General features: G+C 43.0%; 2 long non-coding RNA genes and 1 other non-coding gene across 3 annotated transcripts; 1 reads left to right on the top strand and 2 right to left on the bottom strand.

Moving 5' to 3' along the window:
- Positions 1-28,421: 28,421 nt before the first annotated feature.
- On the top strand, positions 28,422-28,495 carry TRNAN-GUU (transfer RNA asparagine (anticodon GUU)). The gene has a single exon. It is a non-coding gene; the product is annotated as a tRNA-Asn (tRNA).
- A 5,437-nt stretch (positions 28,496-33,932) lies between these two features.
- On the bottom strand, positions 33,933-46,894 carry LOC138368760 (uncharacterized). The gene is made up of 3 exons (XR_011229665.1): positions 46,723-46,894; positions 34,800-34,870; positions 33,933-34,085 (listed from the first exon to the last, which is right to left on the bottom strand). It is a non-coding gene; the product is annotated as an uncharacterized lncRNA (long non-coding RNA).
- Positions 46,895-59,933: 13,039 nt separating this feature from the next.
- On the bottom strand, positions 59,934-61,911 carry LOC138368759 (uncharacterized). Its single transcript, XR_011229664.1, has 3 exons — positions 61,831-61,911; positions 60,925-61,008; positions 59,934-60,257 (listed from the first exon to the last, which is right to left on the bottom strand). It is a non-coding gene; the product is annotated as an uncharacterized lncRNA (long non-coding RNA).
- Positions 61,912-72,089: the final 10,178 nt, after the last annotated feature.

Below are 72,089 nucleotides of genomic sequence, written 5' to 3'. Positions count from 1 at the left end.
TCAGAAGGTCATTAATGAAGATGAGAAAGAGGAGAGGGCCAAGTATGCTGCCCTGAGGAACACCAATGTTGATGGGTAGGGTGGGAGAAATTGAATTATTCACAGAAACATACTGGAGCCTGTCAGTAAGGTAAGATTTGAGGTATTGCAGGGAGTGTCCTCTGACTCCATAATGATGTAATTTAAGAAGAAGGTTTTGGTGGTTGACAGTGTCAAAAGCCTTACGCAGGTTCACAAATAACCCAACAGGGAACTCATTTTTATCAAGAACTGCATGAATTAAGTTAATCATACTAATAAGTGCATCGATCGTTAGTGCTTTTTTTTGGTCTGAAGCCATATTGGCAAGTGCCAAGTATATTGTGTTTGGCTAGATAAGAGTAAAGCTGCTTGTAGATTAGTTTTTCAAAATTTTTTGATTAGTTAGGCAGGATTGATATAAGTCTGTAGTTGTTAACATCTGTGAGATCACCACATTTGTGGACAGGGGTTACTCTCGCTTTTTTACAATATCTGGAAAGGTTTGGAGTTCAAGTGACTTGTTGAAGAGCAATGCAATTGCAGGGGCTAAGGATCTGGAGGCTTTTTTTGTAAATTAATGTTGGTATTTCCTCAAGGGCACTGGACTTGGTTTTAAGGGAAAGGATTATCTCATTGACGTCAGTGGAATTAGTAGGCTTTAGGTACAGAGACTGGATAGTTACCTGTAAGATAGTCCTTAACATCAGTACTGGAAGATGGAATATCATTTGCAAGGGATGACCCAATGGAAGAGAAGAACCTATTGAACTCAATAGCAGATTCAGAGGCTGAAAGCTGACCATTGTTGTTGGACAGAAGTGTTGGTTTGTTGTTTAAAATCTTCTTTGATCCCAATATTTGTGAAATTGTGCTCCAAGTTTTTTTAATATTGCTCTTTATTTGGGTAAATTTATCTTCATGGTATTTAATTTTGGCTTGTCTAATTATCTTAGATAGCAATAACGAGTAATTCTTTGGAGACTGTTCCTAACCTATACTTCTTCTCAAGGTCATGTTTTTTATTAATGGATTTAAGTATTCCCTTTGTAAGCCAGGGATTGTTAAGCCTTTTGGTTGTGACTTGTTTTGTAAGCATAGGACATTGGGTGTTATAAAAGCTAAGAGTTTTTTGAAGAAAAGATTGCACTGCTAGGTTGATGTCCCCTATGTTACCTTACTCGGACTCCCAGTTGACATTATCAGCAGCAGTTATAAAATTGTCTGTAGCAGATTCATTGTGCAGCCTAAAACTTATTTCCCTTGACTCTAGAGGTGGTTTGTTAATGTTAGTTAAGAGAAATGTGGGGTAATGGTCTGTAGTGCTATCGGTGATTATACCTGAAGTAAGCGGAGAGGTTATGTTGGTCCAGATGTGATCTAGAGTCGTGGCAGTACTATCAGTGATTCTAGTAGGTCTAGTGATTAAGGGTATGAGGAAGCAGGAATTCATACAGTTGAGGAAGCTAACAGCAATAGGGTGTTCCGGCTCGCAGAGGTCAATATTAAAGTCCCCTTCGATAATTAGATGGTTTTTGTTCAGTCTGTTATCGAGTATTAGATTACTAAGGTTTGAATTGAATTCGGACACATCAGTGTTAGAAATTCTATAGACTGCACCCACAGACAGGATAGACTCAGCACCCTTGACTCTGAAACTGGCAAAGATATACTCCCCACAGTAGTCTCTAGTTCTAATTACTTTTAAGCATGTTAGTTCGCGGTGGTAGTAAAGAGCAGTACCACCACCTCTCTGAATTTGACGACAGTTGTGAATTGCCGAGTAGTTAGGCATGTTAAAGAGTTGAGTAGTATCCTCTTTCAACCACGTTTCAGTAAGTATAATAAAAGTGAATTTGTTTTCAATAGTTTCATTCAAGGCACTAACATCATCGAAGTGTTTACCTAGGGATCTAACATTTAAGTTGATTACAGAGATATTGTGATTATGTGTTAATACATTGTTTACATCATGTGCTGTAAAATACCTGCAGTTCAGATCATTAAAGTGATTATTGTCATAGATAGTGGATAAGAGGTTTAGTTCAGGGTCTAAACTTGCCTGCATAAAAAGGCTGGTTGCAGAAAAACATGGCAAGAATGGCAAATTACAAAATAGAATTATGATATAAAAGGGGAAAAAATATATAAACAAGTCTATACAAAACAAAAACAAAATGAACAAAAGAAGAAAAAATGAGGTAGCTTACAAGGGGCTTACAGGTACTTTCAGGTACACTGTAAGTAATAATTTGCATTATTGAGACACAGGCAAAGCCAGGTGTACAATGGAGTAAGAGAGTATGTCGAGGCTAGGCAACCTAGGTAATAAATGAAATCAAAGAAAAAAGTTGAATAATTAACATAGGCAAATTTAAGCTAAAGATTATTAACTATAAGTAGTTTAGTTATGATCGTATAATTAAAAAGACCTAAAGAAATATTAAAGCAATCAGTTAATTATGTCCAGAAAATGACTAGTAAAAGGTAAATTCAAATTTAATTAAAAAAGTGAAACAAAGAGAAATTAGGATACCTAGCCCGCACTAGGTGACAAGGGGGATTAATTATGTTGACTCAATGGGAGTGATAATAAGGTGAGACAAACCACATTGGTTGAGGAAAGTGTTGAGGTTATCCTCATTAGCAATTGTAAACATTTTACCTGGTGATGTTTTCCTAACTTTAATCAAGCCATCTCTAACGAAGCACTGATGAATCGCATCTGGGTTTTGATGACGGATTTGACGCAGGCGATAGAGGAGTTGCTGTCTTTTTCTAGTCAAGCACTCGTTGATGTAGATTTCCTTTCGTTGGGATGCAGCTGTCCGGACAAGATGCGATTTCGTGGACTGGGAGGCCAATTTCAGGCGAATTTTGCGTTGGTTTTGACCTGATGGGTTCATTAACCCGTCATTTTGACCTGATGGGATGGGCTCATAGTTAATGATCCCATCAGGCAGGGCTCATCATCTTCTCTCATATTTCATGTTCACCAGTGTTTATTTACTTAATAACTACGGGTATATTATCTTGCTATTGTAAAACTAATTCTAATATCATTAAAGACATATTTACTCAAAGTTTCAAGCAGAGAATGCATATATAACTAACACGAAGGACTCTTCTTCACGAGATTCAATTTTTATAATCTTTTGTTTGTTCCAAAATCTTAAAACCGATCCCAGTGTTATGTAGTAGAGAAAAATTGAGTTATATCCAGTTTACATAAAGCTACGAGTGGTCGAAACCACACTTAGATCTCGGACCAAACTTACGAAGGTTTTTCCACTTAGTGTAGCTACCTGAATACCGATGTAACCGCCACGAAGGCGCTAAGAAGGAAAGCATTCGTAGCTAAGAAGAAAAACCTTCGTGAATCTGGCCCCTTAATCTAAGAAAATTTTAAGTAGGTAAATACTTGCAAAATTTATAAAAAAAATGATAACAGTTACACGGCAAGAAAAAAATAATAAAGATCTTATCTTGAGGTTATCTTGAGATGATTTCGGGGCTTTAGTATCCCCGCGGCCCGGTCCTCGACCAGGCCTCCACCCCCAGGAAGCAGCCCGTGACAGCTGACTAACACCCAGGTACCTATTTTACTGCTAGGTAACAGGGGCATAGGGTGAAAGAAACTCTGCCCATTGTTTCTCGCCGGCGCCCGGGATCGAACCCGGGACCACAGGATCACAAGTCCAGCATGCTGTCCATTCGGCCGACCGGCTCCCGACTTTTCTCAAGATGAGAGAAAATTGTAGGTATATTAAAGCACATAGGTAGCTCAGATTGATTGCAATGACAGCGTGAATGGTAGTTGACAAAAATTGGTAAGCACAATACAGCATATGGCTAGCACATAAAAGAAGACAGCAATGAACACAATGATAAGGTTGTTTGGGTTAAATACATAAAAATTAGGAGATTGGGTAACACTAGGTACAGAGCAAATTTACAGCTCAGTGTAGGAAACTAAGAAGATGAAATTAGGTACTTTTTGGTTTTGCTTTTAAATAAGGCAAATGTTTGACAGCTTTTCAATTCACTAGGGAGTGAGTTCCATAGACTAGGTCCCTTAATTTGCATAGAGTGTTTACACAGACTAAGTTTGACCCTGGGGATATCAAAGATATATTTATTTCTGGTGTGTGGTGATAATGGGTCCTATTACATCTGTCCAGGATAGTTTCAGAGCATGGTTTGCATTTAAGAACAGTTTTTTTGTAAATGTAGTTGACACAAGAGAATGTGTGGAGGGAGTTAATATTTAGCAAGTTTAGGGATTTAAACAAGGGAGCTGAGTGTTGTCTGAAAGCAGAGTTAGTTATTATTCTGATAGCAGATCTTTGCTGTGTGATGATAGGCTTCAGGTGGTTTGCAGTGGTAGACCCCCATGCACAGATACCATAATTAAGATAGGGGTAGATTAGTGCAAAATATATTGAGAAGAGAGCAGAGTTAGGAACATAATATCTTATTTTAGAGAGTATACCAACTTTCTTAGTTATGTGTTGAATGTGGGTGCTGAAGTTGAGTCTCTTGTCTAGGAATAGGCCAAGAAACTTCCCATCATTTTTATTACTGATGTTAATGTTGTCTATCTGTAGCTGAATTGCATTTGATGATTTGCTTCTAAATAAGATGTAGTAAGTCTTTTCTATGTTTAGTGTTAGTTTGTTAGTTGACATCCATAAGTGGACTTTTTTTAATTCATTATTCACAACATTATTTAGTGTATGTGGGTTGAGGTCTGAATAGAAAAGGGTAGTATCATCAGCAAACAATATAGTTTTAAGAATATTAGAGACATTATTTATTTATTTTATTTATTTATTTATGCATATACAGGAATGCACATAAGGAATGTGAGGATACAAATATGGTAATTACAGTCTTGTAAAGCCACTAGCACGCGCAGCGTTTCGGACAGGTCCTTAATCTAAGAAAATTTTAAGGAGGTAAATACTTGCAAAATTATAGACAAAAAATGATAACAGATTACATGAAATGAAAAAAAAAGATGAGAGAAAATTGTAGGTACAGTATATTAAAGCACATAGGTAGCTAAGATTGATTGCAATGACAGCTTGAATGGTAGTTGACAAAAAAATTGGTAGGCATAATACAGCAGAAACAATATAAGATTGGTTGCAATGACAGCTTGAATGGTAGTTGACAAAAATTGGTAGTCACAATACAGCATATGGCTAGCACATAAAAGAAGACAGCAATGAACACAATGATAAGGTTGTTTGAAATTACATAAAAATTAGGAGATTGGGTAACACTAGGTACAGAGCAAATTTAAAGCTCAGTGTAGGAAAACTATGAAGATGAAGTTAGGTACTTTTTGGTTTTGCTTTTAAATAAGGCAAAAGTTTTACAGTTTTTCAATTCACTAGGGAGTGAGTTCCATAAACTAGGTCCCTTAATTTGCATAGAGTGTTTACACATATTAAGTTTGACCCTGGGGATATCAAAGAGATATTTATTTCTGGTGTGGTGATAATGGGTCCTATTACATCTGTCCAGGGAGAGTTTCAGAGCATGGTTTGCATTTAAGAACAGGGTTTTGTAAATGTAGTTGACACAAGAGAATGTGTGGAGGGAGTTAATATTTAGCAAGTTTAGGGATTTAAACAAGGAAGCTGAGTGTTGTCTGAAAGCTGAGTTAGTTATCATTCTGATAGCAGATTTTTGCTGTGTGATGATGGGCTTAAGGTGGTTTGCAGTGGTAGACCCCCATGCACAGATACCATAATTAAGATAGGGGTAAATTAGTGCATAATATAGTGAGAGGAGAGCAGAGTTAGGAACATAATATCTGATTTTGGAGAGAATACCAACTGTCTTAGAGACTTTCTTAGTTATGTGTTGAATGTGGGTGCTGAAGTTGAGTCTCTTGTCTAGGAATAGGCCAAGAAACTTGCCATCACCTTTATTACTGATGTTAATGTTGTCAATCTGTAGCTGAATTGCATTTGATGATTTGCTTCCAAATAAGATGTAGTAAGTCTTTTCGATGTTTAATGTTAGTTTGTTCGTTGACATCCATAAGTGGACTTTTTTTAATTCATTATTCACAACATTATTTAGTGTATGTGGGTTGAGGTCTGAATAGAAAAGGGTAGTATCATCAGCAAACAATATAGTTTTAAGAATATTAGAGACATTATTTATTTATTTTATTTATTTATTTATGCATATACAAGAATGCACATAAGGAATGTGAGGATACAAATATGGTAATTACAGTCTTGTAAAGCCACTAGCACGCGCAGCGTTTCGGACAGGTCCTTAATCTAAGAAAATTTTAAGGAGGTAAATACTTGCAAAATTATAGACAAAAAATGATAACAGATTACATGAAATGAAAAAAAAAAGATGAGAGAAAATTGTAGGTACAGTATATTAAAGCACATAGGTAGCTAAGATTGGTTGCAATGACAGCTTGAATGGTAGTTGACAAAAATTGGTAGTCACAATACAGCATATGGCTAGCACATAAAAGAAGACAGCAATGAACACAATGATAAGGTTGTTTGAAATTACATAAAAATTAGGAGATTGGGTAACACTAGGTACAGAGCAAATTTAAAGCTCAGTGTAGGAAAACTAAGAAGATGAAGTTAGGTACTTTTTGGTTTTGCTTTTAAATAAGGCAAAAGTTTTACAGTTTTTCAATTCACTAGGGAGTGAGTTCCATAAACTAGGTCCCTTAATTTGCATAGAGTGTTTACACATATTAAGTTTGACCCTGGGGATATCAAAGAGATATTTATTTCTGGTGTGGTGATAATGGGTCCTATTACATCTGTCCAGGGAGAGTTTCAGAGCATGGTTTGCATTTAAGAACAGGGTTTTGTAAATGTAGTTGACACAAGAGAATGTGTGGAGGGAGTTAATATTTAGCAAGTTTAGGGATTTAAACAAGGAAGCTGAGTGTTGTCTGAAAGCTGAGTTAGTTATCATTCTGATAGCAGATTTTTGCTGTGTGATGATGGGCTTAAGGTGGTTTGCAGTGGTAGACCCCCATGCACAGATACCATAATTAAGATAGGGGTAAATTAGTGCATAATATAGTGAGAGGAGAGCAGAGTTAGGAACATAATATCTGATTTTGGAGAGAATACCAACTGTCTTAGAGACTTTCTTAGTTATGTGTTGAATGTGGGTGCTGAAGTTGAGTCTCTTGTCTAGGAATAGGCCAAGAAACTTGCCATCATCTTTATTACTGATGTTAATGTTGTCTATCTGTAGCTGAATTGCATTTGATGATTTGCTTCCAAATAAGATGTAGTAAGTCTTTTCGATGTTTAATGTTAGTTTGTTCGTTGACATCCATAAGTGGACTTTTTTTAATTCATTATTCACAACATTATTTAGTGTATGTGGGTTGAGGTCTGAATAGAAAAGGGTAGTATCATCAGCAAACAATATAGTTCTAATAAAATTAGAGACATTATTTATTTATTTTATTTATTTATTTATGCATATACAAGAATGCACATAAGGAATGTGAGGATACAAATATGGTAATTACAGTCTTGTAAAGCCACTAGCACGCGCAGCGTTTCGGACAGGTCCTTAATCTAAGAAAATTTTAAGGAGGTAAATACTTGCAAAATTATAGACAAAAAATGATAACAGATTACATGAAATGAAAAAAAAAGATGAGAGAAAATTGTAGGTACAGTATATTAAAGCACATAGGTAGCTAAGATTGATTGCAATGACAGCTTGAATGGTAGTTGACAAAAAAATTGGTAGGCATAATACAGCAGAAACAATATAAGATTGGTTGCAATGACAGCTTGAATGGTAGTTGACAAAAATTGGTAGTCACAATACAGCATATGGCTAGCACATAAAAGAAGACAGCAATGAACACAATGATAAGGTTGTTTGAAATTACATAAAAATTAGGAGATTGGGTAACACTAGGTACAGAGCAAATTTAAAGCTCAGTGTAGGAAAACTAAGAAGATGAAGTTAGGTACTTTTTGGTTTTGCTTTTAAATAAGGCAAAAGTTTTACAGTTTTTCAATTCACTAGGGAGTGAGTTCCATAAACTAGGTCCCTTAATTTGCATAGAGTGTTTACACATATTAAGTTTGACCCTGGGGATATCAAAGAGATATTTATTTCTGGTGTGGTGATAATGGGTCCTATTACATCTGTCCAGGGAGAGTTTCAGAGCATGGTTTGCATTTAAGAACAGGGTTTTGTAAATGTAGTTGACACAAGAGAATGTGTGGAGGGAGTTAATATTTAGCAAGTTTAGGGATTTAAACAAGGAAGCTGAGTGTTGTCTGAAAGCTGAGTTAGTTATCATTCTGATAGCAGATTTTTGCTGTGTGATGATGGGCTTAAGGTGGTTTGCAGTGGTAGACCCCCATGCACAGATACCATAATTAAGATAGGGGTAAATTAGTGCATAATATAGTGAGAGGAGAGCAGAGTTAGGAACATAATATCTGATTTTGGAGAGAATACCAACTGTCTTAGAGACTTTCTTAATTATGTGTTGAATGTGGGTGCTGAAGTTGAGTCTCTTGTCTAGGAATAGGCCAAGAAACTTGCCATCATCTTTATTACTGATGTTAATGTTGTCTATCTGTAGCTGAATTGCATTTGATGATTTGCTTCCAAATAAGATGTAGTAAGTCTTTTCGATGTTTAATGTTAGTTTGTTCGTTGACATCCATAAGTGGACTTTTTTTAATTCATTATTCACAACATTATTTAGTGTATGTGGGTTGAGGTTTGAATAGATAAGAGTAGTATCGTCAGCAAACAGTATAGGTTTGAGAATAATAGAGACATTAGGCAGATCGTTTATATATATAAGAAATAGAAGAGGTCCTAAGATGCTGCCCTGTGGCACTCCAACGGAAATTGGTAGAGTGGACGAAGTTGTATCATTGATGGTTACATATTGGTGTCTGTCACTAAGATAGGATTGGATGTAGTCAAGGGCAAGGCCTCGGATTCCATAATGCTGGAGTTTAAGTAAGAGGTAGTTGTGATTAACAGTATCAAAGGCTTTTCTTAGGTCAATGAAGAGTCCAATCGGAAACTCATTTTTGTCAAGGGCTGAGTAGATAACGTCAAGGAGACTAATGACTGCATCGTTGGTGCTCTTTTGGGACCGGAAGCCAAACTGGCAGGGGCTGAGTATGTCGAATTTTACGAGGTAGGAATAGAGCTGTTTGTAAATAATTTTTTCAAATATTTTTGATAGAATGGGTAGATTTGATATTGGTCTATAATTGTTTATGTCCGCCGGATTGCCTCCTTTATGGACTGGCGTTACTCTTGCATTTTTGAGGATATCAGCGAAGGTGTGACACTTATACAATGGACGGAATTTCACTGGTGTTCCCTGCCTTGGTTTTTAGAGAGTGTATGATGGACACAACATCTGCCGGGCTGATTGGTGAAAGGGGAAGGGAGTTTGGATAGCTGCCTGAGAGATATGTGTTAATATGTGTCTGAGTCTGTGGGATTTTACTGGCAAGATTAGCACCAACCGATGAAAAGAAACTATCAAATTCATTTGCCATTTCTAAATCAGTTGACGGTATATCCCCATCCTTGTAGAGTTTTATTTGGTTATGTGAGTGTTGTTTAGTTCCTAGGATGCTAGAGATTGTTTTCCAAGTGTTTTTCATGTTGCCTTTTGCTTCATTGAATCTATTCACATAATATGCAAGTTTTGCCTTTCTTATGATACTGGTAAGCATTGATGAGTACCTTTTAGCTACTTCCTTTGAAACTAGGCCAATCCTAAGTTTATTTTCATATTCATGTTTCTTGTTGACTGAGTTGAGAATGCCACTTGTGAGCCATGGATTGTTTAATCTTTTGTCAGTTACTTGCTTGGTAAGAAGGGGACAATGAATGTTGTAGAGGCTTAGAGTTTTGGAGAGGAACAGGTTAGCTAATGAATTTATATCCTGGGTATTATTGAATTCAGAATCCCAGTTAATATTGTGAAGTGCATCTGTAAGATTGCCTAAAGCTGATTCACTGTGTAGCCTAAATGAAAGTTTCTTGCTTTTTGGTGGTGTTATGTCCATGTTCGCTATGAGAAAGGTAGGATAGTGGTCAGTTGTTCTGTCGTAGATTATACCAGATACAAGGGGAGCTGTTATGTTTGTCCATATGTGGTCCAAGGTAGTGGCTGATGTTTGAGTGACTCGGGTAGGTTTGGTGATTATGGGGATTAGCATACAGGAGTTCATGCTGTTAAGGATTTTTTTTTTTGAGATATATACAAGAGTTGTTACATTCTTGTACATATCTCAAAAAAAAAAAAGTCAACTTGAGAGCAATTTTGTTGACCCAGGTCAATATTAAAGTCTCCTCCCAGAATGATGTGATTTTTGTTGAGATTGTTGTTTATAATAAGATTCCTCAGGTTATCTGAGAAAGAAGCTATGCTAGTATTGGGAAATCTATAGATGGCTCCAATAGTCAAAGAGGATTTAAGGCATTTAATTGTAAACTGAGCAAAAGTATATTCACAGTAGTCATCTCTGTCACTAATAACACGGTTGCAGATAAATGTAACTCGGTAATATATAGCTGTGCCAATACCTTTTTTATTAGGCCTACAGTTATGAATGGCTTTATAACCAGCTAAGTTGTAGAGTTGGGTATAGTCTTTATTTAGCCAAGTTTCTGTTAAAATAATGAGCGATAAGTTAGTACCTAGTGCTGTGAGTAATGCATTTATATCGTCAAAATGTTTACCAAGTGATCTAACATTTTGGTTATAAACTGATAGACAGGTGCTATTTTGGAGTTTGTTTTTAGCCTGGTGTGCTGTGAAATACTTGCAATAATGATGATCAATGTGCTGGTTGGTGTAGATATGAGACAGAAGATTTTGATCAGGATCAATATCAGTGTGCATAGAGATGCAGAGGGATCACGATACAAGATACACGATAATGCAAAACACAAGAATAAAAGCAAATACAATAAAATAGTAACAATTTAGAAGTAAAATAAAGATCCAATAGATAGCCAGGGAGGACACACAAGTTACATAAAATAAAAAACAAAAAATCAGTAGAGACTGACAATATAAATGTAAAATAAAAAATAATAAGAAAAATAATAATCACAAAGTAAAATGATCTTAAAGATAATTAGCTTAGTAATGGTTAATTAAAATCCTATAATTAGTATGAACCTAAGAAAACAAAGTGAGCTCAAATTGTAACGGGGGGGGGGGGGGGTTGGGGGAGGGGGGGGGAATGGAATTACGGGTAAGTAGGTAGGAAGTGAGTAGAAGTTGAGGAAGCAGAAGGGTAGATAGGTAGTGGAAGTAGAAGAGTAGATGAAGAAATGCTAGAAATTGCTGCCACCATCCATTCTAGACCATTACATACAAGACAAGGAATGGAACTTGTCTGTATCACAATATACTCAAAGATGTTATCACGAGGTCATTATTAGTATGTTCCATCTTTATCATGTATTCATTAAAATCATAGAACCAGTAACCGCAGAGGCTCTCTCATCTCAACTCAAAAACTCTAGGGAACAAAGTGAAAGACAAATTAAATAATAAATTCATTAATTATATTTCATATGAAGTATCATAGTTTAAGCAATAAAAACTTTAATGTTCAAGATATATATGTAAAGTGAGTCATCATCCAGAAATTCGAGAACCCTATAACTCGACTGCCCCTGATCCTCACACACACTTGTAAACACGACCAAGTCACCTTAATGCTCAACTCACCAAGTGTCTGAGTCTACGTTGAATAGAGAGGGGGGGGGGGGTCTGTAGTTGACAGAGAATGTCCCGCCCCGCCGGCTGACAGCCTTCCTGGCTAGGCTGTCCTGTGTCTGCTCCGCTGGCCGTTCGTGTCTTCTCCGCTGGCCGTTCTTCTGTCGTATTCTCCCTCTGAATCGATAGCTCTCCGAGTATATAATGGGGAACTAGTAGCTAACTCCGCCCACAAGTAGATAGCCTCAGGCATTCTACCAAGCCACTCCTTAAACGTCGGCATGTTTGACGGACTTACCCGGCTATCAGGCTACAATTAACAGAAGCAAGGTGGAATTCGCATGACTGACCTCAGGTCACTTGGTTGTCATTAACACTTAGAGGTGTGAGATCCAGGCCGACAAGCTGGCCCCTCTCAAATCCTTGTCTGTGACTCATGAACTATACGTATATATTAAATAAAACTAAACCAAACACCTTAGGTGTTACATCTCCCCTTCTCCCCAAAAATAAAGTTTTTGCAACACTGCTAAAGCAAGCTAGCTGTGTGCAAGAACTTTATTAACGAAAAAAAAACTTCCTAGGTAAACAAATACACATCATCCTACTCTAAAAATTAAATATGTAGACAGACGTCCATTGTCTCTGGCTGGGCGACGTCACTGCTTGGTCTTGTAGATAGTCCTGTACCACATTTCTTCAACACAACTGCCTCTGTCGTTAATGCACAACAACCCTTGGCCAACCTTGAAGCCGTTACTTCTTGAACTGCGCACAGAACCGTGGAATTCGGTTGTCCCAGCTGATCTGTAATTGGCCCTACGTCAGTCACCATGAGAGACGTATATTGGGGTTCTTCACAGCTATAGGGACTACAAGTTTCGAGACCTCCATATAGTTGGCACCTTAGAAATCCCATCCTACTTCTTCCCTCCCTGTTGCTCCAGCACGCCTCCTTCAGAGAGCCACTTCTGACAGCCACATCAAGTCCGCACGACACAGAAGTAATCACTCAACAGAGCAACATGCTTGCAGGAGGGGCGGCCAGTTAAGGCAAACGATCCTGTCTTGCAATTACGCTCCATGCAATGATGCTGACACCAGCAAGGGACACTAGGCATCGTGTCTCACTCAGCTTGGTCTTATCTTCTCCTCTTCTTTCTTCTCTCTTCTTTCTTCTTTCTTCTCTCTTCTTTCTTCTCTCTTCCTCCTCCCATGGGTCTTTGACAAGTGACCTGGGGTCCATTGGGGTCCGTCCGTCCTGGGGTCCATCCTGGGTAGACCGATGTTGGTGGGACAGACTGGAGTCGTTGTTGCTCCTCTTCCATCTTTACTGGGTCGTCTGCAGAACGACCTGGGGTCCACTGGGGGTCCGTCTGTCTTGGGGTCCACTGGGGTCTGTCCGTCCTGGGGTCCACTGGGTAGACCATTTTAACCGACCGAGAGGGCTGCATCTTGGGGGTCCCCCGGGGTGATGGTGGTGGTGGAGCCATGACATCCAGGTAGGGGGCTGGTCGTGGTGGTGGTGATAAACGCCCCTGAGTGTGGTACAAAGCAGCCGTCTCCCTCTCCTGGGAGTGTGCGCCTCTCTTCTGGCTCCAACCTGGGAATGAACATAAAGGCAACAATACCGTGTTCCAACATGTTGTGTGACCCTATAGTTTGTATAGGGTTCATACAGTCCAATCATAACGCTCTCCTCCTGGCAACGACTACACTTAAATTTTAATAATCCCATTAACACTGAATGATATTGACTTGGTGGAACATAAAATAGTAACAGAGTAAAGTTAGAGAAGAGAGAATAGTAACAGAGTAAAGTTAGAGAAGAGAGAATAAGATCGTCACTACTTTTAACTTGTCACGAAACGAATCTCCACAAAAAATATCAATACTAATAGAGACAAAACACTAGCCTAACTTAACTGTACCGTTCTTAATCTTAAGTACTTAATTAGCCGTTACTCCCACCCTTATCCTACAGCCACCTACGTGACCCAGAGTGTTTCCCTCGCTACTCTCGCGGGTCCACAGCTCAAAACTTGTTGCCACACCCTGTGACCAGACTTCAAACGCCAGGCGTCCCTAGACGTGAGTCTACTGACATACTAAGTCTTCCCCTAGCATGCTGTACAATACCAGTACACCTCGGGTTATTGTGCTCAAATGTAGTAAAACAGTCGATCGCAATAATCTGAGCAGAACCACCACTTAAAACTACTTAAGAACTACACCTGCCACTCCCCAACTGACCTGGAGATCAGCGGAGGCTGGGTGTCCCCCTGGGACATGCGGGGTCACCTGTCACACTCAGCTGACCTCCACTACCACCAACCGCTAAGTTCCCAAATCACCAAATCTTATCACTAACATAAATCACTACACACGCAAGTTCTGGTGAACATTCCCTGAACTTCACAAAACTCCTAAAATCACTAGAACACAAAGCCAGAGAATCACTATCTCCTAATCTGAAAAAAAACTCGCTAACCCGCGAATATATTAAACACCTGTCAAGATCTCCCTGATAGCGCCTGAGCGGCAAAAGGACACGTGGGACTGAACAATGTTCAACTAACACCTGCTACATTAAACACTGTTCAACACTGCTGCCAACATTGTAATGGGGAAGGGGGGGATGGAATTACGGGTAAGTAGGTAGGAAGTCAGTAGAAGTAGAAGAAGCAGAAGGGTAGATAGGTAGAAGTAGAAGCAGAAGAAGAAGAAGAAGAAGTAGAAGAGTAGATGAAGAAATGCTAGAAATTGCTGCCACCATCCAATCTAGACCATTACATACAAGACAAGGAATGGAACTTGTCTGTATCACAATATACTCAAAGATGTTATCACGAGGTCATTATTAGTATGTTCCATCTTTATCATGTATTCATTAAAATCATAGAACCAGTAACCGCAAAAGTGAAAGACGAATTAAATAATAAATTCATTAATTATATTTCATATGAAGTATCATAGTTTAAGCAATAAAAACTTTAATGTTCAAGATATATATGTAAAGTGAGTCATCATCCAGAAATTCGAGAACCCTTCAACTCGACTGCCCCTGATCCTCACACACACTTGTAAACACGACCAAGTCACCTTAATGCTCAACTCACCAAGTGTCTGAGCCTACGTTGAATAGAGAGGGGGGGGGGGGTCTGTAGTTGGCAGAGAATGTCCCGCCCCACCGGCTGACAGCCTTCTCTGACCAACGTGTAGGGGCGCGAGTGTCAACTGGTGACGAGAACTGCTGCTGAGGTCCCAACTCAGCAACAAAGTCCATGCTAGAGTGTTACGGACCCGAGTCCAGCGTCCTAGCACAGAGCAGTGACGACAATGCCATCTGCCAGTCTGCTCCCGAAACCCCCTCCAAATGGACGATGCCATCTAGTGAGGACGGGATATACCGGCCACAGGGGCTGGATTCCCGTCTTAGTCAGCTCATAACATAGCCGCTGCTGACCTCTGGTGAGGTGGCGCTTAGACAGCAACGCCATCTATGGAGTGGATAGGTGGACGTTTGTGTCTAAGCCTGTAAGTGAGGTGCCCTAGAGTGTAACCAGTACTAATGACGTGTCTGATTACAGAGTCGACCTGGGACTGCTGTATTGGACGATGGGGCAGTCTACCCAAGGCAGCCAAATTCTCTCCACGTGTTTGCTGCAGAAGCTGTGAGTCACCCCCGGACGAACACTGTTGAGTGTGTTAGCCTGCCTGTGACGTGGCAGTACCAGGAATCGTCTTATCTGGGGGCTGGCTGGTGGAAGAGACTAGCCACTGTGGTGCAGAGAGAAGAGGAGAGTGATCTGCGGAATCACACGAGGCTCCTGCCTAGGGCTCGCAACCCTAGTATCGGTCGCGGAGTGGCCTATACAGCGGAGCTGATCGGAACCTGCCAGCTACAGGCTGGATTTGTGGTTGAAGGCCTCCACGACGGTACATCCAGTGGGACTGTGATTTGGCTGGCCTGTGGCCAGGGTAGATTCGCCGAGAGAATCAAAGGATTCATCGTGGGCCACGAAGAAGAGAACCAGGGCTACTCATCGTGAGCAACGTGGAGCATCCTGTGTCTTCAGAGGAAGACTAATCTGTATATAATAAGTGTAGTTATAGCAACCCCGCATGTGACTGTGATATATTTATTTATGGTGGTGGTAGCAATATATATACAAAAGCAGTGCATTAGTATCCCTTCCCCTTTAATTTAACTTGCATTACGGAACACACCCCTTGAAAGCCACTACTAACTTGGGGCCGGATACCCAAACTCTAATAACATCAGAGAAGAACCCAGTTGCGACTCAATAGGGCCGTAACATAGAGGAACTATGGCCCTCTTTTCCTCCTTCGGTCGGATTGCAGAAGATAGGGTGCTTTGACCCAGAGACAAACCAAAGTACCAGGGTACCAAAATGATGATCTGCCGAAAATATGAGAAATATCCTAGGGACAAAAGGTGGTAAACATGAGTAATAACACGGAGGGAGAGATGACCAATTAAGAGAATGACTGAGGCCTACAGTCACCACGTAATCCAAAGTTATCTCACACTCACCATATGCTACTCTCGGAATGCACAATACACACAGCACCATATAAATATAAAAATTAATGATAATATTGAAAGGCTACTTTAGCAAAGTGAAGTACACTTACCACAAATTGACGTTCTGGTACTAGTACCTGAGTGAAGCTCCTAGGACAAGCCCCCATTAAAATGTGACGGGAAAGTGTTGGAGTGTTGATGTTCGGAAGTCCTCCAATGGCAGGTGTCAAAGCCTGGTCACACTTTAAACAGAAATATTGACTGCTTGCCTGTTGTCTGTGATAAGTTAGAGGGAGGAACACGTAAAACACAAAATATGAACAATGAAACTTTAATATATTTACTTTAAACATAAATGAAAATAAAGACAAATCTCGGGAAGTTAAATTACAGTTAAATAATGAAGAAAATGTAAAGACAATGTGAAATACAAAAATTACAATGTTAAAATGGTGCTGAGAATATCGGCTATAGCTGAAACCTCCCTTCGTATATGAGCTAATGAGCAAGTATGCCAGAGAGGTGTCAACCGTAAGAGCACAAGGAATATTCTGAAGTGGATAGCTGGTCAGGCTCAGACGTCGATTCGTGTAGAGGGCGCTGAGGTGCTGTGTGCAGGTGCGCGGCTGGCAAATCACCAATCACAGGCAGGCAAGCTGGTGAAGGGTAGTTAGCTGGTTTGATGACGAGCCGCCGTGAGGAGGGTGTGTGGAGTGGGGGGATCTTGGATACGTTTTGCCTCCTGGTCAAAACGTTTTGTGCTACCGGTGACGTATCTTGAATGTAGCATCTTACACTTGTGTCTTGGAACGTAACTTAAAGTAGGGAAGAGCAGGCTCAATCTCTCTTGAAAGAGATTATCGTCACAATATATATATATATATATATATATATATATATATATATATGTTACGGCCCTCTCGGGACGCAACGGGGTTCTTACTCTGATGTCGTTAGAGGAAGATATATATATATATCCGACCCCAAGCCAGTAGAGGCTTTCAAGGGATGCGATCCGTGACGCAAGTAACTTAAAGGGAGTATGGAAAGAAAGTTAAGAAACTTAATATTATAATTAACACCATCACCATAAATATATATAAAAGTAAAACGTTCACAAGGGGGAGGGGTATTAACACTTTACAAAGGGGATCAACACTGTAGTCTTCTGCTGGAGACTATGGATCCTCGAAGCTAGGTGCTGAGTCCGCGGTGCTTTCTTCGTGGCCTCAAGACGTGTCCTCTGAGAACGCCGAGTCTACCCTGGCCACAGGTCAGCCACAACACAGGTCCACTGGGGGCACCGTCGTGGAGGCCGTCAACCACACGTCCAGCAGGTCTGCTGGCAGGTACTGAGCCACCAAGGCTGGCACGGCCACTCCACGAACGATAAAAGGGGTACGCCCTAGACAGGAGTCTCGTGTGATATCACCAATCACCCTCCTGTCCTCGATACCCCAGTGGATTATCGTCTCCAACCGTCGGTCCCGGGTAAATCCTTCCACTGCCACTCCACTGGCAGGCTTAACACACCACAGTGTTCTTCCGGGGGGACGACGTCACAACAGCTGCAGCAAACTGGACAGTATGGAGACTGGCTGCCTCGGGTAGACTGACTCCACCTTCAACACAGTGGTCCCAGGTCGGCTCTGTAAGCAGACACGTCATTAATAACCGGGACACTAATACACCACACTCACAGGCTCAGATACAAACGCTCGACATATCCACTCCATAGATGGCGCTGTCTTCGGAGCACCACCTCACCAGAGGTCAGGAGCGGCGGTGTTGAGCGCTGAACCAGACGGGAAACTGGTCCTCGAGGCCAGTACACGCTGTCCTCACTAGGTGTCGTCGTTCGTTTGGCGGGGGTTTCGGGAGCTGACCCACAGATGGCGTGTTTGTCACTGCTCCAGGCTAGGACGTTGAATCCGGGTTCGTAACAATATATATATATATATATATATATATATATATATATATATATATATATATATATATATATATATATATATATATATATATATATATATATATATATATATATATATTGTATTCATGTATACTTATGCATAATGACATAAGCCTCTTTACCGATTGCTTTATAATCTTGACACAACGTTGCATTCGAATAGGCGCATCTTCTTTATATCTACCATATACATGCCTCACCTGTGACAGAAAAAAAAATGCTTTTTTTAAAAAACAGCGCCATCTGTTGAACGTAAGAGCAACACACACACACAGTAATCTCCAAAAGTTCTTCACCAATTGCTTTGAAATTTTGACACAACGTTGCATTCGAATAGGCGCTTTTTTTTATATACCTACTATATCGATGCCACCTTTGTGACGGGTAAAAAATCATGCGTTTTTGAAAAACAGCGCCATCTGTTGCACATAAAAGCAACATTCACGCTATGCTAAATATGTCACGAATTCCATTTCAATGTTTCCGATTGCATTGATAATTTTTTGTTCATAGATTTCTATTTATTTTATTTTTTATTGATCTATTTTGTGTGACATTGTGTTGGAATTGAGCTGTGTTGTTTAACATACCGTTAATTTTGTAAGTATAAGTATAGATGCCACTCCTGTGACTGGTAAAACTATGCTTTTCTTCACAAACAGCGTAAGTAAATAAAAGTAACACACGTGCTATACTAAATATGTTCAATTCCACTTCAATGTTTCTGATTACATTGATAAATTTAATTTTCATAGATTTTGATTTATTATCATTTTGATTTAATTATTTTGTGTGAATTGCGTTGGAATTCAGTTGTGTTGTTTACCATACCATTGTTTACCATTGTGTTGTTTAGCAGTCTCCGTGGTGTAGTGGTAAGATACTCGCCTGGCGTTCCGCGAGCGCTATGTCATGGGTTTGTATCCTGGCCGGGGAGGATTTACTGGGCGCAATTCCTTAACTGTAGCCTCTGTTTAACGCAACAGTAAAATGTGTACTTGGATGAAAAAACGATTCTTCGCGGCAGGGGATCGTATTCCAGGGACCATAGGATTAAGGACTTGCCCGAAACGCTACGCGTACTAGTGGCTGTACAAGAATGTAACAACTCTTGTATATATCTAAAAAAAAAAAAAAAAAAAAAAAATACCGCTCATTTCGTGAGTATAGTTTATTTTTTATTTTTTCAAATTTTTCATTTCATTTTTTAACTGTTTTTCTTATACTTCAGTGATGGGAACATCAGATCACTTGATGTCCCCAATTTTCTGATGGGAACCTCAGACCATTAGGGAAGGCATCAGACGAGGGAGTGGGGAATGGTGGGGATGGGGAGGGGACAGAAGTGAGAGATGGTGGGGGAGGATGAGGGGACAAGGGAGGGGGTAATGGTGGGGAAGGACAAGGGGGATGGGGGAGTTTGGGATGGTGGGGACGAGGGGATAGAGAATTGTGGAGAAGACAAAGGGACTGGGGAGTGGGGCATGGTGGGAAGGAAGAGGGGATGGTGGAGTGGGGAATGGTGGGGAGGCCGAGGAGACGGGTGAGGAGAGAATGGTGGGGAGGACTGGGGGACAGGTTAGGTTGCTGTGGCTGGGTACTGCTAGTGTGTATGTATATATATATATATATATATATATATATATATATATATATATATATATATATATATATATATATATATATATATATATATATATATATATATATATATTACAAATCACCAGAGCGAAACAGACTGGTATCAGGTAACCCATGGTGACAAATTGAGATCGTTGTGAGTGGCATAGAGTGAACTAAGGAGTGCCGCTGCCTAAGTAATCTGTGTGATTTTACCACAGTGTACAGCATGGTACCATATAACCTGCAGCCGCCACTGTCAAGAGCATGTAGCTAGCCTCGAGCCCCCAGCCACCCTGCCTCACTGTACCACGTGACGTCACCACCCTTACTCACCGCCAGTGCCATCAAGTGTGTGCGTGTGTCTGTCTGTTAGACATACAGCGCACCCTCCTGCGAGTACCCTCCGTGTCAAGTACGGTTTGTGGTTAAGCCTGTCGCCAATGGTCTCACGTCAGAACGAGCGAAACCAGCCGTCAGACCACCTACGAGTTCTTGCATAAATGTGCCCGAGTGAGTGAGTGAATAAGAGAGGTAGCCTACCTGTAAGTACAAGATCTTGTTATTGTATTAGTGTATCTGTCTGTGTTGATCTGAGGGATCAACCACAGTTCTCACCTTATTTTACCTGACACAGGTATAGGTGGAGACCTAGACATCCGACGGTGTATGCGTGTTTATCTGTGTGGTATCACAACATTACACTCGTCTGTGAATGTGAGCTTCACATACACCACACATTTAGTTATTGTGTGATTTTATTATTGTGCATGTTATTGCCTGTCCCATTGACAGTGCTAGTGTGATTTATTGCGCATCATCATTACCCAAGTATCCGGTTGGAACGTTAATTGTGATCCCTCTCCACACCGGCAGTTAGGTTTGCCGTGTTAATGATTGGCTGTCAACTGTGTTAAGTCAGGTGTTTCTCCACGAGTGGATCCGAATCGATTAGCCAGACGTCAAGAGTGTCGCTAATATAACCATAATCTTTCTGACGCTAATCTAAAGTAAATCAAGCACCCTTTGTATTAGTGATTAAGTTAGTAAATAAACTACTGTTAAGCTTTATGCGGTATTTCCGTTGAACCACTTCTGAATACTGCCAACTATTTACTCAAGCCTTCAGCTACAAGTGTCTTCAACACCTAGTTGCCTATTATTCTCTAAACTATAAATGTGATGAGGACCCTAGGAGTCCCTTAAAGTGTTTCAAGCATTGAGGAGATTCCAATGATCAACATGGACCATGACCAGGTGAGGCTAGTCTGAGAAAAGACCCTCAAGGACTCTTAACTTGACCAGGTGAGGCTAGTCTGAGAAGAGACCCTCAAGGACTCTTAACTTGACCATGCTCCCAGGCCCTGTACAGTTGCTTTCGTATTTTCTCTGCTGATTCCGACAGCTTCGTGAAGCGTCTGCCACATGTACATTGACGACGTACGCATTGCAGTCGGGAAAGCAAAATAGAAAACCCCACATCGTGACTGTCTCCTCTGTAACTGAGGTGAACCTTTGGTCAAAACTGTACATATATCTAATGTGCTTAATATCTTCACCACATAACCTTCACTTCCTGGGCAAAAATAGTTACCAATAAATCAACATATGGTCAAACACTCCACATAATGGACAACAATAAATGGGTACACTAACTTGCACTTATATGTCTAATATTGGTAAGTCCCTTGACGATTGTTCATCAATAACATTCCCTGAGGTAAATAAGATCAGCCATTCTCGACACCAAGACAAAAGAATATTACACGCATGGAAAGGTATGGGCAGTTGGTCATAGGAGACACTGCTAACGACCCATTGTTGAGTGCCTTAAACACTCCAATGGGATGTTGGGGCAATGTTTACACTGATGCATCTGGCACCGTGGCGCCTCCCTTGCTGGCTGAGACCCAGTAACAGTCTGGGCTTCACACTGTCCTCCAAATATATCAACCCAGCCTCTTGTTTACACACTGCTTTTGTAACTGTGTGCACCTGTGTACTGCTGTGGGAGTGGACGGGGGTAGAAGGAAAGACCCGGCTTAAACACTTTAATGCGCCCGAGCCTCGTGAAAAAAAATAGTGCTTTGTGCGCGCGGTGTTTTAGGCTCTTGAGCGTAAACACCAAAAAGTGTGTAATCTTTTCACTCTCCTGACACCAATTCTCAAGCTACGTATTTCATTTTGGTATCAATGTGTTGGCAATAAAATTCTCTACAAGATCATATGTATAAAATGTCACCAAAGCATTAGCTATCCCACCACGAAATAAATAAAACTTAGATCACTCGCCGTGACGCCCAAACAGCAACAAAATGTTCATACTCTTTTGTTTGTTGTCAGCTCCACATTAGTTCTACAGCGTTAAATTTTATATCACTGAACTCGCAATAAAATTCCCTACACAGACATATGCATATAAATGTAGAATCATGATCGCGGCCCACACCAAGAGTGTATGAAGTGGGCGATTACCCTCGTTGTGTCAACAACTCAATAATCTCTCCACTAAGTTACAAAACAATGCCTTTTCCCAAATAGGCCATGTGCCTATTAGAGAAAACGGAAATTTAATGGCAAACATTTTCATACTAACCCCAAGTCGATCGAATAAGAATTTTGGATTTTTAAAAAATTGGATTTTATGTTTTTTTTTTTTTACATCGCGCGGCTATTTACGACGCGGTTGCGGAACCCGTTAAGCAAGCCCGTCGTGTAGGTACGACGCGTGTGCATCAAAGTGTTTTAAAAAAGGTGAAACGTATAAGAGTCAATATCTTCACTAGTTTATAATCACATCACCACCATTCTAGTTCTCTTCACACAATGGGACTTTCCACCTGCAGAGTCCATAATGATGTAATTTAAGAAGAAGGTTTTGGTGGTTGACAGTGTCAAAACAATTACGCAGGTCCACAAATAACCCAACAGGGAACCATTTTTATCAGAAGCTGCATGTATCAAGTTAATGATACTAATAAGTGCATCGTTAGTGCTTTTTTTTTTGGGGGGGGGGGTCTGAAGCCATATTGGCAAGAGCTAAGTACTGTATATTGTGTTTGGCTAGATAAGAGTAAAGATGCTTGTAGATTAGTTTTTCAAATATTTTGGACAAGTTTGGCAGAATTGATATAGATCTGAAGTTGTTGACATCTGTGAGATCACCACATTTATATATTGGGGTTACTCTCGTTTTTTTTAGAATATCTGGAAAGGTTTGGAGTTCAAGTGACTTGTTGTAGAGCAATGCAATAGCAGGAGCTAAAGATCTGGAGGCTTTTTAGTAAATTAGAGTTGGTATCTCCTCAAGGGCACTAGACTTGGTTTTTTGGGAAAGGATTATGTCATTAACATCAGTGGAATTAGTAGGCGTTAGGTTCAGAGACCATGGATAGTTACCTGTAAGATAGTCCTGAACATTAGTCCTGGAAGATTGAATATCATTAGCAAGGGATGACCCAATGGATGGGAAGAACCTATCGAATTCAAAAGCACTATCAGAGGCTGAAAGCTGACCATCGTTATTTGACAGGAGTATTGGTTTGTTATTTAAAGACTTCTTTGATCCCAATATTTGTGAAATTGTGCTCCATGTTGTCTTAATGTTGTCCTTTGGGTGGGTAAATTTACCTTCGTAGTATTTAATTTTGGCTCTCCTAATTATTTTAGTTAGCAATGATGAGTAATTCTTTGAAAATTCTTTGGAGACGATTCCTAACCTATACTTCTTCTCAAGGTCATGTTTTTTATTAATAGATTTAAGTATCCCCTTTGTAAGCCAAGGATTGTTTAGCCTTTTAGTTGTGACTTGTTTCGTTAGCATAGGACAGTGGGTGTTATAAAGGCTGAGAGTTTTTTGAAGAAATTATTGCACTGCTAGGTTGATGTTCCCTATGTTACCTAATTCGGTCTCCCAGTTGATATTAGCAGCAGCAGCTATAAAATTGTCTATAGCAGTTTCATTGTGCAGCCTAAAGCTTATCTCCCTTGTATCTAGAGGTGGTTTATTCCTGTTGGCTAGGAGAAATGTGGGGAAATGGTCTGTAGTGCTAACAATGGTAATCCCTGAAGTAAGCGGAGAGGTTATGTTGGTCCAGATGTTGGTATTGGTATTTGTATTGTATTTACTGTACGGGGTTCTGTATACTGTAAACTGTTCTGTATACTGTAAACTGTTTTGTATACTGTACACTGTTCTGTATACTGTACAGGGTTCTGTATACTGTACACTGTTCTGTATACTGTACGGGGTTCTGTATACTGTACACTGTTTTGTATACTGTACACTGTTCTGTATACTGTACGGGGTTCTGTATACTGTACACTGTTTTGTATACTGTACACTGTTCTGTATACTGTATGGGGTTCTGTATACTGTACACTGTTTTGTAAACTGTACACTGTTCTGTATACTGTATGGGGTTCTGTATACTGTACACTGTTTTGTATACTGTACACTGTTCTGTATACTGTACAGGGTTCTGTATACTGTACACTGTTCTGTATACTGTACACTGTTTTGTACACTGTTCTGTATACTGTACGGGGTTCTGTATACTGTACACTGTTCTGTATACTGTATGGGGTTCTGTATACTGTATGCTGTTCTGTATACTATACACTGTTCTGTATACTGTACGGGGTTCTGTACACTGTTCTGAATACTGTAAACTGTTCTGTATATTGTATACTGTTCTGTATACTGTATGGGGTTCTGTATACTGTATACTGTTCTTTATACTGTACGCTGTTCTGTATACTGTACGGGGTTCTGTATGCTCTACGCTGTTCTGTATATTGTACGCTGTTCTGTATACTGTACGCTGTTCTGTATACTGTACGGGGTTCTGTATACTTTATGTTGTTCTGTATACTGTATGCTATTCTGTATACTGTAAGGGGTTCTGTACACTGTATGCTGTTCTGTATACTGTACGGGGTTCTGTATACTGTAAGGGGTTCTGTATACTGTATGCTGTTCTGTATACTCTACGGGGTTCTGTATACTGTACGCTGTTCTGTATACTGTACAGGGTTCTGTATATTGTACGCTGTTCTGTATACTGTACAGGGTTCTGTATATTGTATGCTATTCTGTATACTGTACGGGGTTCTGTATACTGTATGGGGTTGTATATACTGTATGCTGTTCTGTATACGTACGGTGTTCTGTATTCTGTACGGGGTTCTGTATACTGTACGGGGTTCTGTATACTGTACGGGGTTCTGTATACTGTACGGGGTTCTGTATACTGTACGGGGTTCTGTATACTGTACGGGGTTCTGTATACTGTACGGGGTTCTGTATACTGTACGGGGTTCTGTATACTTTACGGTGTTCTGTATACCATACAGGGTTCTGTATACCATACAGGGCTCTGTATACTGTATGGTGTTCTGGGTGCTATGGGTTTTTCTCATTTGTCTTTTTCATGCTCTATGTTTATATAATGTTATGCTCTCCTTTTTTGTACATTTTGTGTTTATCTTATAAATAAAAAAAATCGCCTATAATACACCCATCGAGAGTGGTGGGGTTTAAGGCATTGGCAGGTAGGCTGTTCCAGGGGGTCTATAGCCCTATGGATGGAAAAACGTTTTTTCTCCTATATTTTGACTCGATCGATTGATAAAGATTAAGCCTTCCTAAAGGTGACACGGGTATGAATAGCCCGTAAGAGGAGGCTCTTACGAGCCATTACCGGTACCAATATCTAGGTGATACTAGAATTGTGTAGGTGGATGGCGGGGTGTGATGGTGACCTGTTGAGCTTGATTAAGCTGTTGCATCATGTATATGTTACATGCCACCTTTTAGAGAAGTGGTCTGGATTCTCTAAATCCTCCAATTTGTTCAGTATTTTATAAGTTTCTATGGAAGCCACCATGCCACGTCTGGCTTGCTGTGTTAGTCCTGGGGCCCTCAACCGTTCCTGGTATGGGAGCCACCATGCCCCGTCTGGCTTGCTGTGTTAGTCCTGGGGCCCTCAACCGTTCCTGGTATGGGAGCCGCCATGCCACGTCTGGCTTGCTGTGTTAGTCCTGTGGCCCTCAACCGTTCCTGGTATGGGAGCCGCCATGCCACGTCTGGCTTGCTGTGTTAGTCCTGGGGCCCTCAACCGTTCCTGGTATGGGAGCCACCATGCCACGTCTGGCTTGCTGTGTTAGTCCTGGGGCCCTCAACCGTTCCTGGTATGGGAGCCACCATGCCACGTCTGGCTTGCTGTGTTAGTCCTGTGGCCCTCAACCGTTCCTGGTATGGGAGCCACCATGTCCCGTCTGGCTTGCTGTGTTAGTCCTGGGGCCCTCAACCGTTCCTGGTATGGGAGCCACCATGCCACGTCTGGCTTGCTGTGTTAGTCCTGTGGCCCTCAACCGTTCCTGGTATGGGAGCCACCATGCCGCGTCTGGCTTGCTGTGTTAGTCCTGGGGCCCTCAACCGTTCCTGGTATGGGAGCCACCATGCCACGTCTGGCTTGCTGTGTAAGTCCTGGGGCCCTCAACCGTTACTGATATGGGAGCCGCCATACCACGTCTGGCTTGCTGTGTTAGTCCTGTGGCCCTCAACCGTTCCTGGTATGGGAGCCACCATGCCCCGTCTGGGTTGCTGTGTAAGTCCTGGGGCCCTCAACCGTTACTGATATGGGAGCCGCCATACCACGTCTGGCTTGCTGTGTTAGTCCTGTGGCCCTCAACCGTTCCTGGTATGGGAGCCACCATGCCCCGTCTGGGTTGCTGTGTTTGTCCTGGGGCCCTCAACCGTTCCTGGTATGGGAGCCACCATGCCCCGTCTGGCTTGCTGTGTTAGTCCTGGGCCCTCAACCGTTCCTGGTATGGGAGCCACCATGCCCCGTCTGGCTTGCTGTGTTAGTCCTGGGGCCCTCAACCGTTGCTGGTATGGGAGCCACCATGCCCCGTCTGGCTTGCTGTGTAAGTCCTGGGGCCCTCAACCGTTACCGATATGGGAGCCGCCATACCACGTCTGGCTTGCTGTGTTAGTCCTGTGGCCCTCAACCGTTCCTGGTATGGGAGCCACCATGCCCCGTCTGGGTTGCTGTGTTAGTCCTGGGGCCCTCAACCGTTCCTGGTATGGGAGCCACCATGCCCCGTCTGGCTTGCTGTGTTAGTCCTGGGCCCTCAACCGTTCCTGGTATGGGAGCCACCATGCCACGTCTGGCTTGCTGTGTTAGTCCTGGGGCCCTCAACCGTTCCTGGTATGGGAGCCACCATGCCACGTCTGGCTTGCTGTGTTAGTCCTGGGGCCCTCAACCGTTCCTGGTATGGAAGCCACCATGCCACGTATGGCTTGCTGTGTTAGTCCTGGGGCCCTCAACCGTTCCTGGTATGGGAGCCGATTTAGTTCTGAGATGCTTTTTGTCGCTCTGTGTTGTACTTTCTCTCCACAGCAGATATGTTCTGAAGCTGAGGCCTCTATGCTTGATACAGCAGTCCAAATGTGGCCGCACCAGAGATGTTTACAGTTCAATAACTTTATTTTCCTTGAAAATAAAGTTGACTTTCTTACTTGAGTTCCCAATTGTTGTGCAACTTTCAATGACTGGTCCCCGTGCATGCAGTCCCCGTGGCGCAGTGGTGAAACCCTAGCCCCAGCACTTCGCGAACAGTATAGTCTGGGTTCGTATCCTGGCCGGGGAGGATTGACTGGGTTCCAATCCTTAACAATACGCCTCTCTTCACCCTGCAGTGAAACGAGTTGACGGGTCGTATTCCGGAGTTATTAATTAAGATTAATATTAATCTTAGGACTTAGCCGTATTAGGATAAAGGACCTGCCCGAAACGCTATGCGTGCTAGTGGCTTTACAAGAATGTAAAAACTGCTGGACCATCCAAGTAGTAGGCGTCCATCTGTCTCAGGAGACTATGGAGTTGCGCTCTGGTTGTCGGTCTGGAGTGGCCTCTCCAGGGCACAAAGCCAGGGTAGGTTGATTAGGGGGAGAAGCTGTCACCCATGCAGCAGGTCCCCCTCTCCACAGCACCAAGCGTCTCAATTGGAAAGGTAACCGCCAATAAGACTGGTTCCAGCGCCGTCGCAGGAACTGTCAGTAAGAGGTTGAAGGCAACAAGGAACTGCCCCCAGGGGGCTCCAGCTCCGGAGTTAACCTCGAAGTTGGTAAAAGAAGGCACAGAGACTCCAACCCCAGAGTCTTTTTTGTTGTTGTTACTCTTTTTTGTGGGGGGAAAGGAGGAAAATTAGGGAAGAAAGAAAAGGAGGAAACTTGGGAAAAATAGGGGAGGCACTGACAAGCTGCCGGCTTCCTGTCTCCGTCGTGACCACTAGACACAAAGTTACTTTAGGCATTAGGACACTATAGGAATTATCATCATCAGGAAAAGATCCTCAAGGCAAATGGGAGGACCTTCGACAAGCCGCCGGCCTCCTGTCCTCATCGAGGCCACTATTAGTAGCTCTCAAGTAAACTCAGATAATTATTACACTTCGATATCTAAGTAATTCCGCCTTATTACAAATTTGTTTAGTCCGTTCCTGGAGCCTCCGTGGCACAATTGGTTAGCGCGTTCGGCTGTTAACCGAAAGGTTGGTGGTTCGAGCCCACCCGGGGGCGATTATTTAGGCCAACTCTAGGGGTTGACCTCAGACAAGACCGACATAACACACTTGACAGCGAAATCACACTTGGCCCCGTGATCCAGCCCGTCCTCCTCAAGTCTGCCAACGTCAACAAACTCTCGCGCGTAAGTGACCTTATCCTAACACAACAGAGAACGGCACAGTATGTCAACGTCGCGACCCATCCTCCTGTTTACACAGTAGTTGTTGTATATGCTCCATAGTACAAACGTTGACGTACTAAGTCATTACATAATAGTACTTACTGATCACTTTATTGCCTGAATTCTTAATTATAGACTCTTTATAGTCGGAAGTGAAGTATATAGTACTAATCACTTTATAGTCTGGAAAAATAAAGCTAAAAAAATGTATATATTCCTTGCTCTAGTATAGCACACATAAGTACGATATTGGGTCTCGGATAGCGCGTACAGTACAGATTTCTACTTTCTAATTGCGTTGTACGTCGATATATTTACTTTTGTCCTCATCGTTACTATAAGTACTACCAACACAAGAGGATGGGCTGCAGTTTCACGAGCCGCTACCATTTTCTAGTACGACAATTGTTGGTCTCGGGAAGACTATTCGTCAAAAGGCGCCGTTCTATTAGGAGGACGGGTTGAACATCTACATACCGAGTTTTGACGGCATAACACAACAATTTAGAAAATAATATATAATTATAAACTGCCTCCCAGTCCTTCGGAGCTCATCAACTGTTTAATATGTGTAAAGTCGCCAAAGATTGAGATAACATGTTCGTAAGTACTTGCGTAACTGACTGATGAATCTCGGTCCAGACACTAAATTTAATTCTGATCCTTGGAATGTTTACATGCAAGAAGAGTTGCTATAGACCTCAACAAACACGACAGATCAGCCTCCAGGGCTGAGTGGATCCCATACTTATCCTGTAGACCCCATGTATACCTATCCTGTGAGCGTTAGTGCCTCCCATACATGTCCTGTTCATGAGTGGTAGTGAACCCATACCCATCGTGTGCAGCAGTGATCACATACCCATGCTATGATGTATGTCATACGCAGCTGGCTGTGCACAGTAACCATGATGTGCGCATCCCATGCGCAAGAGCAGTACGTACTGGTGCGTTACTGCGCAGAAACACTGATACTTTTATTTATGAAGAAAATATTACCAATTATAATATTATAAAAGATGTATAAAATGTATCATCCAAATAATGTGAGCAGCAGAGTGGCGCAGTGGAAGCGTGCTGGGCCCATAACCCAGAGGTCCGTAGATCGAAACTACGCTCTGCTACGGAATTGTTTTAATGTATTAATAATGTTTTTCATTACAAATGCAGGTACTTAGCAGTGCCTTACTATCCCCTTCAATATAAGTAATTACAAATTACAGGTTGAGCTAGCTATATGTTAAAAAATAAAGGCACAATAACGAATGTGGGAGATTTGTACCTGAATTTACCTGTCTCTAGTGTCCTCGACGGATAGTGGAAGCCATCGACTTGTCAATGATCCCCCACCTCCCCCCCCCATGGGTCATGAGGATTGTTTCTCTTTGGATTTTGAACTAAAGTAATGTCTCGGTATTTAACGACTTCGCCGGTTAGACAATTCCATGGTATAACCCTAGTTCATAGTATAGTTAATTTAATATGCACCCCATACCCGTCCTGTGGGCGGTAGTGGAAAGAGTTACAGAGGCACATAATGGGCTCAGGGACTGAACCCCACAATTCATTTAGCTGAGCAAGTTAATCTTGCTGAGTTACAAAATTCAATGCACATCGTCACATCAACAATGGGCTCGAGACCGCCCACAAGTACAGTTTCTAAATTAAGCAACTGACATGGTGAGAGCCCTACAGCGAGAAACATTTGTACGCTAACCAACTGTGTTACGGAGGCTACGCTCTCTAAAACCTTACAAATATTTCCTCCTGCTTCTTACCGCTCGCTCCCGCCATCGAAAGCCCTAAAACTACTTCCTCCTGCTCTCTGAAGCTCTAGTAACACTTCCTACCACTCTGTGAACCCATAAAAATACTTCCTCCTGCTCGCTCCCGATCTCTGAAACCCTATTAATACTTCCTTCTGCTACCTCCCGCTCTCTGAAGCCTTAAAAATATTCCCTCCAGCTCTCTGAAGCCCTAATAACACCACCTCCTATTTCCTCATGAAGCACATACCTTACAAATAGTTTCTACTGCTTCCAACCACTGGCTCCTGCTCTCTGCAGCCCTAAAATCATTTCCTCCTGCTTCCTCCCGTTCGATCCCGCTTTCTGAAACCTTACAAATTATTTATCCTGCTTCCTGCCACTCGCTCCCGCTCTCTGAAGCCCTAATAACAATTCCTTCCGCTCTCCGAATCCCTAAAAATCTTCCTCCTGTTTCATCCCGCTCTCTGTAGCCTTAAAAACACCTGCTCCCGCACTCTGAAACCTTAAAAATACTTCCTACTGCTTCCTCCCACTCTCTGAAGCCCTAATATCACTTTTTCCTGCTTCCTATAACAAATGTTCCAGAGATGTGTAAATATTTAATTCAAAATGATCTGTTACCAGAAATTTTTGCCAAATATCCCCAGTTTGCTAACTGTAGGTAGTACGAAAGTGATTGTAAGCTATCCACCGCTGCCCACTGGAAGGGGGCGTTGTGCAGGACAAACATATCAATTAAATAAAATAATAAAATGTTTGTTCAGGTAACGTACATACATTCAAGAAATTTTACATAATTCGATCGATTTATAGATGGAGCTAGTACATACAATGCCGAAAGCCACTATTACGCAAAGCGTTTCGGGCAGGAAATTGTGACACTAACTCTCCACATATGTCAGTTGCTTAATTTAGAAACCGTAGTTGTGGTCAATCGCGAACCCATTTATGATGTGACGACTTACACTGAATTTTGTAACTAACTCATCAAGATTGTAACTTGCTTAGCTAAGTGAATTGTGGGGTTCAGTCCCTGAGCCCATTATGTGCCTCTGTAACCCCTTCCACTACCGCCCACAAGATGGGTATGGGGTGCATAATAAGTGAACTAAACTAAACTAAACCTCTCATGTTATCGTGACGTCACACCCCGTGCACACATAAAACAGGATTTTCTCTCTATTTTCGTGATTAAACCTTTTTTAATTTATATAATTACTCAATCAATGTGTTTTGATAATATTATATCGCTGAAGCAAGATAATATGTGCATATGTGAATAGGTGAAAAACTATGGGCATCTTCCGTAGCAATTAACCGAAATGGGTTCATATAATAACAGACCACTAGACTTCAGGTTTCCGTAGTGTAGTGGTTATCACGTGCGCAATGTCCCCGGTTCGATCCCGGGCGGAAACATTTCGCTTTTTAAATGTTTGTTTTCATAACCCATTGAAATAAACTCAGAGCTAAAATTAATAACAAAGTGTATTGACAATATTTATTAAATCAAAAAACTTATACCATTTTGTAATATGTTAATACTACATTATACTAATTATTAATATTGAGGGTCATATAACTATTTATTGTGGAGCAGAGTGGCGCAGTGGAAGCGTGCTGGACCCATAATCCCACTAGAGGTCCATAGATCGAAACTACGCTCTGCTACGGTCTAATTTTTTGTACTATAACACCCCAAATGGCCGGGGAGGATTTACTGGGCGCAATTCCTTAACTGTAGCCTCTGTTTAACTCAACAGTAAAATGAGTACTTGATTGAGTAGGGCCGTAACACGCTCCATCAAGTGACCATGGGTTAAGCGAGTATGGCCAATACGCAACCTCACCAGAGCTGTTTCCCACCACCGGTTACGGTGGAAGGAGGATGGCCACGAGGAAACACAACATTTAAGAGCACGTAGTTTGTTACCAGTAACAGACAACCAAGAAGCCTGCCAACGGGTAAGGACGGAGGAATGGATAACCGGGTAAAAGTCGGAATACGGAATGTCTTTACGAGAGATGGGACAAGAGCGGACAGCTTCCTTGGCGGCAGCATCCGCACGCTCATTTAAAGACACACCAATATGGCTGGGAACCCAACAAAACTCAACCGACTTAAATTTACTGTGAACAAGAAACAGCCAATGCTGGATCTCGACAACTACTGGATGAACCGGATTAAAGGACCCGAGAGCTATGAGGGCACTACGAGAGTCAACAACAACTACAAAGGAAGACTGACAACGAGAAAGCAGGAGACGAAGAGCATAGAGAATAGCATAAAGCTCCGCTGTAAAGATGCTAGTCTCCGGAGGTAAGCGACACATATAAGTGCGATCAGGAAAAACAACAGAGTAGCCAACACCGTCCGCAGACTTAGACCCATCGGTGAAGACAGAAACGGAGCGGGAGTGAGAAGAAAAGTGCTCAAGGAAAAAGCGTTTTAGAACCGTAGGAGGGGTAAAAGCTTTAGTGATACGGGTCAAGGATGTACAAAACCGCGGAAGAGAGACTCTCCACGGGGGCAAAGAAGGAACAACACGAGGAGAAACATTAGAAATACGAACGGAAAGAGAGTCCTATAGGCGAGATAACCGGACAGAAAGAGGGAGGTGGTGAAGAGGAACAGGAACCGCAGGAGGGGTAAAAGTTAAAGCACGACAGAGGCAAGAGGAAGGATGTTGTATGGACCGCGCAAGATAGCGAAGACAGTAGCGATCACGGCGGTCTTGGAGAGACAGGAAGCCAGTGTCAACATACAAGCTAAGGACGGGAGTCGAACGAAAGGCACCAGAACTGAGGCGCAACCCAGTATGGTGCAAAGCATCAAGACGGCGAAGAGTAGAAGGAGAAGCAGACGAGTAAGCAGGGCAACCATAATCGAGCTTAGACAGGACGAGAGAGGAATGTAAAGCAAGGAGAGTGCGCCTATCTGCCCCCCCAAGAAGTATGGGATAAGACCCGAAGGAGGGTAAGGGCCTTAGAGCACGTAACACGGAGGTAAGAGATATGGGGAGACCAAGACAAACGAGTGTCAAGGAATAACCCCAAAAGCTTTGCGGAATCTTTGTACTCAAGGGGATGAACATAAAGTGACAAAGAGGGAAGAAAACGACCTGTTTCCGCATAAAAGTCATAGCACAAGTCTTAGAAGCAGAGAACTTGAAGCCATGATCGGTGGCCCAAGACGACACGGCATCAATTGCAAGTTGAAGCCGGCGCTGAAGGAGAGGCGAATCATCACCCTGACAGCAAAGGGTAAGATCATCGACATAGATAGCGGAGAAGACACCTGAAGGAAGAGATTAGATTCCACAGCATTCTTAGAGAAATACTCTTTGAAGTTCACCCTTGGGACATCGATATTGGTTCGGCGGGATATGTCTGCAGAGTTTCACGTTTATGATTGCTTTATGTTGTGAGAGAACCTTGGGCGTCTTGAAATAGCAAAGTTCCTTATCTACCCAGTGTCACTTAAATAAGGACGTGGGGGTTAAATCTTTCTTAAAGTGTAGACCTCTTTTTAAGGAGGGCAACTAGCTCCTTTCTCAGATCAAACCGCTCCGGCGACTTTTGAACCTTCACATACGACATTGTTATCCAAACTTCCCATGCCTTTTAAGACGTCGAGCTTCGGTGTACTTATCTGAGGATAAGAAAACGTTAATATGGATACAGTGCACAAATAGTAATTAAATATATAAATCACTTAAAGAATGACAAAGCTTAAATTACATTCTCTAGAAAGGTGAAGAATGAATAAATATATGAATAAATTTTTAAGGAAAAAAGGCCCTCAGTAGGGTTCGAACCTACGACTGGGTTGTTCTCTGACGCATCTTATTCGACTGCGCCACGACAGGGTAAAAAAGAAATGCCATTTTTAGTGCACCTGCCCTCACAAGGATCCCACAGCTTCAACAGGGAGAAGGTTCGAACCCTCATCACGGCCCTTATGGATTTGTTCATTTGATGCATCACGCTATTGTGATTTCTGTGTAATCAGATACTGGTTCGGTAACATGGTAGAAATTGTGCGGAACCAATTACCGCGTAACATACAAGTGGGGTACATCGATTGTTTCAAGCGTAGGTTAGACATTTGTTTGAGACTGGGTGAATATAAACAAGAGCTGTCTCGTATGGGCCAATAGGCTTTCTGCAATTGCTCATTCTTATATTCTTAACTTTTTAATGGGGTTAATACGTGCAATGAGTCTGAACTTTTGACTGGGAGACATTAAGTGCTACGAAATGGACGAGGATTAATCGAACATTTACGAAACCTGTACATCTTTCCTTTGTTATGGCGGTTTAGTTTGCATTTATCGAGCAATTTAATAAGAGAGGTTGTACTTACCATGAACTTCTCAATTAGTCGACGAATTATGTATGCAACATCCGTCTGGTCAAGCTCATTTACCCCTCCATCTGTGAAATTACGAAATAGGAATGTTATTTAATATTCAACCTGCTATATATATATATACGCAAATTCAGATTTTCTTTAAAACAAATATACATTGTTTTACCAATACATTTATAGTCACTAATGTTGGTACCTTTCAAACTTCGAGTAAGTATACTCGAGGTATTTTAGTCATGGTTCAACTGATAGTACGTGTCTAGGGACCCGAGTTCAATCCCATTGCAGTCCTTCCATATTTTAGTGCATATACATCACTATTTAAAAGCAGGAACAAAAATACAAGAACCTAACGTGGCTTCTTTCACTACAAGCTTAAGAGAACCAGCTTAGTTTGGAGGATAATCTGTTGATCTTTGACAAATTTCCCACTGACCAATTCTAACTCTTCTTCACTACTCATTTATTAACACTGTCCCAACTCCTTACCCGTCTAGTATGAAGTAGCCGAGGGTGATGTGCCTGTAGTCTGGAACGGCTGCAACATGTTCCATCTTCTTGGCTTTTCCTCACAGAGAGAATCTCAGTTCCTTCATGTCGTGTGCAGGCGACGAGTCAACGTGGCTAGAGCATGTCTACCAGACCACACTAGAAGGTGAAGGGACGACGACGTGTCGGTCCGTCCTGGACCATTCACTAGGCATTGGCTAATTCCAAGCCACCCTTGGAAAATACCACTACTGTGTATTCGTATATTGTGGCTAAGGTGAATGAACCTGACACAAACGCCATTTAGACGAGACAGAAGAAGTTTAAGACGACGACAAAGTTTGTTGATTTCTCAGACGACGACTGAAACTGAAACAGACAAGGAGGACAGTCAAGACGACGCCAGAGCTTCTCATAATTACAAATTATATGTAAATAAAATGTTTTTTTTAATTCAGTATTTTTATAAACATGATATAATATGATTTATGATTTAAATATAATATGATTTACATGATTTGTATCTGGTTATTGTATATAATAAAAATATATAAAAATATATGTATATAAAATAATGTATGTATGTATATAAAAAATTAATAAATTTTATTGTATAAAAAAATGCAGGGGGTAATGATGTTGGTCAAGTTAGGAGTGAGGAACCAACAGATTCAGGATAGCCATTGAATTAGTTAGGAGCAAGGGAGGAATCCCGATCATATGTGGCATTCTTCCAAGAAAGGGAGTGGGAAATGAATGGATGTCGAGGGCACTTTGTGTCAATTGCCGGATGGAAAGATTTCAAATCAAATCCAATATCTTTCATAGACAAATGGGAACACTTGTATGGAAGAAATGAAATGTATGCTCGTGATGGGGTGCATCTATGGAGGGCTGGGGTTGTTGCGAGCTCGTTGGAACCAGTGATTAGAGGTGTTCGGGTTTAAACTGTTAGTAGATAGTGGTACGGGAATTGATTTGGAGGAAGAAGATAATGAAAGTATGGGTTTGTGGGAGAAAGGAATTGGCGAAATGATCAGGGAAAGAAAAGTGCCTCAAAATAACAATTCACTTAGGGTATATTACACTAACAGTAGAAGTCCAAGAAATAAAATTAACGAATTAAATGCTCTTGTCTGCACAGAAAAAACAAAAAGATATTATTGCACTTGCCGAAACGTGGATGAATGTAGAAAATAGAGAACTATTAGCCGAATATCAAATAAAGGAATTTAAACTATTTCACACAGATCGATATATTAGACGAGGAGGGGGAGTAGCCATACATGTTAGGGACAATTAGAAATGTAGTCTCAAAGAGGGAATCAAAACCGAGCCACAAACTATTTGGATAGAATTAAACGAAAAAGCAAATAATATTATAATAGGAGTTATATATAGGCCACCAAATTTAGACAATGGAAGCAAAGCATCTAGTGGATGAAATATCTAAAACATCTAGATCTAACAGTATTTATGTCATGGGCGACTAATTTTAGTGGAATAAACTGGTTGAACAAAACAGGGAATAGTGAAGAAGATTTCCTAGAATTAATTGAAGATTGCTTCCTTACACAACACATTAAGGAACCAACTCGGGAAAATAATATTTTAGATTTTGTGTTAACCAACAGCGAAACAAATTAATGACTTCGAAATAGGTGGTGAGCTAGGGAACAGCGATCACAGAAATCAGATTTTGCATAGAATGGAATAGACCTGTAAGAGAAAATTCTGTTAAAGTGCCTGATTTTCAAAAAGCTGATTTTAATAGCCTAAGAAATTTTTGGGGTCAAATAGATTGAAAAGTCTTGGGTATGGGGTGTGGGCCGGTCTTTGAGCGAGACATGAACCCAGCGATAGGTGACGTAAAAAGGGATTTTATGTAGATTTAATATATAACTTTAAAAATATTCTAAAAGCACAGTAACATAGTATACCATACAAATTGAATAAATCGAATACTAAAGACCCAAAGTGGATAACAAAGAATTTAAAGAACCTTATAGGTAAAAAGAGCTTGGCACAAAAGGATTAAGAATGGGGATGTCAGTTTAGAACAGGAATTCGTATAACTAGTTAAAAATGTTAAAAAAAGAGATTAGGAAAGCAAAAAAAAACTATGAAGTTCTCATAACAGAGTAAGCAAAGTCAAAACCTAAAGGTTTTTTTCCAGTTATATCGAACTAAGACTAGGGAATGGATAGGTCCATTAAAAACCGGGACAGGTCAAATAACGGATAATGACAAGACGAGTAGTATTTAACAAATATTTTATATCTGTATTTACTAAAGAAGAACTTAACAATATGCCTTCAGCCGAACAAGTCTCTGGGTGGGGATGAGGACAGGTTGACTAGTTTAGCAGTTACAAGGGAGGATGTAATTAAACAATTAGTAAAACTAAAACCAAACAAATCCCCAGGGCCGGATGAAGTGTTTGCCAGGGTGCTTAAAGAATGCAAAGAGGCGCTTTCCGAGCCACTGTCTACCATATTTAATAAATCAATAGACTTAGGCAGAGTGCCAGATTCATGGAAGGTAGCTAACATGGTACCAACTTTTAAGAAAGGAGATAGATCACTTGCGTCAAACTATCGGCCAATTAGCCTAACTTCTATTGTGGGACAGTTACTTGAATCAATAATTGCAAATACAATTCGTCTCCATCTTTAAAAACAAATAAAAGAGTCACAACATGGTTTTACAAATGGCTGTTCATGTTTAACAAATTTGCTAACTTTTTATTCCAGCATAGTCGAGGCAGTTGATAGTGGTAAGGATTGTGGTGTGTACCTTGACTTTAGCAAAGCTTTTAATACAGTGCCACATGAAAGACTAGTTAAAAAAAATAGAAGCTCAGGGTATTGGGGGCGCTGTATTAAGTTTGATTAGGGCATGGCTATTCCAAAGGAAACAGTATAAATGGGGTTAAGTCAGAGTGGGATAAAGTTAGTGGAGTACCTCATGGCTCTGTCCTGGGACCTCTGTTTATAATATATAAATGATTTAGATTCAGGTTTGAGTAGCAACATCCGCAAATTTGCAGACTATACAAAAATCAGTAGGGAAATCAACACGAAAGAAGACTATCACTTCAAGTTGATCTAATTAGGGTTTTAAAATGGTCAAAAGACTGGCAGATGCAGTTTAATGCTAATAAATGGAAAGTTTTGAGGCTAGGTAATGATAGAGTTACAAGATAAGAGCTAGATGGTGTTGAGATTGCGAAGTCGGATTGCGAAAGGGATCCGAGAGTTATGATTAGTAAGAATTTAAAACCAAACGATCAATGCATGAATATTCGTAATAAAACGAATAGGACACTGGGATTTATTAATCGAAGCGTTAGTAACAAGACACCTGGTGTAGTTCTTTAGCTATATCTTGCTCTGGTTAGGCCCCATTTAGATTATGCAGTCCAGTTTTGGTCGCCGTACAATTGAATGGATATAAATTCCCTTGAACGTGTGCAGCGTAGGACGAGAGTAAATTCCCCAAATTAGAAGTCTTTCATATGAAGAAAGATTAATAAAACTTAAATTGCATTCACTGGAAAGACGAAGAATTAGGGGTGACATGATAGAAGCTTACAAGCGGATGAATGGACATAACAAAAGGGGATATTAATAGGGTATTAAAAGTATCAACTCAAGACAGAACACGAAACAATGGGTATAAATTGGACAAGTTTAGATTTAGGAAAGACTTTGGTAAATACTGGTTCGGTAACAGGGTTGTTGATATGTGGAACCAATTACTGCGTAACGTGGTGGGGTCCCTCGATTGTTTGCAGCGCGGGTTGGACATTCATACGAGTGGGATTGGGTGGTTATAGATAGGAGCTGCCTCGTATGGGCCACTAGGCCTTCTGCAGTTACCTTTGTTCTTATTCTCAAGTCTATTGTCGTCCTGGACCAGTCTCATGTCGATAACTCATCTTCACTAGCTTTCCAGTTAGACATTTTGGATGTGACTCAAATTGAAAAATAACCATCTTCAATTTATAGGCAAGCAGCGAAGGAAATCTTGGAAGAAAAAGCAAGGCAACAGGTACGGAAGGCAAGGTGTAATAAAGGGGGAAATTATAGGAATAAGAAAGTTAGAGAAAACTAGATAAAAAGGGTAGGCTTATGTTAAGTCATGTTAGAAAATTTATAACATTTCAGTATATACTGTTACAGGGAAAAGTCAACAGCAACAAAGCCAGGACTTAAGGCGATTCAGAAGAGAGCATTGTTTGCGTCTGCAGACAACACTTTTGTTCAAGTCTCATTTCATCAGCAGACTGAACTAGATTGCTACGAAAAGTGTTAGGCGAACTTTATGTCAGGAGGACGAAAGGTATTAGTAACAGTTTAAGTCCAGATATGAAGGAAAGGCAAAGCCCAGTGCAACTAATGTTGGTAGTAGGATGAGAAAGGTATCTTTTAGCTTGCTAATAAGCAAAGTAGATAAAAATGTGAAAGGTAAACTAGGCCAGAGAATGATTATAAAAAAGATATCAGAATCAAGGAATCGAGCCTTGAATCTTAGAGCGCGGAAGAAGACATGGGAGGACATTTCTTAAGAACGTAAGAATAAAAGACAACGGCAGAAGGCCAATTGGCCCGTACGAAGCATCTTATTCGCAAGATTCCAATTCATGTCCAACCCATGTTGGACACGAAGAAGGGAGCCCACTAATTTCCATGTTACGCGGTAATTTGTTCCATAAATCAACCCTGTTACCTAATTAGTATTTACCCGTGTCTTTCCTAAATCTAAAAATTATCCAACCTATATCCATTGTTTCGCGTTCTGTCTGTTTTATACTCTTAATATATCCCCTTTATGACCATTTTTCCACTTAAACCTCTCATGTCAACCTCCCACCCCCTAACTTCAACTTTCCAGAGGCTGCAATTTAAGCTTTATATTAACATTTTAATCTGAAAGATCTCCAATTTGGGGAATTAACTTTGTCATCCTACACTGGACACGTAGGAGCGAGTTTATATCCATTCTATAGTACGGGGACTAAAACCGAAGTGCACAATATAAATGGGGCCTAACCAGAGAAAGATACAGCTTAACACCACCAGGCGTCTTGCGACTAACACTGATTAAGATTGGCTGTTTGGCAGCCGTGCGGAGCGGTTCTGTTTACATTCGCTCCTCAGTCTTGCCTGGACGTTTGGCGTGCACACAGCTGGTGGCGTTTTTTGTGGCCTCTGGCCTGGTGGGCCGGCGGGATGGCGTTGCCCATGCCGCCTATAAGGCGTGTGGATACGGTTGAGCTGGCCTTCTCTGGTCAGGTGAACTACTCATTGTTGGAGGTTGCTCTCCTGGATATGCTGGGTCTCAACCCTGCAGATGTGTGTGGTGTGCAGCTGGCTGGGGACCATCGGGCCTTGGTTAAGCTGACTGACGCTGTGGTGTACCGGGATATGGTCGACAAGTATGATGGGCGTATTGTACCTTTGCCTGGCACGGCAGGTATGGTTTCTGTAACGGACTTGTGTGTTCCAGTGACTTTTGTGGTGGTGCGGGGGCTGCCGTTTGAGTTCCCAGAGAGCCTGCTCCGCCGGTTCTTAGGAGGATATGGGAGTGTTCTCGCCTGTCGGGCAAATGTGCCGAAGTCTGGCCGTCTTCGTGGCGTCCTGATGGGTTACCATGAAGCTGAGGAAGGCGATCCCGTCGTCGATGGTGCTGCTGGGGTTCAAGGTGCAGTGCTTTTACGCGGGACAAGAGCGCACATGTTTTCGGTGCGGTATGGCTGGACACCAGGCTGCTGGTTGCCGTAATGGCTCCGTCCGGTTGGTCAGTGTCTTCCGAGAAGACAATTTTCCGCCTCTACATGGCCTTGTGGACCTGGGGGATCATCCTGCCGGGTTGAACCCTTCCCCTGCACCTACCAGTGATGGCGTTGTGGGTGCGGTGCGCCCCACTGGTGCTGACGTGTCGGGTCCGATGTCTGTGGACCCCCCTGGTGTGGGTGGTAGTGCGGTGGTCACGCATGTGGAGGTGCATCCGCCTCCAGTTGCCATAGCCGTCGATGTTGACGCTTCGGTGGGGCATGGCCCTGTTTTGTCACCGGTGGAGGATGTCGCGCCAGATTCTGGTGCCCTTGGTGTGGAACCCTTGGAGGCAGATGAGTTCTTGGAAGGGGGTCGCCCCTCTCGTCGTCCTTCCACCACTGCTGTCCAGGGTCAACCTGGCTCTCAGACGAAGCGCCGGAAGACGAACAGGAGTGGTCGCTCCGGGGACCGAGGGCCTTCGGTGTGGAGGTTAGAGCCTGATGCGAGTATCGGTGATGGTGAGGGTGTGGCGGTGTCTGTAGTAGACCCGTCGGTGTCAGGCAGTGGAGGGTGTGTTGTGGACCCTCCTGGTGATCTCGTATGTGGGTCCCCTGGGGTACGGAGCCCGGAGTGGGCGGTAGTGGATCCGGGGGACTGTGGCAGTGAAGATCGCGGCCTTGTGATGAAGTTCCGGAAGGATTCTGGCCTCCCCCCCCCCCCCCTGTGGGGAGTGCGTCTCCGTCACCTGGGAACCTGGTGGCGGCTGCTACTGCTTCCGTACACGGGGTGTCGGCCGGACCGGTATGACGGTTTTGTGGTTAGATAGGGTTTATCTTTTTTCCCGATGGATCCTAAATTAACATGTGCTTCGCTGAATGTGAATGGTTTGCGTTCTGTGGCTGTGCAATTGGGCCTGGTGTCGATGCTGCGTGAGTGGAGGGTGGATGTGGCTATTGTGCAGGAGCACAATGTGCAGGAAGTGGAGTTGTTACATGTGTTGGCTGAGGGGTTTACGGTGGTGTTAAACCCTTCGCATGGCTTGCGTGGAGGTACGTTGATCCTGCTTTCTAAGCGGGCCCCGATTTCCGTGCTTCACACGGAGATGGACGAAGGTGGTCGGGTGCTGTTAGTTTGGGTCTCCTTTTTGGGGTCTGAGGTCTCTCTTGAATGTGTATGCGCCATCTGGGGCGGCGCAGAGGCAGAACCGGGAGGTTTTCTTTTCCCGTGATGTGCTGCATTTTTTTGCGGCACGATACGAGGGGGATGCTTTTGGGGGGGGGGGGGAATTTAATTGTATTACATCGCCACGGGATAGCAATAGTCTTCGTCCAGCGAATATCTCGCCGGCTTTGACTGCTACCTTGAAGAGTTGCGGGTTTCGGGATGCGGCCGTGTTGCAAGGAGGTCCTTTGGAGTACACTTTTCTCTCGCGTGGGGCTTGCTCTCGCCTTGATCGTTTTTATGTGCCTACTGGGGGTGGTTCGGTTTTTTCGTTGCAGACGGTTCCCGTGGGGTTCTCGGACCATTGCATGGTGGTGTTGCAGGTGGGGATTCGCAGCCAGGTGCGGGTTGGCCGTGGCTGGTGGAAACTGAATTGTGGGTTGCTGAAATGCCCTGTCGTGTGTGCCCAGTTCCGGGCCCGGTGGGCTGTTTTGGCCGCTCGGAAGGGGACTTTTCCCTCGGTCCTGGAGTGGTGGGAGTGGGCTAAGGTGGAATGTCGGTCGTTTTTTCGGGTGATGGCAAAGCGGGAGGCGTCGGGAAGGTTTGGTCTGTTGAGGGTTTTGCAGGCACGGTTATTTCGCCTGTATGGGTTGCTGAATCAGGGTTTAGATAGGTTTCAGGAGATCTCGGTGTGCAAGGATCTCATTTGTGGGCTGAGGGAGGAGATGGCTGAGGGGGTACGTGTGCGGGCTGGGGTGGAGGAACGGTTGTGTGGTGAGAAGCTCTCGCAGTTTTTACTGCGGAGGGAACGGGTGGGGCGTGCCTCTGTTTTGTTGGCAGGTCTTCATCGGCCGGACGGTTCGGTTTTGTCGGACACGGGGGCGATTTTGCATTATGTGCGTGGTGAATTGGAGTCTTTGTATGGGGTGGTTGCGGGGGATGAGGGGTTGATGGAGTCCTTCCTCCAACACTGTGCACCGGGGTTGTCGGGTATGGATTGTGTGGGTCTTGTGCGGGAGGTAAGCCCTTCGGAGCTTTGGGAGGTTGTGAGGTCCTTTCGTCGTGGTAAGGTTCCAGGGTCGGATGGGTTTCCGATGGAGTTCTATGTCGAGTTTTGGGACGTGCTTGGTTCCGATTTTTTGGAGGTGGTTCGGTTTTGTCTTCGGAGTTTGTCTCTGTCTGTTTCGCAACATGATGGTCTTGTGCGGCTTCTTCCGAAGCCGGGGACTTACGTTTTTTTGCAAATTGGCGGCCTATTACATTGCTAAATGTAGATTACAAGATTATTTCCAAGTTGTTGGCTGGACGTTTGCGCTCGGTTGTGGGGTCGGTGATCTCTTGGGGTCAGTTTTGTGGCGTTCCGGGTAGGTCGTTGGTGCAATGCAATTCCCTTTTTCGGGATTTGCTCCTCTATGTGGAGGAGTCTGGTGTTCCCGCGGCCATGATAAGCCTGGATTGGTCCAAGGCTTTTGATCGCGTGCCAATTGGGTTTGTTTTGCGGGTCCTGGAGAGGTTTGGTTTCCCGCCCCAGTTTGTGGGCTGGATACGGATGTTGTATGCTGGTTGTAGTAGTAGGGTGTGTGTCAATGGGTTCCTTAGTGCTCCCTTCGCTATTCGGCGTTCGGTTCGACAGGGGTGTCCTCTGTCGATGCTTCTATATATTATGTTTCAGGAGCCCTTTGTTCGCGCAGTGCGTGCTTGTCGTTCAGTTGTCTCACTGTGTTTGCCGAATGGCTTGTCCCTCAAGATTTGTGGTTATGCGGACGACACAGTCTTGTTTGTTGCCTCTGAGGGTTCTGTGCCTGCTGTTCAGGATTTGGTGCTTCAATTTGAGTCGGCTACAGGGGCTTTGGTCAATCGTGGAAAGTCTTGTCTTCTGGGGTTGGGGGGTTGGGCCTCTCGTTTGGTGTGGTCTGGTTCGTGGTTTCCGGTGGTTCAGTCCATTCGGGTTCTGGGGATTACGTGGTTCAGGTCGTATGTGCAGTCTTTGGAGTTTAATTGGGAGGCAGTTTCGCGGGGGGTGGGCGTAGCTGTGGGGATGTTGTCGCAACGGGCCCTGACTATTTACCAGCGGGCGATTGTCGTGTCTTGTAAGGTTTTGTCGCGGGTCTGGTTTGTTGAGCAGTGTTTTCCGTTGGATCGGCGGAAGGCTCGCGCTCTGGAGGGTTTGGTGTATCGTTATGTGTGGTGTGGCCGGTATCATCCGGTTCGTCGATCTACGTTATGTCTTAAGGTGTCAGAAGGTGGAATTGGTATTCCTGATGTCTATGTGAAGGCGTTGGCTTTGTTTTGGGGGTCGGTTCGGAGGAGTTTGGTGTTAGGGGGTGGGTTAAACTCCTTGGGGTTGTTTTACTGCTCAATGAGGTTTAGTTTTTTGCTTGATCTGGATCGTTGCCAGGAGGTGGCCATGTATACGCCTCCAGTGTATTCGTGGGCGGTTTTGATCCTTCGGGCGCTTTGTCGATTTCCTGGGTTTGTCTCTTTTGGTTGTCGGGAGGTGTAAGGGGCGCTTGCCTCTCGGGTGCCTCCCAGGGTCGAAAGTTTGTACCCTTGTTTCGACTGGGGGAATGTGTGGGAGGCGTTGAGTGGGCCGTGTATTGCGCCACGGACGCGTGAGTTGGTTTTTCGATATTTGCATGAGTCTTTGGCTACGAATGCAAGGCTCTTTATGTTGGGTTTGGTCGCCTCTGATGGTTGTGTTCATTGTGGGAGACGTGAGACTCAATTGCACGTCTTTTATTTTTGTGCGCGGGTTCAGGGTTTGGTTGGGTGGTTGCGGGATGTCATTGCAGCCTTTTGTGGTCCAGGGGTGCAGGTCGACCTATTGCGTTTTTTTTTTTTTGTTCCCTCGGGGCTCCAGGCGGGTGCGTAACACGCTCGGGGTGTTGTTAGCGGACTATATTTTTTGTTTATGGGTTGGTAGGATGGAGGGGTATGGGGTGGGGAGGATTTTGGGCTTTTTGAAAGGCCGTCTGTCATATACTATGTGGTGGTTGCGTCGCTCCTTTCCTAGGGTTTTTGATGCTTGGTTCACGGTCGAGTATGTCCGGGGTGCTGCGTTGGTGTAGGTGGTGGGTTCCTGTGGGTGTGGTTGTGTGTGTGTCTGTGCGTGTTCCTTTGGTTCTGTTCCCTCTGGTGGGTGGGGGTTTGGGGGGTCTGTGTTTGTTTGTCTTTGGGGTTTTGTGTGTACTGGGGTTTGCTTGGTTACCTTGTGTGGCAGGATTTTGTTTGTGTGTGGGTGGGTATGGGTGTGTTGTGGTGTTGTGTGGCATGTCTGTCTCTCTCCTGATGTGTCCGGTGCGTGGGTGTTTTTTTTTCTGCTTGGTGGCTGGCCGTCCTCTGTCTGTGGGGGTCGGGTTTGTGTGCTGGGTGGCTGTGTTTGTTTCGTATGTGTTCCATTGTTGTGTTTTTTGTATGCTTGTGTTCATTGTCATTTTGTCTTGCTGCCTAGTGTTATGTACTTTTCATTATAGTTCCTGTTGGCACGCCCCGTTTGGGTGGCATGTGTTGTTTGTTTGTGTGTTTTTTTTTTTTTTACACTTTGTTCTGTTATCTGTGTCATTTTACTGTGTTATATGTTCCAATGTTGGTTTGTACTATACCGATTCCTTTATTTTTTACTATGTTATTTTACTATGTAATGCTAATGTGTTCTGTTTCCCTTATTTTATGTACTGTGCTGTGTATTGCTTTGTTGTATTCCATTGTTATTTTCCTGCATTTCCTTACTATGTTGTATTTAGTGTTATATTAACATGTTTGTTATTGTGTTTATTGACATGTTTGTTATGGTGTGTTGTCTGCTGTTGTGTGGTGTGGCGCATGGTGCGTGGGTTTTGCGTTTGTGTTATTTTTGTATGTGTTTCTTTGTATGTGTATTCCTGTTTATAATTTACCCTTGGTTTTATTGTGCTCCTTGTGCGCTTTTGTAATTACTGACGCTTTTGGCACGCCCCATCTGGGTGGTGTTGCTTTTGTTTTTGTGTGTGTTCTTATGTGTTTCATGTTATTCTTTCTTTTTACTTTTGTGTTGATCAGTGTTACTTGTTATCTGTGTTGTTATTCTGTGTTTTTCGTTATTCTGTGCTTTCCTGTTTATATGGTTACTATACGCTGTACGTGCTCTGTTTTAAAAATAAAAAGAAAAAAAAAACACTGATTAATAAATACCAGCGTCTTATTTGCCTTATTACGAATATTGTTGGGATCCAACTGTCATGGATACTTTTACCCATATTACCCAAATACGTGGGTATCTTATGTGTAGATATATATATTTAATTATTGCCACTTCGTTAGATGTACAGTATCATATACTTTAAGATTACGAAACATTAAACCTATCTACTATGAAACAGTAAAGTAGTTTTTGAGGCTCCCTCAGCCAACTACACCTATATATTCCATCTAAGACGGAATATATATATATATATATATATATATTTTATATATACTGGAACCCCAAACGTCTGTAGAACTTTTTCTACCTTCTTGGGTGGTTCAATTTCATTACTATCCTGATGCCGATTTCTGAAATTCTCTACGGCGTTAACCAAACCATCTTCCACTGGTATTTCGAAAGATTGAGATCACCTCGTCGTAATTTTTACAGAAGGTTGGCCACACACACACCTACGACGTATCGAATGGTGGGTGTGAGTAGAGTACTGGCTTCTGCCCACATTCCGGCAGGTACTCATTGCCTCGCCCGGTAATTCTGATTGGCCATCAGAATTCCCGCCACCGGACGATCGTTAACGATCGCTGGTCGTTAACAACCCTGCATGGTTGTTAACGTTGTTCTCCCTGCACCATTGAGCAAGAAAAATATTACTCTTATTACCACCAATTCTATTCCGATGCAACGCAATACGGAACTTTACGTAACACTCCTCCCCCCCCCTAGAAGGTGAAGGGACGACGACGTTTCGGACGACAGACCGAAACGTAGTCGTCCCTTCACTGTTTAGTGTATGGTTTGGTCAACATACTTTAGCCACGTTATTGTGACTCAACGCCTGCACTCCTCCCCCCTTAAATAAGTGTTGTCTCGGAGCATCCAAACAAACTTTCTTCGACGAATGTAGTACTATTCATTTTACGTCCATCATACAATGATTCAACTCGTTCTAGTCATGACACGTCTCATTAGACATTCATTATAATTTCCTTCTGAAGATGTATTAATATTCGAAAGTACTTGAGGAAATTCCTGTTTCAATTCAGGAAATAGTGTTAAGTTTCAATAGTGTTAATCCAGTTTTAATAGTGTTAACTAACAGGGAAACACAAATTAAGGACATCGAAATAGGGAGTGAGCTAGGGAACAGTGATCATAAAGAAATCAGATTTAGCATTCAATGGAATAGATCTGTAGGAGAAAATTCTGTTAAAGTGCCTGATTTTCGAAAAGCTGATTTCAATAGCCTAAGAATTTTTTGGGGACAAATATATTGGAAAGTCTTGGGTATGGGGTGTGGGCCGGTATTGGAGCTAGACGTTAGCCCAGAGATAGGTGACGTAAAAGGGGTTTTCCATGTGGATTCAAAATATAACCTATTTAAAAATATTCTAAGCGAAGCCCAGGAACGTAGTATACCATATAAAATGAATAGATCGAATACTAATAATCCAAAGTGGATAACAAAGGATCTGAAGAACCTTTTAGGTAAAAAGAGAGCATGGTGCAAAAGGATTAAGAATGGGGAAATCTGTTTAGACCAGGAATTCGTACAGAAATAATAAAAGAGAGATAAAGAAAGCAAAAAGAAAATATGAAGTTCGCATAGCAGAGCAAGCAAAATCAAATCCTAAAGGGTTTTTCCAATTTTACCGAACAAAGATTAGGGAAAGAATAGGTCCATTAAAAACTGAGACAGGTCAAATAACAGATAGTGATGAAGAGATGAGTAGTATTTTTAATAAATATTTTGTATCTGTATTTACTAAAGAGGAACCTAACAATATGCCTTCAGCCGAACAAGTCTATGTGGGTGGGGACGAGGACAAGTTGACGAGTTTAGCAGTTACCAGGGAGGATGTTCTTAAACAAATAGTAAAACTCCAACCAAACAAATCCCCAGGGCCGGATGAAGTGTTTGCCAGGGTGCTTAAAGAATGCAAAGAGGAGCTTTGCGACCCACTGTCTACCATATTTAATAATTCAATAGAGTCAGGCAGAGTGCCAGAGTTATGAAAAGTTGCTAATGTGATACCAGTTTTTAAGAAAGGAGATAGATCACTTGCGACTAACTATCGACCAATTTGCCTAACGTCTATTGTGGGAAAGTTACTCGAATCTATAATTGCAAATAAAATTCGTGTTCATCTTGAAAACATAAATTAATAATTAAGTCGCAACATGGTTTTATAAATGGCCGTTCATGTTTAACAAATTTGTTATCTTTTTATTCTAGCATAGTTGAGGCAGTTGATAGTGGCAAGGATCGTGATGTTGTGTACCTTGACTTAGTGCCACATGAAAGACTGATTAAAAAGATAGAGGCTCATGGTATTGGGGGTGCTATAATAAGCTGGATTAGGGCATGGCTATACCAAGGGAAACAGTTAATATAAATGGAGTCAAGTCAGAGTGGGAAAATGTTGTAAGTGGAGTGCCTCAAGGCTGTCCTGGGACTTCTTTTGTTTATAATATATATAAATGATTTAGATTCAGGTTTCAGTAGCAACATTTGCAAATTTGCCGTTGATGCGAAAATCGGTAGGGAAATTAATTCGGAGGGGGACTCACTATCACTTCAAGTTCATCTAGATAGGGTTTTGAAATGGTCAAAGGATTGGCAAATGCAGTTTAATGCTGATAAATGTAAAGTTCTGAGGCTAGGTAATGATGATAGAGTTACAAGATATGAGCTACTTGGTGTTGAGATTGCGAAAGGGGTCTGGAAGTTATGATTAATAAGAATTTAAAACAAAAGGATCAATGCATGAATGTTCGTAATAAGGCAAATCGGACAATCTGATTTATTAATCACAGCGTTAGTAACAAGACACCTGGTGTTGTTCTTCAGCTATATCTTGCTCTGGTTAGGCCCCATTTAGATTATGCAGTTCAGTTTTGGTCGCCGTACTATAGAATGGATAAAAATTCACTTGAACGTGTCCAGCGTAGAATGACTAAGTTAATTCCCCAAATTAGAAATCTTTCATATGAAGAAAGATTAACAAAGCTTAAGTTGCATTCACTGGAAAGGCGAAGAGTTAGGGGTGACATGATAGAGGTTTACAAGTTTTTTTTTTTTTTTTTTTTTTTACATGCAAAGCATGCAATTTAAATACAATAAAAATACAGAAAACCGAAAGGAAAACAATAGACCATCGGCCAGAAGGGCCGACAGCAGAGCACAACAAAATATACACAAGAAAAACATGAAAAATACAGCATACATCAAAGCACAAAACAGAATACAATGGCAAACTAGCAATTACAGTAACAACACAAAACAACACCTCCAGAAAAACAAAACATACATCAAGAGGCATAGCATGAAACATAACAGGACAAACACAATACTTTCCAAACAAAACATAAAGAACAAACACGTACAACAGGTAAAGCAATATAAAAGCAATACATTAATAAAAAACACACACCAAGCCATCCGCCCCGTAAACAAAAGGCGAGGCCAAAATAAACAATAACAATAAACAAGCAAACCATGCACACCTGAAAACAAAACAGGCACAAACACAACAACACACATGCACTGGCCTGAAGGACCGAGAATGAAACAACAGAGTACATCAAGAAACAGAACAAGACACTTCAGCACAAAACAAATCAATACACATCCATACAAAGACACTAAACACCGGCCTGAAGGGCCGACAACAAAAACAAATGAAAAATACAACAAAACAACGATCAAGAGAACAAACATAAGACCAGCCTGAAGGGCGCACAATAGGTACAACACAGTTCAAACAAACCACAGGTCCAAGCACACACCAAACACACAGCAAGCACACAGACTACGAAAAGATCTCATACTTGTCCGGCCTCTCTTCCGCCGGGAATCGAATGCAATACGCCTCCCAAAGTAACATAAGGTCCTCCGAAGCAGGGTCATTTTGGAGCGTACGAGGATCAGGCATTAACCGAGCCCGACGAATCCAGATGGTAGAAGGGCATCACGGAACAGGACGCACACGGTCATCAATGTCAAAACGCAACGGATGGTCAGCATCATTTGCCACTCCGGAGGCCAAGATGAGAGGGAGAGGCTCCTTCCCATGAGGCCGGGCAATGGGCAGCGCACTGGGAGCCTCCTCGGCTGCCTCACAGGGCCCCTCGTCAACCACCGAACGTTGTACCTGCTGGGACCCCCCACGCTTGGCATCCTTCTTCAGCACCAGCTTGATGCCTCGGCTCGCACCAGGACCCACACCATCCACGTCTGTAGGAGCAACCACCTACCACTGCGTAGAACCTTCTGCAGGAGAAAGAACAGGATGTAAATCAGACGCACAACCATCATCAACAGCAGACACATGGACATCAGCCACCACCAGCGTCGTAGAGCACGAAGCACCCGGAATCGCCACACCATCCCCCGAAGCTCCACCCGCGTCGTAGTCCTCCACATCAGCCCAAGCAGTAGAAGAGCGCCTAGAACGCCTGGGCACTGGCCGCACATCCTCACAGCCGGAGGTGAACCCAGAACCATGGGCCTCACGAACCGGGCGAACCAACGCCCGTCGCAGCACCGCAGCAGCCTCAACCACATGGGGAACCGGGCTGCACACAACAGGACGCTCCGCAGCCCCCCCCCCCCTCAACACCCAACACAGCCGCAACACCTGGCGAGGGTGCAGGACCATGCGCAGCAGCAGGAGCCGAGGAAGACACAGACGCACTCGGCTGAGGGACAAGCACCGGGGGCATGTCGGGTGACGCAGGGGGGGCCGCAGCAGCAGCGACTGGGACCTGCCCCTCCTCATCCCCGGAATCCACGCCCTGAGGGAGCGGCGGGAAATCCTCTTCCCGGAATAAGTTAACGGGTGAAGCAGGGGCCTCAGAGCACCCGGCAGTCTGATGCCCTAACTGGCCACACCAGAAACAAGTACGGGGCTGCCGGGCATAGTACACCCGAACGTAGTAACCCAGCAGCCGGACAGAAGATGGGATATCCGACCGCAGGCGCATACCTAAGGTACCTACGTTCGTCTGCTTCCCAGCATACTTCCCCGAGGAAAGCTTGTTCACCCGGACACTGATGACAGCACCATACCTCCCGAAGAAACGCCGGAGAAGGTCTTCAGGGAACTCCAGGGGCGCACCGTGCACACTGACATATGTCAGGGCACCATTTCGGTCCGAGATCGTAACGGAGCCGGCGCCATCCGGCAACCGCGACGAACGCCCTTCGTTCCGCTGGAGGAAGTCCCGATACTCCTCCTCCCCCACGAACTTGACAATCACCCGGTGGGCCGTAACAAGCTCAACTCCATACACAGCTTCCACCGCGACACGAAGCATATTGCACATAACTAACTCAGTGGCCGGATAGCCAGCCTTACGCGAGAATTCCAGGCCCACGGAATTTACCCGCAAAACAGGAGGAATTGCCAGGCCCCCCATGTCAAAACGGCCACGTCAGCACGCAGCCAGGTAGGCAACAAAACTGGTCAGGGAGGGTAAGAGACCCCCACACCCCCTGCTGGCGAAAACTGCAACCTCCCCAAACTGCCGGAGTGGTCAGACGACACGTCTTCACCCTATGGCTGCTCAGGTGGAACCTAGAGGTTTACAAGTGGATGAATGGACATAACAAAGGAAATATTAATAGGGGTATTAAAAGTTTCAACACAAGACAGAACACGAAACAATGGGTATAAATTGTATAAGTTTAGATTTAGGAAAGACTTGGGTAAATACTGGTTCAGTAACAGTTGTCGATTTGTGGAACCAATTGCCGCGTAACGTGGAGGTGGTGGTGTCCCTCGATTGTGTCAAGCGTGGGTTGGACGTGAGAGATTGGGTGGTTATAAATAGGAGCCGCCTCGTATGGGCCAATAGGCCTTCTGCCTATTTGCATTTGTTCTTATGTTATGTAAAAAAATAGAGTTAGAGTACCGAAATCTTAAGAGAGTTTGTAATGTTAATAGGCAAGGCCCTAGTAAACATTGGTTCAGTAACAGGGTTGTTGATATGGGGAGCCAATTACCGCGAAACATTATAAAAACATAACGTAAGAATAAAGGTAACTGCACTGCAGTTACCTAAGGACCTGCTAACATTTTATCATCAATTTTACTGTTAATTCATCAATTTTTTTCTATTAAAGGACTTGCCCGAAACTATGCGTGCTAGTGGCTTTACTAGAACGTTAATTCAACTTATTTTCTTATTCTGTTAACCCCCAATATAACGTGTATATAAATAAACGAACTTTGGGTATATTACACTAACAGTGGAAGTCTAAGAAACAAAAATTATCTAGTGCTCTTGTCTGTATAGAAAAATATATTTAACTTACCGAAACGTTGATGAATGTAGAAAAAATAGAGAACCATTAGCCGAATATAAAAAAAATGGATTTAAACCATTTCACAGACGAAAAGGGGTGGAGTAGCCATTTATGTTGGGGACAATTTGAAATGTAGTCTCAGAGGGAATCAAAACCGAGCTACACAAACTATTTGGAAAATTTTTTTTTTAAAGCAAATAATCCTATAATAGGAGTTATATATTAGGATGACAGACACTTTTTTGACATGGCTAGATGGCATAGGCCATAGCTCGGCCTCTTGATATAACTCGAGTGCATAGGGGAGTTGTGTAAAACCCTGGTTTGTGTCCGACTGCAGGATCTAACAAGTTCAGTAGTTAATCAAGTTATTATTTGGAAATATTTCCCCATGGCAAGTAAAATGATAGTTATAAGTAAGTAAGTAATTATCAAAAGAAGGCACCAAACCGGGAAGGCTATGTAGCACCATCAAATACGCAAAATAATCAGAGGGCGCTAAATATCACCAAGGATGCCAATACGAGAACAAAAACGCATAAGGCAAACGATATCAAAAGTATCCGAGTCACCAAGAATTCTATCGAGGGACAGGTGACCGCGAGGGGCGGTCGGAAAGTAAGACACACGCTCGTCCTGGAAGTCAGGACATTCAAGAAGGACATGCACGACCGTAAGAGGGACAATGCAACTAGGACAATAAGGAGCAGGGCGGCGCTCCATCAAGTGACCATGGGTTAAGCGAGTATGGCCAATACGCAACCTCGCCAGAGGTGTTTCCCACCGCCGGTTACGGTGGAAGGAGGACGGCCACGAGGAAACACAACATTTAAGAGTACGTAGCTTGTTACCAGTAACAGACAACCAAGAAGCCTGCCAACGGGTAAGAACTGAGGAATGGATAACTGGGTAAAAGTCGGAATACGGAATGCCTTTACGAGAGATGGGACAAGAGCGGACAGCTTCCTTAGCGGCAGCATCCGCACGCTCATTTAAAGACACACCAATATGGCTGGGAACCCAACAAAACTCAACCGACTTAAATTTACTGTGAACGAGAAACAGCCAATGCTGGATCTTGACAACTACTGGATGAACCGGATTAAAGGACCCGAGAGCCATGAGGGCACTACGAGAGTCAACAACAACCACAAAGGAAGACTGACAACGAGAAAGCAGGAGACGAAGAGCATAGAGAATAGCATAAAGTTCTGCTGTAAAGATGCTAGTCTCCGGAGGCAAGCGACACATATAAGTGCGATCAGGAAAAACAACAGAGTAGCCAACACCGTCCGCTGACTTAGACCCATCGGTGAAGACAGAAACGGAGCGGGAGTGAGAAGAAAAGTGCTCGAGGAAAAGGCGTTTTAGAACCGTAGGAGGGGTAAAAGCTTTAGTGATACGGGTCAAGGAAGTACAAAACCGCGGAAAAGGGACCCTCCACGGGGGCAAAGAAGGAACAACACGAGGAGAAACATCAGAAATACGAATGGAGAGAGAATCCTGTAGGCGAGATAACCGGACAGAAAGAGGGAGGTGGTGAAGAGGAACAGGAACCGCAGGAGGGGTAAAAGTTAAAGCACGACAGAGGCGAGAGGAAGGATGTTGTATGGACCGCGCAAGATAGCGAAGACAGTAGCGATCACGGCGGTCCTGGAGAGACAGGAAGCCAGTGTCAACATACAAGCTAAGGATGGGAGTCGAACGAAAGGCACCAGAACTGAGGCGCAACCCAGTATGGTGCAAAGCATCAAGACGGCGAAGAGTAGAAGGAGAAGCAGACGAGTAAGCAGGGCAACCATAATCGAGCTTAGACAGGACGAGAGAGGAATGTAAAGCAAGGAGAGTGCGCCTATCTGCCCCCCAAGAAGTATGGGACAAGACCCGAAGGAGGGTAAGGGCCTTAGAGCACTCAACACGGAGGTAAGAGATATGGGGAGACCAAGACAAACGAGTGTCAAGGAATAATCCCAAAAGCTTCGCGGAATCTTTGTATTCAAGGGGATGACCATAAAGTGACAAAGAGGGACGAAGAACAACCCGTTTCAGCGTAAAAGTCATGGCACAAGTCTTAGAAGTAGAGAACTTGAAGCCATGACCTGTGGCCCAAGACGACACGGCATCAATTGCAAGTTGAAGCCGGCGTTGAAGGAGAGGCGAATCATCACCCTGACAACAAAGGGTAAGATCATCGACATAGAGAGCGGAGAAGACACCAGAAGGAAGAGAGGAAAGAAGACCATTGAGGGCAACAAGAAAAAGAGTAGTGCTCAGAACACTACCCTGGGGCACACCTTCGTATTGCTGAAAAGAGGGAGAGAGAGCGGTACCAAGGCGCACCCGAAAGGAACGACGAGAGAGGAAGCTGCGGAGAAAGAGAGGGAGATGACCACGAAGGCCAAAAGAATGAAGTTGAGATAGGATATGATAACGCCAAGTGGTGTCGTAAGCCTTTTCTAGGTCAAAAAGGACGGCAACAACGGAGGTCTTCGCAGCAAAAGCAGTACGAATATAGACCTCCAAGTTCACCAGGACATCTGTCGTGCTGCGGCACTTGCGGAAACCAAATTGAGAAGGGGAGAGGAGGTGATGGTGTTCCAGGAACCACATCAGACGAACGTTAACCATACGTTCAAAGAGTTTGCAGACACAACTAGTGAGAGCAATAGGGCGAAAGTCCTTAGGGGAAGTACCCAGAGACCCCGGTTTGCGAACAGGGAGGACAACGGCATCGAGCCAGTCCTCAGGGACTGACGACGACTCCCAGATCCGATTATACAGACTCAGTAAATACTGAGACGTGCTCGGAGGGAGATGGCGAAGCATCTCATAATGAATACCATCGGAGCCCGCCGCCGTAGAACCGCAGAGGGCCAGGGCAGAACGAAGTTCAGAGAGAGAGAAGGGATCATTATAGGGAAGCTGAAGATGAGTGCAGAAATCTAAAGGACGAGACTCAAGGACAGGTTTACGAAGAAGGAAAAATTGGGGAAGATGAAGACCAGAGCTAACAGAAGAAAAATGGGAACCCAGTTCGGAAGCGACCTGCAACGGGTCCGCCACAAGAGTATCATGGAGGTGAAGGACCGGTGAAACATCGGGAACGAACTTACCCGCTATCTTGCGGATACGCTTCCAGATCTGGGCCAGAGGGGTCTCGGACGTAATTGTTGAGACATAAGATGCCCAACATTCACGTTTAGCCGTACGGATGGCCCTACGGGCCACCGCACTCGCTTTCCGAAAGAAAAGAAAAGAATCGGTCGTCTGCCTACGGCGGTGCTTCTTCCAGGCTGCACGCTTACAGCGGACAGCCCGAGCACAGTCCGCATTCCACCAGGGAACGCACTTCCGTGGACCCCGAGAGGAAGAGCGAGGAATAGAGCGGAGGGCAGCGTTGAAGACAGTGTCATGAAAAAGGAGGAGAGCGCGAGAGAGAGGCAGAAGGGAGAGGTCAGGGAGAGCAGCACTGAGGGTAAATAGGGTCCAGTCTGCCTTAGCAAACTGCCACCTAGGGAAAGAGAGGGAAGGGCGAAAAGAGAAAACGGAAACAAGGATGGGGAAATGATCACTTCCAAGGAGGTCATCAAGAACCTGCCACGTGAAATCTAAGTAAAGAGAAGAAGAGCAGAGAGAAAGATCAAGACAAGAAAGGGTGCGAGTCCGAGAGTCCAAATGAGTGGGCTCACCAGAATTCAGAAGAGACAGGGAAGAAGAGAGGAGAAACGGCTCAAGGAGGCGACCCCGGGTATTCGTCAGAACGTCACCCCAAAGAGAATGACGACAATTGAAGTCACCCAGCAGGAGCACAGGCTCCGGCAAGGAGTCTAGGAGGTGTTTCAAATCAGGAAGAGAGAGCGGGACACTCGGGGGGAGATAAATGGAACAAACTGTGTACCATTTCCCCACAAAGATACGAGCAGCAGAACAATGGAGAGGCGAAGGAAAAAGTAAAGGAACAAAGGGAACATCAGCCCGAATCAAAAGAGCAGAAGAATTAGAAGCCCCAGCAATGGCTGGGGGGGGGAGGAGAGAAAGGAATAGCCACGAAAACGACCAGGACGAGCACCAAGCATTGGCTCCTGGAGAGACACAAAGGGGCGAAAACCGCGAAATCAGAAGTTGGAGTTCGAGGAAATTGGCGTAATAACCTCGAACGTTCCATTGAAGAATGGACAACGACGAGAAGAGAAAGGACAAAAACAGAGAACAAGGAAGAAACAAAGGCGAAAGAGCAACAGAGCACGTTAAAGAATATCAGGTTCGGGATCAGGGTCAGCAAAGTCAGGGTTAGGGGGCATGGGTAAACTGAGCAAAGACGGAGGGAAGGAAACGGGAGAACAGAGCAGAGGTGGGCGGGCAGGGTCTGGAGGAGGAGGAGGAAGAGGAGGAGACAACGGAGAGGAGCCGTCAAGGACAGCAGCAGGAGGAGGGGGAGTAGAAAGAGGGGAGCGCACCCCAGCAAGAGCAGCAACCGAAAGGGAAGCAGGGGCCAAAGAAACCTCCATAGCAGGAACAGGGGGCGCAAGCACTGAAACGGGAGGGGAAGGAGCAACAGAGCCAGAAGGAGGAGCTGAGGAAGAAAGCGAAGCCTTCTTACCCGCCGGGGAAGAGGAAGGAGAGGAGCCAGGCTTACGCTTCTGACTTAAAGAGACCGGTGTCCCAGCAACTACGTACCGGGCAATGGATTCCAGTGTCTCAACAGGAGAAGCCGAACGAGAGCACACACGACGGCCGTTAGGAGAGCGATGGACATCCGCCCGCACCGACAGGCGGTGGGGAGAGCCAATAGATGGAGGAAGAGGATGGGAAGGAGGATCGGAGGGGGACGAGGAAGAAGACACAGAAGACACGACAGACCGGGTAGAAGGAAGGGGAACCCCAGACAGAGGACCAGGAGGAGGATCCTTCGGGAGAGAACCCAAAGGAACAGAGGAGGGGGCAGTGGGCGCATCAGGGTCCAAGGCCCGGAAACGGTTGTGAGTCTGAGGAAGGCGGGAAGGACGAGGAGAGGAAGAGCGCAACACGCGAGCATAAGAGATATTAGCATAAGGCGGGAGCCGGCGAACCTGGCGCCTTGCCTCAGGAAAAGATAAATGCTCCCGGTGCTTCAGGTTGAGGACGGCTGCCTCAAGCTTGTAATGGACACACGCACGGGAGAAGGTAGGATGGGCCTCACCGCAGTTGAGGCAACGAGCCTGGGGAGAAGCGCACTCCGACTTAGAGTGACCTTCGCCACCACACAAAGGACAGAGAGAGACAGTCCCGGAGCAGCGGAGGGCACCATGCCCAAACCTCCAGCACTTGTTGCAGAGCCGAGGAGAAGGAATGTACTCCTGGACAGAGCACCTGGCACCAGCAAGAATGACAGAGGGTGGAAGGGTCCTACCATCAAAGGTAATCTTCACAACCCGGAGGGGTTGACGGCGACTACTACGAGGGGGACGAGTAAACGTGTCCACCTGGAGAATAGAATGGCCCTGGGCAGCGAGGATATGGCGAATATCGTCGTGGCAGTCGCGCAGGTCCCGAACACCGGTTGCAACATGGGGCGGGAGCAAAATAGTGCCAACACTGGCATTCAATTGAGCGGTCTTCGAGACCCGAACGGGGGTCTCGCCAAGGCAGGATAAGGCAGCCAAGCGGGAAGCAGCATCCTGAGAAGGAGCAGCAACGACACGTGTACCGAGACGAGTGGGGTTGAAAGTAATGGAGGCATCCACGGAATCAATGAGATGTCGATGAAGGGAGAAATCGTCAGGAGGCGCAGAATCAAGAGGGAGGAGATCAAAATATTTGGCCCACGAAGCGGGACCAAACAAGGCTTGATAGGTAGCAGAACTGGAAGGAATCGAACGAGGGCGGCCGTGACGAGGACGGCGGTGAGAACCCCCAGAGAGAGAGGGGTTAAAAGGCGCAGTAGTTACAACTAGAGAAGGAGCCGCGCCAGGGGACGAGGTAGTCACCACTGGGGGCTTGGGGCTCGACCCAACCACAGACGAGGGAGGGGAGCCAGGGGAAGGAGTCAGAGAGGCCAAAGGAGGAGCAAGGTCGGGGCCCAATGCAGCGGAGGCTACAGAGCCCGGTCTTCCAATACGGACCGACTCGGGGGCTTGGTCGCCCACCCCACGAGCCTGAAAAGGTAAGCCAGAAGCAGCCGAAACAGGGGTTATCATCTTGAAATTAAGAATTCACTCACGAATGTGCCCCCACACCCACCATGGAGCCACAGTTAGAGGCAGGACACCCAACAAGAAGCTATCGCCGATCTTGTCGGGGCCTCCTAGGGGTGCGTCGTGAGTATACGCCCCACAAACGCCACCTTAAGAAACCGACAGTCCGTCGAGATCGGGTTCAGTGACGAAGTGGGGATTGACAATAAAAGGTTCCCCTTGCTCTCGACGTCGGGTACTGCAGTTCTACGGTTGCATGAGTATGCCTCCTCAAGCTCCCGGGCGTCAAAATAGAAGAAGTCCATGGAAGAACCAGAACGAGCAAAAGGTCGGCAGGAAACGGCAAGCAGATAGGAGAAGAGGGGGGAGAAAAACGAAACAGAAGGAAAAGGAAAAGGTGCCCAGCAGAATTGGAGAGGACGGCAGCAGGAGCACAAGGCTAGAAAAGGACAGAGGACTGTCCTAAGGAGCATCACACTCCAGCAGCCGCCCACGAAGCCCCCACACGGCGACAACGAGCTGAGCGGGGAGGGGGTGATAGTTATAAATGAATGTCTTCATCACTTACTACCCGATTTTATTGTATAAACATTATTGCACAATTAGAAAAAAAAAGATTTCTGGTTTATATACAATAAAGTTAATGATAAAAAACAATTTGTATAACATGAAGATAAAATTTTTGTAACATGTTTATAAAAATACTTTAGAAACAAATTCAGTCTTAGTACTTGTCATGGAACTAACAATGCGTTACTTTAAAAACAAATTAATTATAATTTACATATAATTTATAATTAGAAGCTTTGTCGTCATCTTGGTCATCTTTGTTTCAATTATTTCATTCTTCTCGGAGGAATCAACAAGCTTTTTAGTCTTAGATTGCGTCTTTGTCTAGATTGTGTTTTAGTTTCAGTCATCCGAGCCACAATATAGGAACAGGGTAATAGTTTTATCCAAGTGATGCTGGGTATTAGCCAAGAGTTTGTTTGACATTTACGTTCGTAGATGCGACAGCTTCGGAGTATACACCTTTAAACCCACCCTTGGGATACTGACATTTTTTTCGGCGGTGTATCTCTTGCAAAGTTTATCAGATCTTTTACGATTTCTTTATGTTGCGAGAGAACAGTCTCTTAAAAGAGTTCATCAGGTAGTTCATTCTGGGTAGTTCATCTACGCTTAAATAAGGTGACGTCGCGAGTTGAAACTGTAGTTCTGCAATCTTAGACCTTGTCCTGGAGGTCAACTAGCTCCCCCCTCAGATCAAACAACTTGGGTGACTTTAGAACGTTCACGTTCACACTTTCGTAGAAATTTCTCAGGCCATCTAACACTACTTACAGGTTCTGTTCTTTCCTGAGGAGAGAAGGAACACGTTAATATGGATACAGTGCACGAATAATAATATCTAAGAATCATTTGAAGAATGACAGCCTGAATTACAATCTCTAGAAAGGCGAAGGAATACATAAAAAAAAAAAACGTGAATAGGGTTCGAACTTGCCTCCGGGATGATCCCAGACGCGCCTTACAAGCCTCCCGCAGTTTCTACAGGGAGAAGGCGCGTCTGGGATCCCAAACGTAGGGTCGAACCCTCATAACGGATCTTATGGATTTGTTCATTTGACGCATCACGTTATTGTGATAGTGTAGAGGGAATAGTAGTTCGGTAACATTGTTGAAGTTGTGCAGAGCTAATTACTGCATTACAATACAAGGAGTACCTTTATTGTTTGAAGCATAGGTTAAACATTTATGAATGAGATTGGGTGGGTGTGAACAAGAGCCGTCTCGTATGGGCCAATAGGCTTTCTGCAATTACTTTTATTCTCATGTTCTTAACGTTTCTGATAGGGTTAATAGATGCAATGAAGTTACATTTTTGACCGATTGTGGTAGACATTAAGTGCTACGAAAGGGACGAGGATTAATCGAATATTTTTGAAAATTTTAAATCTTCATTTATGGAGGATTAGTTTGCATTTATTGATCAATTTAAGAGGTAAGAGGAGGTTGTACTTACCATGAACTGTTCAATCAATTGACGAATGATGAACGCAACAGCCTCGTCTGACAAGAAGCTTATCTACCTCGCTCCATCTGTGAACTTACAAATAAAAATTTTTAATTTATTATTTAACCTATGTATATGCAAATTCAGGATTTTTTTTTAATCTTTAAAAGTTTTACCGATACATGTATACTGTCGCTAATGTTGGTACCTTCCAAACTTCAAGTAACTATTAAGAGATATTTCTTTACTCTTAGTTCAACTGGTAGTACGTGTTGAGGGACGAGAGTTAAATCCCATTGTAGTCCCTCCATAGTTTATCGCAGATAAATCACTTGCGAGTTTTATTATGTTCAGTAATGTTATGGCCACTATGGGTCGCAACCGGGTTCTTTGATGGTGGAGGCAAAATGATAGTATCCGACCCCAAGTCGGTACTGGCCTTCAAAGAGTATTAGGTAGTGTAAAACCTAAAAAGGTGGATGGGGGGGGATTGAAGCAGAGCTAAACACACAATATATTCCCATCACCATAAATAAACAAACGGAATTATTACTCTATTTGGAAATATATACTGTACAGGTGCCGCTCTCATATAGGAGACCGAGCACTCATGACGTGAATATAATGTAGCCTTCGTTAATGTTCGGGCTCCGCTTCCGACCTTACTAGCCACAGTACCAGGAAATACCCGCGAGCCTACCAACATTATCACGAAGTGCCTCTCTACCCAACAACCACTCTGCAGCCAAGCGCTGGCAGAGAACCTCAGCCACTTTCTAGCAACAGAATAGCAACGCTCCTCAACAGGCACTTTACTCTCTGTCGTCTCTCCCCTTCGCCAGTCCCGGGATATGACGAACTCTTCCACCACTACTCCACTAGTATTAACAACACTTCTGATCGGCGGCGGTTCACTTAGTTGTCAGACGGGACTAAGTTGGGCGAGTTCAGGCTGCTCAAGGTAGACTTTCATCCACAGTACCACTGCTGCCCCACAGCACCTCTGTGGATACAGACACGTCATCAGTTCTAAGGTACGGGAGACATTAGGAAGCAACACTTACTCTTTTGGACATTGACATTTATGCTCGTAGTAACTACAGATGGCGCTGGTCTTGAATTGCCTTATCACCAGAGGTCACTCACTACCACCTCACTGATTTCTCAAGGCAGGAATCTTGAGCCAATTACACCTACTCCGCCACCCCCAATAGATGGCGTTGTCCAGGTAGAGTCCAATTCCATGGGGGTTTGAGAGCAGACTCACAGATGGTGCTGAAGTCGCTCCTCCATACGTCAACAGTGTCGTTGGGTTCGTAACAAATATATTAAAATCCAAGAACCTAACATAGTTTCTTTCACAAGCTAATAAACAAACAGCTTAGTTTGCATAACATAATCTGTTGAACTTTTAATGACTTTGTAAACTCCCACTGACCAATTCTCCTAACACTCTCTCATCAGTCTGGGTCGGCTGCAACATGGTCGAGCTTGTTGTTGTTGTTATTGTTATAGATTCAGCTACTCGGAACAAGTTCCAAGTAGCACGGGCTATGGTGAGCCCGTAGTGGACTTACCTGGCACATGAGCGAGGCTGTGTGTGGGTCTGGTCGAGCTTCTTGCCTTCGCTCCAAAGAGAATCTTGCAGTTCCTTCATGTCGTGTTTCACGTTACCTGACAGGTCCAAGTTGGCGATGTGGGTAGGTTCCGTTCTGGTAGTCATTTCGGATGCCATCTGCAATGAAACTTACACGTTGTTGTTGTTTTAGATTTAGCTACTCAGAACGAAGTGTTCATGTAGCACGGGCTATGATGAGCCCGTAATTGAGTTCGGTTATTCGCGATAACCTTGTTACTGTGATATTTGGGTCAAAGTTTCAAATAGAGGTGGGGATTCCTCCGTTTTTCCAGTTTATTTTTCGCTTCTGTTTTAGTGCACTGGTTTTAGTCTTGTTTTAATAACATTATCTTGGTGGCGGATGTAGATGCAAAATGCTCACTAGTGAGTCCCATTCCTCAATGGCTTTTCTAATCATTGTAGTCGCGGTGGAATGTGCATCTAATGTAGCTGGCGTCGTTGGAATAATGTTGAGTTTGATGCGCAGGGGTTCAGTAGCTTCACATTTCAATAAGTAGTGCAATAGTGGCGCCTCTGCTTCTGTTCCACAGATATGACACCTTTTAACTATTGTGTTCATTACCTCTCAGCAGCATTGGTAACCAAGTCTGAGTCTGTGTATGGCTACTGTAATGTCTCTGGATATCTTTTTGCCAGGCTTGAAAGAGGAGTAACTAGTGGCTTGTTCGTAGCATATCGCAGTGGATCTTCCTTCCGCTACTTTGGCTCTGTGGCGACTTTTGATAGTTGAGAGTATTTTCTTCTTTATTTGCTCTTTAATCTGTGAAAAACTTGGAGATATTTGAACCTGTACAACAGGTAGAGCAGTGGCAGTTTTTGCTAGTGAGTCTGCCTTTTCATTACCATCTATGCCAATGTGACTTCGTATCCAATTTAGGGTGATTGACAGCCCTAGATTATGGGTCTCTTTTCCTATATGTTGGATTTCTGTGAATCGAAAATTATCTCTGTGCTGACTGGATAACAATGCCTGGAGCGAAGATTTAGAGTCGGTATGAATGATGACATCATGTAAATTATTCTCAATTGTCGGCCTCCTTCAGGGCATATAATTCTGTTTGTAATGTTGAGCACCCACTATAAATGCTCCAGTAAGCTTTATGGATGGTAGTGTAAACTGCTGCCTCAGCAGAACCTCTTTCTTGATCAACTGATCCGTCTGTGAAGATGTGAGTCGTTGTAGGTTTTGAGATGGTTTCCATTTGTTGCTCTATGACTACTTTGAGCCTCTGCGAGTCACATGCTGATTTTTTAACTGGTAATCATTCAATGATTATCTTTAGACTCGACTCTTTTCCATGGAGGAGGCTGCCAAAAGTGTTCATATGGTCTATCTTCCCCATTGTTTTTAATGGTCCATTTCAAGTCCACTTTCTCTAGAATCTTGACCAGATTATCCATCCATGTACTTGTTCTATATTGAAGGTTTTTCTGAAGCGATCTCTGTATGCGGTCTTTGATTGACAGTCAACAACAACAACTTGTTGGTGGTTCCAACAAGTTCTGCTGTTATGGGAGCTCTCCTTCGTTTGATCCGTAGAGATTCTCTCTACGCGTCCATATAGGTGCGCCGTGGGATCGGATGCGCCCCGGCTGCCCGATACCGGGAAATAGCGGAAGGATGGGGTCCCTATAGTCTCTTCAGGCCATAGACCCTAGAAGATTTTCCATGTTTGGTGAAACTAAAATGTGAACGGTTGAATCACAAATACTTTGGTTCCTGTGGATACGACGATCTGTCGATGTTCTGTATATTGGTGAGGTTTTATGGAAAACAAAATCGTTTGGGCACGTTTCCTTAAACCAATGCTTCTGTTCCCCCCCCCTCGTAGTGAATACACGGGAGTCAGGCGACTGTTGTGGGTTGTATTCTGGAAAATGTCAAGGCCTTGAGAAACCTTGATAATTCAAATAGCTTTTCTTCCCCCTACAAAGAGTGACGACATTTGATGAATAAATCTCTTAGTTAACGTCTGTTTGTGAAGGTAATATTGTGACAGTCTGGGTAGTGCGGAGTACCGTTATCAATTGGCATGTATACTGAGCGATGCCTATATCTCCCATTGTAGTATACCTTGTGGTTTACTATTTATTTGTATTATACAATGTAGTGTACTCTTTTTTGGTTATTTTATGTGGTTTACTTGTTTGGTTGGTGGACTCTTTTTTTTTTTGGGTTATACCATGAGGTATACTTGTCTGCTTCATTAGATAAGGATTGCGTTCGATTACAGTTCAGATTCCTGAAGGCAGTATAGCCTGCTTATATTGTCTAATCTTTCATATTCCGCTGATTGAACTCGGTATATGTGTGGCGTGTGGGATATGTTTGGGCGCTGTTGGCAGAAACCTCCCAATGAGTTTGACTGTTGAATTCGTCTTCTCTTACAGATATATCCTTATATCCAGTGTCCTTATATCCAGACACTGTCTTTCCTTTCCGCCATTTTTATTACTTTGTATCCGGCCTCCTGCTCCAGCACCCATTTTCATTACCTTATATCCGGCCTCATGACCCAGCACCTATTTTCATTACCTTATATCCGGCCTCATGACCCAGCACTCCTCTTGCATTTTATGCAACACATCACTTGCCACGAGTGATCGTTGAATGTTATAAGTGCTTTCTTTGCACACTTTTAGTCCGAGTGGGCGTGCCTGTGTTCTTATCTGTGCTTTTGTGCACAGCGCAATTTTTGTGTTTTGGTTTAGCAACAAAAAGGTAAATATGTTTAGTGATGTGTTTCTCTGTATTTTATCTAAAAGGAGAATGTCCTGACGAGTGATTTCTGGAGCCGCCGAAGACCCATTCACTCAAGTGGGAGGAGACCAGGTGCAAGCATTGATTTTAGATACCCTTCACTGCTTGTTCTGGCTGTCTCTGTCTCTCTCTCCCTTTTATCTTTTATATATATACAAGAGTTGTTACATTCTTTTACAGCCACTAGCACGTATAGCGTTTCGGGCAAGTCCTTAATCTTAATTTTCCTTGGAAAACGACCCGTTATATAGTTTAACAACTAGGTACTTTCAGCGCCGTGGAGAGGGGAGACCTGCTGCCTGGGTAACAGCTTCTCCCCCGAATCAACCTACCCTGGCTTTGAGCTCTGGTGAGGCCACTCCAGACCGACAACCAGAGCGCAACTCCATAGTCTCTTGAGACTGATGGATGCCAACTACTACCCATATGGAGACTGTGGGAACCAACCTGTGAGATTTATATTTATTTAATTTATATGAATTTATATAGAATTTATATTTACGTTAATTTGTATACTTCGATAGCAATTTGTATGATGATAAGTGGACTGTATTTCTGCAATAATCTCACAAATCAATCCTCTACACAATTGGGGGGGGTTTATATTGAATTTATATATATGCAGCCAATCAAACTACAGTATTAACTACAAATATTGTTAAACATTGAAGAGGTTCCTTATCTTATTGTACAGCAGGCCTTAGTCCACCAGGTATAACCAGGATGTAGACACCGAATTATCCTCTTTGAGGTAGCTTCCATCACCCAGTAACTGGCACACAAAGCATGCTTCCTCGTCTTGACCTGTCAAAAGGGCGCTAGCTATGAAGCCAGAATCCTAATATATGATAGCTATATCAGAGAAACCACTGTACAAGGAACCATTAAGACCTAGGCTTAATTACCTTTAGTATGAGGCGATCTCGTATTCTAACCGGCCCACCCTATCTAATGACATTAATGGCCACAAATGATAGATAAATGGGTTTCGGCAGAACACTTAACTTGTATTTGTTGACAGCGTGTTGATGATGGTACACCTTTGGTTTCCATAACACTTCGTCCAAGTAAAATTAACAGGAGCCAAATTGCTCCCATGCCTTTGGTCTAAGTACAATAACAATGGCTGACCACTCCCTCACAACTGACGCTACTGGCCTACATTGTCCAGATGACAGTAAGTGATAGAAGGGTCACATTTACTCTATTTTAATTTTGATAATTAAGTTAATTTATATGAGATGTTTTTATGATGGTAAAGTCCAAAGACTAATGTATTTAAGAATAATTCCCACCATAATAGGTGGTGAATTTATAACAGTATGTGGTAATGATATCCCGTTTTCTATAGACGGAAATTCCACTACAAGTTACATTTTCTATAGGTAACTTGTTTATACAACACAGCAATATTATCTGTCTGTATGATATTATTAAATGGTGTCGGATTTTCCGACATAATTCCCCAGGGGGCTGCTCACGGGTCGAAGTCCTATTTAGAACAGACGAACACCGATACTCCTCCTTCGAATTATTAGATTAATTTGATGTTAGTAGTTAGTAATCACACATTTGTGCATCTGTTCGTACAGGACGGATGTCCTGTACTCGAGTTGCAGGGATTAGAAGTCTAATGCGATTTCATTTCCCTGTTAACTCTTGAAAGGCTAAAATTCAAGCCTAATTACATATTATTTAACCCAGAAGACTGAATGTGATCAAGTACTACAGTCAAGTATGATTCAGGGACTGCAGTGAGATCAGTGACATTAGATATAACTTGAAGCTTGTTCAGGTAACTGGTCACTGATATATAAACACTGAGGCCCATGGAATACATCTTGATTAAATAATAAATGTATCAAATCAGTCATCAGATTTATTGGGGTTTAATTTAGTTAATTGATTCAGAAGATTGAATAGCTCATCATTAAAGTAAAGTATGGTTCTGAGACTGCAGTGGGTTCAGTGACATTGGTCGCAGTGACTTGTAGCTGTTTAGGCTACTGTTCACTGATTTGCCACTGAGGCCTCATGCACTCATCTTCAGCTTTAAATGATGATACTAACATCAACCTCTGTTACTATAGTCAGATGTAATCTCCTTAGTATAATGCTACTGGAGAAATATAATCAGCTGACAAATTTAGATTTCTACTAGTATTGTTTATCTGCAGCCATAGGTCTCCTCAGGCTTGATACTGGGCCTGAGAGTAATTTACCTCCTGCAGAGTTTAACATGGTTATACCCTGATATTTAGTAGGGCTACCGATGAATCGATGACAATAGTCTGCCCCTACAAGGAGACTGAAGTCGGTGAGGTGATCAGACTTAATATTATCTGCCAATTTTATTCCTCTATTTCTCAGGAATTTGGCTGTTGCTCTCAGACCTTGAACTTGTAGGTCTACTGGTATTTTGTCCACCACAATGGCTTGTACTCTACAGACGTACCTGCCTAAATGTACTGATGGTTGTACCACCTGGTAGACTTGAGGTCCTGCATCTGTTACAAACCCTGAGATATTGAATGACATCTGGGCTACAGGCCTTAATTGTAGTTCATCTGCCAACTTTTTAGTGACATATGTTCTCTGGGACCCTTGGTCAAACAACCCACGGGTATGGACCTTGGCCCTCTTATTCTGGATGGTAATTTGGGCAGTAGGCAAAGTCGTATTACCTTTAGACTTTGCCGATTGGACACTCTTTGTTTGTTGCACCTTGCAGTACTGTACAGTGGTGGGAATGCTATCTTCCACCTTGGGGTTTGGAGACGTTGTTTTGGTGTCTCTGCACAATGCTGCATGGTGCTGACCTTTGTTACACCTATTACAGGTGTGTAATTGGGTATCACAGTCGTTGATGTTATGTTTCCTGAGGCACCTCGTGCAATGTTGCAAATCTTTGAGTCGCTCAACACGGGCGTCACTATCAGGAAAATTAGGGCAGTGGTACATTGAATGTTTCTCATTGCAGAACAAACATGTTCCATAGCTTCCAGTACCCTTTGGTGTCACGTTCTTAGGTGACACAGTAACTATAGGCTTGGAGGGTCCCACTGCATATACGCCCACACTTCTACTGTTCCACTTTGGTGTTGAATTATATTGTCTAGATTGATTTGGAGTACCTTTGGTACTCCGTGGTTTACTATTATTAGTTTCAGAGGGTTTACTTGGTGGTTTTAATTTGTCATGTGTTCGTAATTGATGAACTACTGACTTTAAACCCTCAGATATTTCATTCATAGATAAGATACTTTTATTGTAATGAGCACTCATTTGTCTCAATATGTCCATAGGTATTTTCTCCTGGACAATTATTTTCAAGACCCACTCAGCCCCGTTTGTATCTGCTGTCAGGCTGAGGGCATTGATCCAACCCGTTCTCACACAAGACAGTACATATATGACTTAGTGCTTAAAGTCAATATGTGGAATGTGATTTAGTACATATGTGATATATTCCCAGTTAACTTTTTTACCAAGGCTCAAACTCTTCCTCACGTACCAATTTACGTCTCACAGTACTCGTCCATCAACGTAGATAGCTGAATAGTCGTGATTGGTTCAATTATAACGAAAATTGTAGTTTTCAGGTCCCACATGGGTTGTGAAATTCACCTACTATTGTCCATGCTCTTATAATATTACAGATCAGCTACATCCTATTGAAGGCTCGTAGTTTTGTTTTGAGAAATATTAGTTGTTCTTAGTAAATTAAAATAAGCACAATAAATTATTACATAGAATAAGTGCTTCACCAATCAATATTATATACCATAGTTTGTGCTTTAGAAATCTTTAAAGAATGTTTTGTAGGAACGCTAACAGAAAACGATGTTATGTTGGAATGTATATAGGGTAAACTACTGCAAACAGGATGGTATGGTGTGGATTATTGGAAACTATAGGATTAGTATAGGGTCCACTACCACCTGTTAGGTGGGTAAGGGGTCCAATAACACCCGCAGGATGAGTATGGGGGTCACATCCACCCACAGGAATGGTATGGGGATCACTTCCACCCACAGGAAGGGTATGGGATCCAATACCATCCACTGGATGTGTATTGCGTCCACTACCACCGACAGGATGGGTATGGGCTCACAACCACCCACAGGATAGGTATGGGGTCCAATACCACCCACAGGATGAGTATGGGGTCCACTATAACCCACAGGATGGGTATGGGGCTCCAACCACCCACAGAATAAGTATGGGGTACAATAACACCCACTGGATATGTATGGCGTCCATTGCCCCCACAGGATGACTATAGGGTACAGTATCGCCCACAGGATTAGTATATAGGGTTCACTGCCGCCCACAGAGTCGGTATGGGGTCCACCGCCACCCACAGGGTCGGTCTGGGGTCCCTTACCGCCCACAGGGTCTCTATGAAGTCAACTACCGCCCATAGTGTTTGTATAGTGTCCACTATCGCCCATAGTGTTATTATGGGGTCCACTACCCCTCATAGGGTCGGTATGGGGGTCCATTACTACCCACAGGGTGTGTCTGGGGTCTATTTTGGCAATACTGCTTTTCCAATCTCATTTGTTGTTCAATGTAAAATATTTGTTGCTCGACTTGCAACAATTTATATATATATATATATATATATATATATATATATATATATATATATATATATATATATATATATATATATATATATATATATATAGTATAGTGCCTTTGCAATAATGTACCAATGTGTGTATTTTCATAACTCGTTTTAAATTGTTGAAAAATAAATAACTACATTGTGAATGCAAGTCAATGTTTACATGCTAAATCAGAGTTGCCAGATTCCGCTTAAAATAGCAAATTGTGCTTATTTTCAAAGCTTGAGAATTTAGCTTTAAAGTAGTTAAAGCTACGAATTTCGCAATTTGCTATGTACTTTAGTGTACTATTTTAAAATAAGGTTGGTTTTTAAGCTGCAAGTCATATGAATCTCAAAAAAAAGAATATTATTAACAATCTTATCTCCATAGTTCACTAGTTTCTGTAAATCAGATCTGGTAACTGTAGGCCAAGTACTGGAAGACTCAAGACACAATATGTGTTGAAGCTATTAGTCTCTTTGAAGAAGTCATCTCGACAGGATCTTCCAGCTCCAGCTATAAAACTTCACCAAACATGGATCTACCTAGTACATCAAATGGTAAGAAATTACTAAACTGTACAAAGTTTTATGCTAGAACATTTGTTACAGAATTGTCCCTGTCAGGGACAATTCAGTCCCTATTCTATGTGTACTCCATCACATAGTGACGGAGTATGTGGGAATAATTTTGTTGACACTGTCCATTTTGTCAATTCTACAACAGCAGATAATATGAATTCCCAGAGATATTTGTAACTTGAGATACTTGGTTTGGTTTGGTTAAGTTAGGTTAGGTTAGGTTAGCCTAACCCAGTAAATCCTCCCCGGCTAGAATATAAACCCCGGACAAAGTGCTCGTGAAATGCCAGGCATTTGCAAATATGAGGATGTGGTTGATTATATTATATTCTTTTCTATATCATAGATGTTCAATATATGAAAAATATTTTAGACTTAAAAATGGACCCCTGAGGTACTCAACTTACCACATTTCTTCATATTCATTCCCATTTAGTATGACCTTTTGCTCTCTTTGTTTTAACTATTGTTTTGTGCACTTTACAATTTTTTTCATGAACCTGTAATTTCCTTGCTAGTCTTCCATGTGGTACCTTATTAAAGTCTTTAGCATAATCCATGTATACTACATCCACCGGAAACCCTTTATCTGAGTACCATGTTACCATGTCCCAAAAGTGAGGAGGTTTATAAGGTAGCATCTGTTTTTAAGAAGACCATGGTGTGTCGATTGAATAAGATTGTTCACTGAAAGATGGTAAATGATTCCCTCCCTTAGGATTTTCGCCATGAGCTTGCAGATGTGTTATACCTAGCTGATCGGACATTAGTTTTGTGCTTAACTCTTTCTGCTTTTTTTTAAATACTGTAAGGGTGAAATTTTCATATTTAAAATCTCGGGGTACTATCCCTTGGTTCAGATATTTTGTGGAAAGTATTTTCAGCAGTATTCATAGTTCTTCTGTCAGTTTATTTTCCTTTATAATTAAGGTTTGTTTTCTTTTGTACCATAGAAAGTACCACAGAAAGGTGTTATAATGTTGTGTTAGCTTTTCTGTACAATTTTTCTTTTTTGTTTGTATAAAAGGCTATGCAATGAATTCAAATATTTACGCTACCAATCTATTTTTCAGATAGATCATCGGATTTTGACAGTATGCTGTACATACCAGATGTTCCAAAAATAACTACAGACAACAATAATGGTACTGTGTTTACTATTTTTATACTTTATATATAGGAAGACAAGTTCAATCAATGAGCATTTTAATATATCATCAAAATTTTCATACATTTCTTTCACTTTGTTACACTTGTAAAAACTTATTCTTAGCTATATTTATATAAATGTTAATACCACTGTTAAATGAACATATTGATTTGTGTCCTTATTAGTTATAGCTTATTTATGTTGACCCAGCACCTTACTAAAGGGATTACCTTAACTTGTGTCACTATCTCTCTAGGGGGCTCCAGGTAGGCAGTATAGGTAATGCCACTAACATGCATATCATTATGGGAAAGTCCATAATTTAACACATAATTATAAGTAGGTAATTTGTAGCAAATTTTAAGATTATTAATAGGTACATTGTAGCATAATTTTGCATAAGCATAATTTTCTTGTTTTGTTCTTG

Source organism: Procambarus clarkii, chromosome 26, assembly GCF_040958095.1.
Source record: "Procambarus clarkii isolate CNS0578487 chromosome 26, FALCON_Pclarkii_2.0, whole genome shotgun sequence".
In the NCBI taxonomy this organism is placed as follows: Eukaryota; Metazoa; Arthropoda; class Malacostraca; order Decapoda; family Cambaridae; genus Procambarus; species Procambarus clarkii.
This window is presented reverse-complemented; position numbering and strand designations above follow the sequence as displayed.